General features: G+C 41.4%; 1 protein-coding gene and 1 pseudogene across 1 annotated transcript; one reads left to right on the top strand and one right to left on the bottom strand.

The window, feature by feature from the left end:
- The first annotated feature begins 3152 nt into the window (after positions 1-3152).
- ednrb (endothelin receptor type B) lies at positions 3153-36688 on the top strand. The gene is made up of 8 exons (XM_033022948.1): positions 3153-3424; positions 3853-4382; positions 22168-22280; positions 22356-22560; positions 23931-24080; positions 27372-27505; positions 29372-29480; positions 34557-36688. The coding sequence occupies exons 2-8, from the start codon at positions 3930-3932 to the stop codon at positions 34707-34709; spliced, it is 1317 nt and encodes a 438-aa protein (XP_032878839.1). The 5' UTR covers positions 3153-3424; positions 3853-3929; the 3' UTR covers positions 34710-36688.
- Positions 36689-70719: 34031 nt separating this feature from the next.
- Positions 70720-72089, bottom strand: part of LOC116974725 — a 3162-nt pseudogene continuing 1792 nt past the window's right edge.

Below are 72089 nucleotides of genomic sequence, written 5' to 3' on the forward strand. Positions count from 1 at the left end.
TGTGCTATCCAGGCAATTCTTCCTATAGATGAGTACATTATCTATGTGTGCAAATAAAAAAACAAACAATACAGAACATAGTGTTACAGCTGCACAAACAGTGCAGATTAAAAAAAGTGTGAAATTCACAACAAGGTAGATTGGGAGATCAGGAATTCATATGAGAAATCCATTCAAGAGTCTAATAACAGTAGGGGTGAAGCTGTTCTTGAACTTGGTGGTACATAATTTCAAGCTTTTGAATCTTCTGTCCAGCAGGAAAATGAAGAGAGTGGTCCTTGATTATGTTGGCTGCTTATCCGAATGCAATGCAAAGTATAGATGAAGTTGTTGTGTGGGAAGCTGGTCTGGGTGATGAACAGCTGCGTACATAATTCTCTGCAATTTCTTGTGGTCTTGACCACAGTGGTTGCCAAAGTAAGCTGTGATGCTTCACGATAGGCATCTGTAGAAATTGGGAAAATCATTAGATTCAAGTCAAATTTCCTTCACGCTCTGAGGAAGCAGAGATGATGGAAGTCAAGGTGCATGTTTTAAAACTCAGCTCAGTTAAAAAAGGCAGTGGGCTTGTAAAGAATTTGGGTCAGCATAACGAGCAGCTAATCAGTAGCAGAAAAACAGATGTAGGCTGGTGTTCAGAGAAGACGATGGCTTCCACTTCTTATCGTTTAATTGAAGGAAATTAAGCTAATTCAAGATTTAATGTCAGATAAACAATTTGTAACACAATGGAGGGATCAAGAGAATTGCTGTTAAGATAGAGTTGGATGTTGCCAAGGCACATGAATAAACCAAACATTGATGAGATACAATTAATAAATAAAGACTTGAAGGAATAATTCAGGGGAAGAAGGGTTCATTAAATGTATGGATGCAAGGAAAGAGTGTGACAAAAGAGAGTGCAAAGAGATTAAGGGAACTCAGAAATAGTTATTAAAACTAAATGAATTTATGTGAAATTATATTATCAAAGAATATTTAATATTAAAATTGTTTTACAGATGTATCAATAAAATACAAAAGTAGTGATAGTAGAAGAGACAGGATATAAAAATAAGCACCAATAGTGAAAGAATAGAAATATTAAACAGTCATTTTGCCTCAGTATTTATGCAAGATGGCAGGTTGTTATGACATCAGAAGCTTACATTAGAAATGACATCAAAGCATGTAAATTCAAATGAAAAATATTATGTGGATTCAAATGCATAAAGGATAAATAATGATGCAACAATTATGCCCTTGGATTTAAAACACTCAAAAGAGGGGAAGGTAGACACAAAAAACTGGAGTAACTCAGCGGGACAAGTAGCATATCTGGAGAGAAGGAATGGGTGACGTTTCGGGTCGAGACCCTTCTTCAAACTGATGTCAGGGGAGTGGGCGAGACAGAGATAGAATGTAGTCGGAGACCGTAAGACTGGTGGGAGAACTGGGAAGGGGGAGGGGGTGGACAGAGAGGGAAAGCAAAGGGTATTTGAAGTAGATAAATCAATGTTCATACTGCTGGGGTGTAAACTTCCCAAGTGAAATATGAGCTGCTCTTCCTCCAATTTGCACTGGGCCTCACTCTAACAATGGAGGAGGCCCAGGACAGAAAGGTCAGATTGGGAATGGGAGAGGGAGTTAAAGTGCTGAGCAACCGGGGGATCAGGCAGGTTATGCCCCTGTCCCACTTAGGAAACCTGAACTGAAACCTCTGGAGACTTTGCGCCCCACCCAAGGTTTCCATGCGGTTCCCGGAGGTTGCAGGTGGTTGCCGGAGGTTGCAGGTAATGGAAGCAGGTAGGGAGACTGACAAAAATCTCCGGGAACCGCACGGAAACCCTGGGTGGGGCACAAAGTCTCCAGAGGTTTCCGTTCAGGTTTCCTAAGTGGGAGAGGGGCATTAGGGCGGATTGTGCAGAGGTCTTCTTCGAAACGATCGCCGAGCCTGTGCTTGGTCTCGCCGATGTACAGATGTTGACACCTGGAACAGCGGATACAGTAGATGAGGTTGGAGCAGGTGCAAGTAAACCTCTGAAAAGACTGTCGGGGTCCTTGGATGGAGTCAAGGGGGGAGGTAAAGGGGCAGGTATTGCATCTCCTGCGGTTGCAGGGGAAAGTACCTGGGGAGGGGTGGTTTTGTGTGGGAAGAGACGACTGGACCAGGGAGTTGAGGAAAGCAGAAAGGTGTGGTGATGGGAATATGTAGCCAGTAATGGGATACCTCTGGATGTGGCAAAAGTGTTGGAGGATTATATGCTGTATGTGACCTGTCCCGTTGAGTTACTCCAGCTTTTACCTGTCCCACTGAGTTACTCCAGCTTTTTGTGTCTACCTTTGATTTAAACCAACATCTGCAGTTCTTTCCTACAAATCAAAAGAGGGGATATTGCAGACACTCTTGAAATATTTATTGTCTTTTGAAGAAAGATGTGCTGCCAGTGAACTAAAGAGATCAGTGGAAGGCTGCAGTTTGAAGGGCGAAGTGGAGATTTCAGAAACATGGGTATGGATTTAACAAGCAGCGGGTAGTTTTGAGTTTTGGGGACTTTTGAGTGGGAGAAAGGTAATAGGCGCAGGGCTATCATATTGTCTACATAGCCTGCCAAAGAAGAAATGGGAGCTACGGTTAGGGTGTGAATTTATTCGTCAATATTAAGGCTACTTGGAAATAGGTTTTAGCTTAAAGCCATAAGAATAGACTCTCTTATGTGCAGAAACAAGTCTCTGAGGCCCACCGAACATATTGTGGCTCATAGCAGAACACTCCCATCAGTTGCATTTACCCCCTCTCTTTTTCCCCAAACACTCCAAGCCAAACTATTTATTTGCCAATCGGATATAAACGTTAACCGATACATTTTGCTGATGAGCACAATGTGCTTTTTAACTACTTTGATTTTAATTTGGACTACTCTTGCAGTATTAGCAAATTACACTGCGTGTCCACACAGACACTGTGCGATTCCCAGCCACAACCCGCACTTGATGCCAACTCCTGGTCCGCACCACAAGACCACTTCCATCAGGCAGCCGGATCACCGAATTTGAAGCGCTTGCCCTTGTTAGCCGTGCATGGGCGAGGGAGCTGGCGTTGGAAACATGCTTCGCTCGCCAAGCCTGGGTCTCCCTTCCGAAAGCCTAGCGGGGATAAGGTTAGGGAGGATGCCGCTCGCTGACTGGGATCCGAGAGCGGATGATGCTGGGCTGACCCAGCAGGCGGGCTGTTTTGTGATTGATGGAGACTGTGATAAAGACCGCGAGATTCAGCGCGCAAGAGTTAAACCGAGCAAGCTTCGCCCGTTCGCTCAGACCAAGAGCCGGACTGAGACAGAAAAAGTACTCAAAACATAGTGTGCGACATCCGATCACCAATCTACTGCAAGCATTGACACAGGGACACACACATAAACCAGGCAACTTTATTGGGGAGATCTATGTAAGTATAAACCGCGTGAATATCCTGGAACATGGTGTTGAATAATTTAGGGAATTAGAGGGAAAACGGTGATTCAGCCGAGAATTGAACACAGCAGATGAAGCAACGCGTTGAAATTTAGGCGGAAAGGTCGGTGGTAAAGGATAAAAGTTTATTCTGTCAAATATTAACCAACGTTCTCATTAACACATCATTGGCTATCAGTACCCACTCTTGCCACTTATATTGCCTGCGAGGTGACTATAATGGGGCGATAATTTCCTCCAGTATATCCCGGCCGATCCTTATCAGAAACGGACTGAACTTTTGAGTGAGAGACCAGTGGGAAGTGGTGATAAATGGAAGCCCCGCGGCGCTTGAAGCAAGCAAGTGGAATTGGTTGGATGTTAACTGCGGTGTAATCCTATGTTTTCTGCTCTCCTTCCTAGCTCCTCCTCTCCGTTATAATTTCTCAGCGAGAACCTCTCCGCGTCCCCAGTTATTGGGACTGGTCGTCAGAGTGAGGATGGTCCATTGTGCAGCTCTCGTCGGACTGTTGGTCCTGACCCTCGGGGAGACCTCCATCCGCGCCGTTCGGGGCCAAGAAGTCCAGACCGTGCCTCAACATGGGACAAAGGTGGGAGCCACAGATGGAGACGCGATCTCACCCACTCCACTGTGGGGAGCCGTAAACTTCAACCAGGACACCCTCAACGCAAGCATCCAGAATGTGAACGGGACCCGGGGCAGGCTGCGTCCGATGTGCAAGCGGCCACCAGAGATCAAGGACACCTTCAAGTACATCAACACCATCGTCTCCTGTATGGTCTTCGTGGTCGGGATCATCGGCAACTCCACGCTGCTGAGAATCATTTACAAAAACAAGTACATGAGGAACGGACCTAACATCCTGATAGCCAGCCTGGCTCTGGGGGACTTGCTCCACATTGTCATCGATATCCCCATCACGGTGTACAAGGTAAGGGAGCAGGACAACGGAGGCTGCTCATTCAGCTTGTGTCCCAGTCCAGCTGGGCACAAACAGATGAGTGGTATCGGGACGGGGGGGGGGGGGGGGGGGGGGGGGGGGAGATTACAGTCAGGAACGGGTATCATGTTAACATTTATAAAACGTTCCTCTCACTGTGTCAGCTTCACTACCGAATCTGTCAGAGCTATTTTGTTTGAATCATAGGTCGTGTCGGGACCCTTCCCCAGTCCCGAAATGTCGCCTGTCGGCATTTCCCTCCACGGATGCTGTCTGACCCGCAGAATTCCCCCATAGTTTGATGTCTTTGCTCTAGATCCCAGAATCTGCGGTCTCTCGTGGCTCGCATAAAAAACCCCACTTCTAACGCAGCTAAATTGATTCACACATGTTCGGGCTACTGTTTTACGTACCAACAAACCGGGGTTGAATGAGCTTGCAATCCCGCTAACTTGCTTCCAGCATATTAAAGCAAGAACAAGAGTTCGCCGGAAGCCCGTCGTTTAGATGGTTGGCTTGTAACTCCAGACCAAGTGCATAAAGTTTAAAATATTTCCCGTTCCTCCCACACGGCGTCTACTGAAATGAAATTTACACGATTTCCTCAGTTTAAAAATAAATAATTCTCCAGATCGTTGCAAATGGGTTAAGATTTTGCTCTTTGTTGCGGCGAGCTTGATGTCCTGTACTGCTGTTTTGTATGTAAGCGGTGAAAGTGGGCAGATGCGCGTCCACTATCTTCCATAAAATCTGCTGTCTGATTTATTAGCGCTTGTGAAGACGGCACTTCACTGCTGGCTCACAGTTGATATACATTTCATGCAATGATACTTCTTTTCTCTAGTTTGATTATTGGATGAACCGAAATAGGTCAGAGAAAATTAATAGGGAAGTTAGGAAGGAACTGCAGATGCTAGTTTACACCGAAGATAGGCACAATATGACGGAGTAAACTCAGCGTGCCAGGCAGCATCTCGAAACCCGAACCGTCACCCATTCCTTCTCTCCAGCAATGCTGCCTGTCCCGCTGAGTTACTCCAGCATTTCGTGTGTACCTTCAGAGAAAATTAATGTCAATTCCAGTCCAGATATCCAGTTAATGAGGCGATATATGTGTTGATTATTGCCGAGCTATTTCTGGCACTCAAAATGAACTATCACAAGTATCCCGCAGATATAAGATTTCAGACATTTGAAAACGTACTATTCATGTTTTCTTTTTAATTTTTCCGTTATGTCTGTTTTATTACTTATTTTATCTACTCCTCCTTTCCCGCTTTCTATTTCTCTTTCTAAAGTTTTATTGACACCGAATTCTTATTCTGCCCACGAGTTGCATATGTTCCAGTCTTTCAATCGGATTCTTTACGGAGAGTTGTTTCCCTCGTTCAATCACATCACGGAATATATAGTGCTGGAGTAACTCAGCGGGTCAGCTATATAATCTCCAGAGAACACGGATAGGTGGCGTTTCGGGTCGGGACCCAAATAGTCACCTTCCGTCTTCAGCAAATGGCAAATCAAAACAAAAGTTTAAATATATGTTGGTAAACGACGATTTTACATATCTAACCGAATTCGCATTCTGGTTTCTTCTTTGTTAGAAAATAAGACAATCCCCTTGTATTTTGGGAAGGAAGGAACTGTAGATGCTGGTTTAAACCGAAGATATACACAAAAGCTGGAGTAACTCAGCGAGACAGCAGCATCTCTGGAGAGAAGGATTGGTTGACGATTCGGGTCGAGGCCCTTGTTCAGATGCAAGTCTGAAGAATCCCAATCCAAAACATAGTCTATCCATAGGTACACAAAATTGCTGGGGAAACTCAGCGGGTGCAGCAGCATCTATGGAGCGAAGGAAATAGGCGACGTTTCGGGCCGAAACCCTTCTTCAGACTTCAGAGTCTGAAGAAGGGTTTCGGCCCGAAACGTCGCCTATTTCCTTCGCTCCATAGATGCTGCTGCACCCGCTGAGTTTCCCCAGAAATTTTGTGTACCTTCGATATTCCAGCATCTGCAGTTCCCTTTTGAACACATAGTCTATCCATGTCCCCCAGAGATGCTGCTTGAACCGCTGAGCTGTTCCATCACTTTGTGTTTTTTTTGTAAACCAGCTTCTGCAGTTCCTTGATCTATGTAACTTTTAATCAAGAAAACTGTTATGAGAGTACTTTAAATATGACCTAGGACATTAAAAACTAAATAAAAACTAAAATAAACTTTTTTTAAAAAGCAGACCAATCAGCCCATCAAACCTGCTGCACCATTTAATAAAAACATGGCTAATTGAATTTTGGCCTTAATATAATTTTCCCATTCACTTCCCATTATCCTTGCTTCCCCTGTAATTGTGTCTCAGTTTCCAAAATCAATGACCTCTGGTGTTTCTCATAAACGACCTTAGCTGATATCAGTATCCGGCTGTGACACATGTACTTTTTTATTTGAAACAGTTAGATAAAAATTGAGAAAATCCCAATTGATCCAAGCAATACCACATTTCCAGGCAAGCAGCCAATGTATTGTGTAAGGAGTCAGAGGAAGTGCATGCTGCACTGTCAATGAGTAATGCATCTTACCTACATACTATAAACTCAATGACAATCCAAACCATTTCAGTTTTAATTTTAAGCTGGAACAGAAGAATGCTTATTTCTGTATGAAATGGAATCAGACTTGACAGCCAATAAAGCAAAAGTTTAATTAATTATCAGAATCTGTTTTTCATACACCATGAATGGAAAGGAAAAAGTGTGGAGTAATTTGACTTCAGTTGCTGTGCCAAATAACAATTTCCATTTCCACTATTGATACCATTTTCTGACATTTGGTTCAGATGGCTACAATGGGACTGAGTAAAAGTGAGCAGAATTGATGGTCAATCCTCAACCATTGGTTTAGCACTAATGATTTAGTTTAGTTTAATTTAGGGATACAGTGTGGAAACAGACCCTTCAGCCCATCGAGTCCACACTGACCAGCAATCATGCTTACACTAGTTCTATCCCACACTCTAGGGATAATTTACAAAAGCCAGTTAACCTACAAACCTGCATGTCTTTGAAATGTGGGAGGAAACCGGAGTATCCAGAGAAAACCAATGCGGTCACGGGAAGAACATTCAAATTCACTGGCGTTGTAAGGCAGCAACTCCACAGTACACCTCTCTGCCACCCCTTCTTCCCTTATATTCACCCCTAATATTTCCTTTGTGCATAGAGGTAGATTGCTGTCCAAACCCTTCCATGCTTCCACTTTACTGATTCTATCCTTATATATATATATGTGTGTGTGTGTGTATACAGATCATGCACTTTTTTCTTGAGATTAAGAAGCTATTTAATCTTAAATATTGTAACGTATTTAAAATTATTGCATTTTTATTTTCTATTATGAACATATTTGAGTAATACATGTTTGAGTTTACATGTGTTGGTGGTGCTTATGCCCCGAGGGTTAGCAGGAAATGTCACTTTCAATAGATGTTCTAACATCGCTCTTTTCAAGATGCCTTGATCACTAGTATTAAAAATGTTTGTTCAGCTTTGTGGATGATAAACATATCTACACTAATGCAGCAGAAAGACGTTGGAAATAATACAGCTGTGCAAATTATATGGGTTAACAAACACTTCAGATCTTTTGACATTTATACATATTTTGCTTTTTGTTTTGCTTATATTATTTTTCTTTTATTTCATTAGTCTCAAATAATGGAGATGAGTATTAACACTGTACGTTATGGTAGGATAAATAATCAGTCCATGCTTTCTTCATTGAGGTTTCAACGAGGCCTAATTGTTCATCGTTGTACCAAAAAAAAAGAAAAGTTTATACTTCAAAAACAACAAATCCCTGTTTTTTCAGCAGAGAAACATAGAAACATAGAAAATAGGTGCAGGAGTAGGCCATTCGGCCCTTCGAGCCTGCACCTTCATTCAATATGATCATGGCTGATCATCCAACTCAGTATCCTGTACCTGCCTTCTCTCCATACCCCCTGATCCCTTTAGCCACAAGGGTCACATCTAACTCCCTCTTAAATATAGCCAATGAACTGGCCTCAACTACATTCTATGGCAGAGAATTCCAGAAATTCACCACTCTGTGTGAAAAATGTTTTCCTCATCTCGGTCCTAAAAGACTTCCCTCTTATCCTTAAACTGTGACCCCTTGTTCTGGACTTCCCCAACATCGGGAACAATCTTCCTGCATCTAGCTTGTCCAACCCCTTAAGAATTTTGTAAGTTTCTATAAGATCCCCCCTCAACCTTCTAAATTCTAGCGAGTACAAGCTGAGGTTATCCAGTCTTTCTTCATATGAAAGTCCTGACATCCCAGGAATCAGTCTGGTGAACCTTCTCTGTACTCCCTCTATGGCAAGAATGTCTTACCTCAGATTAGCATGATATCATTTAACCATAGGTTGTCGGTTTTATTCTAACAAGTACATTAGGGCGGCATATTAGCTCAGCGATAGAGCTATTGGCTCACAGCACCAGAGAACCGGGTTCAATCCTGACCTGAGGTACAATGTGCGGGAATTTACACGCTCTCCATGTGACACTGTGGGTTTCCTCCATGTGTTCTAGTTTGCTGCCACATCCCCAAATCATGGCAGTTGTTGTTATGCAGGTGAGTCATAGAATCTGGAGGCAGTCGATAGAATACATGGATAATGAAATTATGTAGGATTAACAACAATGGGTAGTTGTTGATTGGTGTGGACTTGGTGTTTGTATAAGTTAAACCAGCATCTACAGTTTTTTCCTACACATAATGTTTGTATAAATTCTTTACCAGCTGAATCTTTACACATTCATATCCAGTATCTTTTAGTGAACCCATGACATGTATTATCTTTTTGCCTTTCATCACTGAAGTGGCTGTTAGATTTAGTACATCTGCCCCATTATTTTAAACCATATTATATTGCACTTTTGCACGCATCCTTTGCACATTGTCTGATATTCCCAGTGGTTGAGAGGGTGCTGCAGAAGGTGGCACATCAGATGCCTGGCCACCACACACACCCAGCTCAATTTAAAGGATGTTTGTGGAAGTACGGTTTTACACCATCCTGCCCATGTGCTCATCTCACTCCTGCTACCAGGAAGAAGGTACAGGAGCCTGAAAACCATGACCACCAGGTTCAAGAATAGCTAAGGTCATTAATTTATTGAATATATTTTGAAGATATTACTCATCTGTATAGGTTGCGTATCTGGGCCTGTTAAGCTACTACAAGTAAGAATTTTACTGTTCCGTACATTTGACAATTAAACACTCTTGACTACAGTTGTTGACAGCTGTGTGGCTGCAAAATATCAATGCAGCTGAGAGAATAATGCAGGCGTGGTGACAATATCATGAGATAGGCTGTATTAGATATGATCCATCCCTTTAAACACAGGCATGGGCCTTTAACATGGTTAATCATTATTTGTGGTGGATGGAGAACAGTGCTTTCAACCCCTGCCTGTGCATTTCACCAAAAGTAGGAGAATATAATATATCCATCAACATCATGATAACCATTGCAGTTCCTGATCCAATCAATAAAAATCAATAAAACCCTTGTTGTTCATATTGCTAATCACCAAGGATGGGCGGTCACTTTAACAATTTTTCTTTCACTTTCAGTCTTATAATCAACAGCTACTTATCTTGCCATAAAGCCTGGTGGAAGGCGTGCAAAGTATTTATTTTTACATTTGTATAAATTCCTTGCCAGCTGAATCTGTACACATTCAAGGATCCACAACGTGCAGGTTAAGCACAGTACACCTTGGTTTGGAAGAGAACTAAAAGAGAAATAAATTCCACTGAGCCACATTTTTCTACTTGGTTATTTCCTCTGCTTTACGACATCATTTGGAAGCTTATCTTCACAGGATTCATCTCTGCCACGCTACTCTGAAATCTTCACAAATAGTATACTTACTATTCCGACATTAGATTTGTTCAGTAGGACCTGACTATTAAAATCCAGGATGATTTTTTAACACAACTGCAACTGAGTTAAAGGAAAAACAGACAAAATATCTCCAAAGTGATATTGACTTTTATTAATTTAATTACATTTATTTACAGAAGTCTGGAGTCATGGGAGAAAAAAAAAAACATCTTGGGCTGCATAAACAATTTTTACATTTGTTCAAAATGCTTTAATCCTACTGTTATATGACATACGTGGAGTATTTGACCTTGGTAATACACATTGCTGTTTATTCCTTCAAGCCAGGAATGTGTTACTTGTTTCATAATTTCTAAAGACATAGAAGAGACCATTGGCCCTTTAAGTCTATGCTGTCTCACAGATCAATCCGTTTCCTTCTCAAATTTTACCTGCAACCTATTCCTCCACATTCCCATCAAACTCCAGTATCCTGCTGTATGAGAGGGAATTTATAGTGGTTAATTAACATACCAGCCCATGTGTCTTTGGGATGTGGGATGAAAAGGTAGGGAATCCTTTAGGGAGAAAGTACAATTTCTTCACAATGTTTGCAATTGAACCCGCGTTGCTGGAGCTATGAGGCAGCGGCTCTTCCATTTGCACTACTGCACTGCTCCGCATAAGGTACAGTACAGGTAGATGAGTCTGAGGTCTGGGAATGGGTAAGCAGGAGGCAATACAGGGGAGTAGCTGAGAAAGTGGTTAGAATACCCCTAACCAGGGAGCTGATAGTGTGATCTGGCACATTGCAGCAAAAGCCTAATAATATGGAATTTGCAGCTTCCCTACTTCATTCTTTCCGTGATTTTTTCTCCCACATCACACAATTCAGTATTTTTTAATTAGTGAATAACATTTCAAAACTCCTTAATGAGTCAAATACCATGCTGCTTTTTAATAATGTCATTTTTGGATAGAATGCAGTAATAAAGTAAACTGCATCATCGCAATTAACAGTTATTTATATGTTATTCAATGCAGGGAAATACAGAAGGCTCCCATATATGTAAAGGATACAACCAACCCTGAAGGGATGAGAACAAGCTTGCTCAAACGGCTCTGTATTCGAGAGATAAAAGTAGAAAATACTGGGGCAGCATCTGTAGGGAGTAATGTTTTAGGTCAATGACCCTTCCACAAATCTGTTTTACAGAGACACTAAAGAGAAAAGGGCATGAAGAAGAAATGGACGGTTTTATGAGAACATTCCAATACATGGTATGCAGTCAGATAAAAGTTATGAAGTAGTTGGAGGTAGGAGTGAGCCCGTCATGGGATTTTAAAACACTTTAAGTAGGGTTAGAGAGATGGGATATGCTGAAGGCTGCGGGAAAAATAATCAAGACTGGAAGTGAAAATGGAAAGAAGATGGCTTCTGCCATTTATATGCCTAGCTAAGGACAACAATGCAAAATGAATAATCTTGATGGATATGGGTTGCAAAGTCAGGGTAGAACAAAAACATGTGAAGAGACGGATTCAGAGAAGGATACAGCATTAATTTACTGTAGCTGGATATGAGAGGAGAGGTCAGAATGGTGTCTATCCAGTACAAAGGCAGTATTGTGTTTGAAGAGTACAAGGAAGCTTAAGTCCTTGTCATCACCATCACAAATCTTTAGTTGCTTCTATTTTTGTCTATAGATAATGGTGAAATAAAGGAACTCCATTAAGAGCACCCAAATATCTAAGTAGTGGAGAGTACTGCATTGAAAGCAAACATCTGGGGTTGAAAGTGGATTTAAAAAGCATGTGGAAACCATTTGTAAAGTCAGTTGTTGTGGTTAAAAAGAAACTTGATGATCAAGAGATAACAAGAGTTGAATTCAAGGATCTGGAGATAATTGTTGTGGTTAAGGACATGGGTGGACATGGAAAAGAAGCATCAGTGCTATTAGCATTGCCCATCTGATTAGGTACCTATCTGCTCATTATATAACACGTTGAAATGTAAGCACAATCAGTTTTAAATATGGTCTTGAAAGTCAGAGATTCTATCTGAATTTCATTACTTGATAAAACATCCACTTTATCTTCTTACCTGCAGGTGCCCAGAGGAAGACGCTGGCTGACTTGTTTCTGTCTTCTTTAAGATTCTCCATAATGTCTGCCTCTTTCATTACATATTCTGATAGCTTTTTTCTGTAGGTCTGAGACAAGCTTGTTCAATTTTTTTCTCTGATGATGTCCATGTTTAACATCATGAATATATTTAAAAAAATGTGAGGTGATCCACACAAATGATTTATGAAATGGACAGGAAATTGAGAAATTAGATGACAAAGGAAATATATTGTATCTTCCAAAAATCAGGTAACATATCATTGAATTTCTAACAATGGATTGTTCTCCAGACAGTAGTGAATACTGATTTTGATCAATAGGGGCATAGTTATGGCTTCCCGTTTTACCTAAAGAACTGTAGTACATGCACCACACACTATGCATACCATGGTTGATATGTGCTAAGATTGAAAGGCAGACTGAATAATAGATTGTTTAACGCAACTGCTGCCTGAGTAGCATGAATTGGGTCAGAAACCTACTCATACCAAGTAAATTAGTGTAAAAGCATTATGCGTGCTTTTTTCTGATTTAATCGAATGAGTTCAGACAAAAACTCTAAAACTCCAGGGCAAATCTTCAGTTCATTAATGCAATATAGGAAGTTGATTAATTGTCTTAACCCTTGAACAATTTAAACGAGACATTAGCTATTTTGCACCGAGTCTGCACCAAATTTACTGCTTCCCAACACGCCATCATACTTACGCTAATCCTACCCGAACCCAATTTATTGATCTCCAGTTCCCATCAACTCTCCTCCACATTTGTGTCATCTATGCACATAGGGTAATTTATAGACCATAAAAACATAGAAAGTACTGCACAGGAACAGGCCCTTCAGCCCACAATGTCCAGGTTGAACATGATGCCAAGATAAACTTATCTCAACTGCTTACACATGATCCATACCCCTGTATTGCCAACATATTTTTGCGCCTATCTAAAAGCCTCTTACATGCCACTCTTGTATCTGCCTCCACCACCACCCCTGACAACGCAGTCCAGACACCCACCATTCTCTGTGTAAAAACACTACCCTCAACTCATCTTGTATATATGTATGTATGTATGTGTGTATGTATGTATGTATGTATAGGACTTTGGATCTTCTGAATGCAAGATGGCTTGCTTGGAAGGTCTAAATATTTGATCAGATACATGAGGAATTTGCAACACTACATCCCACATAGAGCTGCCAACACTGCTCAAGAAAATCAAGGGTTTATATTAGTAATGCATGACTTGCTGTGTTGAAATATAAAAGAATGTGAACAATGACATACCTACAAAATTGAAATGATACAAAAAGTAATAATGCCACTATAAGAATAATAGAATTGCTATTATCTTAGTATTTTAAATCAATTATTCCTTTCATTGCATACACCAAAACAACTTGGAATTATAGCTAGCATCTAAGTAATATGTGTTTGCCCGTAGCTTGGTTTGCAGCAATTATGGGATTTACAATTTATGAACTATGCCAATAACACCAAAATGACAAAGTGTAAGAACATGAATACTGTGTTAAAGCTTTTTAATTATCTAGTATCCAATGGTCCAGTCTGAACATGCATTATCCTTTCTATATTGTTAGATTGATTACCCAGCAAGATGGGAGCATGGTTAAATTGCTCTACACTTTCGTCTTATGGTTATGGAAGATGTTTCCTTCATTGAATTCATTTCAATTTTAAAATTAATAATTTATGCAGGTAAATAAATAGGTAATATTTATTGAAATATCTGAATCTGTCATCAGCTGTTTTCCAGTCCTGGATTCGAAACTGTAATTCTTCCTTCTCTCTCACCACCATCAACCATTTCCATTCAGCTATAGAGAATGATTGAAACATAGACATAGAAACATAGAAAATAGGTACAGGAGTAGGCCATTCGGCCCTTCGAGCCAGCACCACCATTCAATATGATCATGGCTGATCATCCAACTCAGTATCCTGTACCTGCCTTCTCTCCATACCCCCTGATCCCTTTAGCCGCAAGGGCCACATCTAACTCCCTCTTAAATATAGCCAATGAACTGGCCTCAACTACCTTCTGTGGCAGAGAATTCCAGAGATTCACCACTCTCTGTGTGAAAAATGTTTTCTTCATCTCGGTCCTAAAAGATTTCCCCCTTATCCTTAAACTGTGACCCCTTGTTCTGGAGTTCCCCAACATTGGGAACAATCTTCCTGCATCTAGCCTGTCCAACCCCTTGAGAAATTTGTAAGTTTCTATAAGAACCCCCCTCAATCTTCTAAACTCTAGCGAGTACGTCGAGTCTATCCAGTCTTTCTTCATATGAAAGTCCTGCCATCCCAGGAATCAGTCTGGTGAACTTTCTCTGTACTCCCTCTATGGCAAGAATGTCTTTCCTCAGATTAGGAGACCATAACTGTATGCAAAACTCCAGGTGTGGTCTCACCAAGGCCCTGTACAACTGCAGTAGAACCTCCCTGCTCCTATACTCAAATCCTTTTGCTATGAATGCTAACATACCATTCGATTTCTTCACTGCCTGCCGCACCTGCATGCCTACTTTCAATGACTGGTGTACCATGACACCCAGGCCTCGTTGCATCTCCTCTTTTCCTAATCGGCCACCATTCAGATAATAGTCTACTTTCCTGTTCTTGCCACCAAAGTGTATAACTGCACATTTATCCACATTATACTGCATCTGCCATGCATTTGCCCACTCATCCAACCTATCCAAGTCACCTTGTAGCCTCCTAGCATCCTCCTCACAGCTAACACTGCCCCCAGGTTCGTGTCATCTGCAAACTTGGAAATGTTGTATTCAATTCCCTTGTCCAAATCATTAATATATAATATTGTAAATAGCTGGGCTCCCAGGACTGAGCCTTGCGGTACCCTACTAGTCACAGCCTGCCATTCTGAAAAGGACCCGTTTACTGCTACTCTTTGCTTCCTGTCTGCCAGCCAGTTCTCTATCCACATCAATGCTGAACCCCCAATACCGTGTACTTTAAGTTTGCATACTAATCTCTTATGTGGGACCTTGTCGAAAGCCTTCTGAAAGTCCAGATATAACACTTCCACTGGTTCTCCCTTATCCACTCTACTAGTTACATCCTCAACAAATTCTATAAGATTCGTCAGACATGATTTACCTTTCATAAATCCATGCCGACTTTGTCCAATGATTTCACCATTTTCCAAATGTGCTGCTATCCCATCTTTAATAACTGATTCTAGCATTTTCCCCACTACCGATGTTAGACTAACTGGTCTGTAATTCCCTGTTTTCTCTCTCCCTCCCTTTTTAAAAAGTGGGGTTACATTAGCTATCCTCCAATCCTCAGGAACTACTCCAGAATCTAAAGAGTTTTGAAAAATTATCACTAATGCATCCACTATTTCTGGGGCTACTTCCTTAAGCACTCTGGGATGCAGCCTATCTGGCCCTGGGGATTTATTGCCCTTTAATCCATTCAATTTACCTAACACCGCTTCCTGATTAACCTGGATTTCACTCAGCTCCTCCATCCCATTTGACCCCCGGTCCCCTTCTATTTCCAGCAAATTATTTATGTCTTCCTTAGTGAAGACAGAACCAAAGTAGTTATTCAATTGGTCTGCCATGTCCTTGTTCCCCATGATCAATTCACCTGTTTCTGACTGCAAGGGACCCACATTTGTTTTAACTAATCTTTTTTCTCTTCGCATATCTATAAAAGCTTTTGCAGTCAATTTTTATGTTCCCTGTCAGTTTTCTTTCATAATCTATTTTCCCTTTCCTAATTAAGCCCTTTGCCCTCCTCTGCTGGACTCTGAATTTCTCCCAGTCCTCTGGTAGGCTGCTTTTTCTGGCTAATTTGTATGCTTCATCTTTTGTTTTGATACTATCTCTGATTTCCCTTGTTATCCACGGATGCACTACCTTCCCTGATTGAGCACAGTTCAAATACTTACAACACATTATTAAATTCCTAGTTATCTCTGCTTATAAGTGTGGTATGCCTAAAATCCCATAGAGGTTTGTTTGTACACAGTGCACAAATGTCTGCCAGGGAAGGTCAATAAGACAAGCCTTCGTTACACTTTTCTGATACAATATTTACTGAATTTGCAAGGTAGTGAAGTTGAGCAGGTTGTTGGGGAGCTTTGGTATATAGCTGGTAAGGGTGGCCTAACGTTTAATAAGATTTCACATGCTCTTTATTATAGAATTTGTGAGTCCGAATAATTGGATATTAGTAAATGCCCGAGTTTTAATCCTCTCAGGGACTCATTGGGGCTAAGAGATATCACTTAGAGTTGCTAATTCCGGGTGTATTGCAAGAGTTTCTATGACATTGCTTCCAACTCCTGAATGCCCACTTTTCCTTCCATAGTTTACCAATGGAAAAACTGAAAGGGAATGAAAATTGAATGAGATTTGGGGATATAGTAGCAATCCGGTTAAACTACTGGATTAACGCCCATTGATGCAGTGGAATAAGTTTGAATCCCACAATTGTACCTGGAGAATTTAAATTCAAGCACTTAAAATAAATTTGTCATGTATGGTTTTTAATAAAGGTAATGGAAAAAAACACTGAAGAGTTCTTCGGGAAATATAATCTCTGGAATAGATTTGTCCAACTGTAGTCCTCATTGACAACTCCAATTTGTGAATCCATATCTACAAGATAGACACAAAGTGCTGCAGTAACTCAGCGGGGTGGGCAGCATCTCTGGATAGAAGAAATGGGCGAAGGTTCGGGTCAAGACCCTTCTTTAGACTACAGCTAGCTACTTGGCTACAGCTGGATTTACAACATGGTTAACAGCTGGGTTCATTATGTGGTGTCACCAAATTAATGTGTGCAATTCCTTTGCATGGAAGTTTAGAGGAAATTTGTCAGGGGTTCTATAAAAAAGATGTCGTCACTGAGCCTGCATACCACGATTCACTCAAACAGAAAAAAACAAATACTTATCATTTTAATTGATGGGCAATAATATCTAAGAAGAAAATGTTGCATCTTTCATAAAAGTATCAACTTTGCTGGTCATTTTAAAAGAGAGAAACATGCAAATGTTCAGTGGGTCAGGCTGCACATATTAAAAGTAAAATTGGATTAAGATTTCAGGTTGATGATCTTTGATCAGAATTTAACAGCTGTTCTGTTCTGTTCTGTTCTGATCTGATCAAATTCATGAACCAGAGCCATTACCTAGCTTTCCCCTCCACAGATGTTTCCTGACCTACAGAGATCTTTCAGCATTTTATGTTTATTTTCCAGAATTCTAACATCTGCATTATTTTATTTGACTGCATGGACTGTTTAACTTCCATTTTACAATGTCTTCCAAGACATCCATGATAGTTTGTACTTCATCAAAGTGCGCTAAACTGCTGCAAGCTGTTCTGTGACAAAGATTATACACACCTGGAATCTTTCCATCCATACATTATCTGATTAACTCCCCACTTGGAAAAGCACCAGTATTGTTTGCGTGCCCTGTGTGCGAGTTCTTACTGTGGGCTTGCAAAGCAAATTAGATAATTCTCTTCACAATTTAAAATGAATGGAAAATAAGAACAAATGGTGCTGGCTTAGTCAATGACAGAGAGCATGAGTGTGCAAGGATTTGAGTGGGGTGATGTAATTGGCACTGATAACTGGGACAAAACAATGAGAGAATGGTGAGGTGCACAATTTCTATAAAATTGCAATTTAGTTAGATCTTCTCGGAGCAATAACTTACATTTAAACAATTAATAACTACTGATTAGAAAGACTGTGGTTGAGGCAGGAAATGGTTAGGCTTTTCTTAGGTTATCTAACAATAAACAGGTTGATATAACTTAGGTACACAAAATTGCTGGGGAAACTCAGCGGGTGCAGCAGCATCTATGGAGCGAAGGAAATAGGCGACGTTTCGGGCCGAAACCCTTCTTCAGACTGATGGGGGGTGGGGGGGGGGGGAAAGAAAGAAGGAAAAGGGGAGGAGGAGGAGGAGCCCGAGGGCGGGCGGATGGGAGGGTGGGAGGAGACAGCTCGAGGGTTAAGGAAGGGGAGGAGACAGCAGGGGCTAGCCAAATTGGGAGAATTCAATGTTAATGCCATAAGGACGCAAGGTCCCCAGACGGAATATGAGGTGCTGTTCCTCCAATTTCCGCTGTTGCTCACTCTGGCAATGGAGGAGACCCAGGACAGAGAGGTCGGATTGGGAATGGGAGGGGGAGTTGAAGTGCTGAGCCACCGGGAGGTCAGGTAGGTTATTGCGGACTGAGCGGAGGTGTTCGGCTGTAGTTGGCTGTAATATTTGAGCTTGACATCAGTGGAAAAATAAACTGTCTCACCTGTCAGCTAAGATAGAAATGCAAGATATGGTGGCAAAAAAATTGTTCTTCAACTAGACCAATGTTGCTTCCTTAACTGAAATTGCTTGTCATTTTATTTCCATCTATGGAACTTTGCTGCGTGTAGTCAATATTTCACATATGGCCATATGGCATTGACTGAATTTAAACATAACTGTTATTTTCTTAAAAAAATACTGTGGGATATCCTAAATTCTTACATGAATGTGAATTCCTCTTTTTTGGTAAGTTAATATATAAGTAATTCAATCCATATTTGTTGTATTATAAGCATTTACAATCACGAAAAAAACTATTGGCAGATGAGATTGTTGATTGAAGAATAAGAGAATCAATGGATAACAGATGGAATTTACTGTGGAAGGCAATTTGCTAGATTAAATGAACGAGAGCCTGATGACTTTCTCCTATTTATGGCACAGATTTTATGGCCTAAATAATAAGATACTGCTTTGAACTTTTTGCTGCAAATATACAGCATACATCATGTGTATAGACCACAAACACTGATTACAACTTAAAGTCCTTCTTCCACCGAGTAGTCTAAATGGCTTTGATTTACCCTTTTTTCTGGCTTTCTCACAGGGTTTTCTTTTTCTATGCAATTTTATTGATATGTAAGTCATTAATAAAATTTAAGGGATAGGCAGCCAGAGCAAGGAAAGCCAGATTGTCGAAATTGTACTCTTTAATTTGTCCCAGGCATGTTCTCATAGACTATTCATGCTTCTTGTTAATTTTGTCGTCATCATTGAAAGTGTGCACAACTGCATCCTTAATGTTATTCAATGTCCCTACTAGAAAAAAAAGGAACATCTTAACATGGGGAAAAGGGATGTGACAAAATCATTCTATGTTTGGTAGCAGTGTACAAGACAAGCCCAATGTGGGAATTGTAGATATTTGTCAGTGTCTACATGTCCACTCAAGAGATAATGGCTCGATTGTGTGGGCTCTGATGACTCTCTGCAAAGACAGCACCAGCATTAAGCATCTGTGGACATGGTTATAGAATCGTACAGCAGGAAGACAGAACTTACGGCCCAACTCGTCCATGCTGTATAGGATACACAACAGGGCTAGCTCCATTTGCCTGTGCTTGTCCTGCATCGCTCTAAACCATGCCTGTCCATGCACCTGTGTAAATATATTTAAAATGTCACCACTATATCCAAATGTGGGCTCACCAATGCTGTAGCATGACATATCTGTACCCCTAATGCTCTGGCTTGGCATTTGCAAAATGCATCACCATATACTTGTACAGAGTTAAATTCTAATTACCATTCTTTGGTCCACTTCCCTAGTTGATCAAGATCCTTTTAAAACTTAGATAGCACACTACACTGTCCAGCATACAGCTAATTTAGGTGTAATCTGAAAATTTACTAACCATGTTAATTGTATTGACATCCAAATGGTTAATATAGCTGGCGAACAACACCACATATATCAGTTGCTTACCCACAGGCTACAGACTTCCAATCGGAAAAATAACACTCCATTACTACCCTCTGACCCGTTCCACCAAGCCAATTTTGACCCAAACGTCGCCTCTCTATGCCCTCCTTCAGATGTCGCCTGACCCACGACTTCCTCCAGCACTTTGTGTTTTGCTCAAGAATTAAGCATCCTTGTGCTTAAGTTCCTTGTGTCTCAATTTTGAATCCACGTCACCCTGGATAGCGTAGGTTCTTCTAGGTGTCTGTAGGAATACTACATTGCTTGAGTGTACTTTTCCTGGTTATTATATTGGATCTTTGACTGCTCTGAGCATAAATGGTCCTTGAGCTAACCTCTGAGTACACTTTTCAGGCATGTACTCCACTTCTCCCAACCGGAAAATCCGATGAGCAGGCTATAAAGATGCTTTGAATACTTTTTTCAAATCTGCATTTATTTCTCAACAGCCCTCAACAGTAAATCACAATGTATAAAGCTGTTACAATTAGTAGAATCCAATGCCTCTGTCTGGTGTGTTAACAATAAAAAACATAACATTTACTTGTGTGACTAAATCTCCTGCAAATCATAGCAAAGCTTCATGCAATAGATGAAAGAATACACATTACATATATAAAATGTGTAGGGAAGAACTGCAGATGCTGGTTTAAATCAAAGGTAGACGCAAAATGCTGGAGTAACTCAGCGGGACAGGCAGCATTTCTGGAGAGAAGGTATGGGTGACGTTTTGGGTCGAGACCCTTCTTCAGAATATATAAAAAATGGTTATACCAAGCATCAGTGTTCTCTCAAGAAGTGTAGGGTGGAACTGCAGATGCAGGTTTAAACCGAAGACAGACACAAGGTTGGAGTAACTCAGCAGGTCAGGCAGCATCTCTGGAGAAAAGGAAAAGGTGTCTTCCTTTTCTCCAGAGATGCTGTCTGACCCATTGAGTTCCTCCAGGTTTTTGTGTCAGTCTTCTCTCGAGGTGTTCAGTTATGCGGAAGAGTTATTAAGGGCCTGTCCCACTTACGCGACTTTTCAGCAAACTGTCTGCGACCTTCAAGCTGAGGGGCACTAGCCTGAAAAACTGCGAGCTGGAACGACCGTCAGCGCGGAACACACACACACACACACACACACACACACACACACTCACCGCAAAGGCACTGTCTGAAATTTACGTGGTGCAAAACCAAGGTGATACCCGCGATGAACAGGAAGATTAAAGATGGCCAGCACGGTGTACGGAAACAATCCAGAGAACATTTACACAGACTTTAAAACGTACTAAAGCATTTTTTTTTAAACGGAAAAACAGACTGTTGGCGGGGCTGCCAATCGTGCGGCGCCCCTGATGGAATGTTAACAATCTGAGGTGATGATTTGAAACTCTTTGGTTGTCTTTCAAGGTTAAGCTGTTGTACGGAGACCTCTATTTATGTTGAATTGGCATGCTGTTATCATGGTAAAAGGTTGGAGAAGATTGGTGCCAGTGAAAGTTCAGAAAAGCATTGCTCTGTCCCTGAGGGGGAACTCTGGGAAAGAGCAGAGGTCACCTGAACTACTTGTCTCAATGATTCACCAGTGACTCCACTGGGCAAAATGCAAGTGTAAACCACATCCAACTTGTGAGGTTATGAAGAATATTCCAGTCACTTGCGACCACTGCCACCGTCCTAATGTTCCATTCAGAGCTGAGTTACTGTAAGACGGTTTTCAAAAGCAGAGCGTGACCCACTTCTTTTCATTTGGAAAAGAAGAAATAAGGGGATATAAATAGGAAAGGAAATTGGAAAAGGGGGAACAGGCAGCTGAAAGGGTTGAATGCATTGCATGGATTATTGAATATAAAACATTCTGGTAAATTAGTAACACTTAGCACTTAGAACTTGATATCTGTGTTGATGTTGCATTATTCAAAAGACCAACCTCACCAAAAACCATTGTACTTTTTTTCTTCCAGCTCCACGCTGAAGATTGGCCTTTTGGGGTGGAAATATGTAAACTGCTGCCTTTTATGCAGAAAGCATCAGTTGGCATCACTGTTCTCAGTCTCTGTGCACTCAGCATAGACAGGTAATTTATGACATGTTACTTGCTTGCAGCTTGCTGTCAAAAGGTACCGTATTTAACGTGGTGTTTCACATTCAGGTATCGAGCGGTGGCGTCTTGGAGTCGTATTCAAGGGATCAGAGTTCCCATGTGGACTGTTATTGAAATTATACTCATCTGGGTAGTGTCGATAATTTTGGCAGTTCCTGAATCCATAGCCTTTGATCTGGTAAACATGAATTATCGAGGAGAAGCGTACAGTGTCTGCATGCTTCATCCCACACAGAAAAATAAGTTTATGCAGGTATGTAGCTCCATCCTTTTTACTATATTGTAGAGATTCAGACATATTAATAGATAAGATTTTCTAATCAGATCAGATTGACCGCGCAGGTAAAAATGTTTTGGTTTGTAGATCATTGTAGAGAACTTAAAAATACAGTCCATTAAATCAAAGAACAGAGTCAATCAACATTTGAAAGTTTTCCATGGGGCCTGTGTAGACATTTTATGTATTTCCGATGTCTAAGATGTAGACAAACACTGGTGAAAAATGCACAACCAATATACTCATCCAACATAGTTTTAAATTTTCATCAGTACAGGCAAATATGCATCATTTTATCTGATATCTTCCAGAGAAAGTCTTTTATTCATTGAAAACATGTATAATCTGACAAAATCATTAAGAGACATAGTAATTCTCAGTCAATGAATGTAAAATTCACCCCTCCAATTATAGGTGTTGGAGAATTTCCTGTGAGTTGCTTTAACTTTACATGCAAAATTTTGCCACACCATTTAAGAATTTCACCCTATGTCCAGTAATGCCATGACAATTCCCAGAAAAAGAATTTATAGTAAGGTAGACACAAAATGCTGGAGTAACAGCAGGACAGGCAGCATCTCTGGAGAGAAGGAATGGGTGACATTTCTGGTCGAGACCCAAGGGACAGATGCTGCATGTTACTCCAGCTTTTTGTGTCTATCTTGAATTTATAGTGCTGCTGGGTTCTGACCCGAAACGTCACCTATTCTTTTTCTCCAGAGATGCTGAGTTACTCCAATATTTTGTGTCCATCCTCCATATAATCCAGCAACTGTAGTTTTTTTTCCTACACATTATGGTGCTGCTGGTTGGATTTCGGATTTTTAATTTTGCAGGAAATAAAACATAAATCTCTGGCACATTGCTACAAGAAGACCCATTCAAAGAATTTTGATTTAAGCTTTAACATATTTAATTTCTCATTATATGTTTTTGAGATGGCGAAAGATGGCAGTGAAGGTTTGAGGAGATAGAAACATAGAAACATAGAAATTAGGTGCAGGAGTAGGCCATTCGGCCCTTCGAGCCTGCACCGCCATTCAATATGATCATGGCTGATCATCCAACTCAGTATCCCGTACCTGCCTTCTCTCCATACCCTCTGATCCCCTTAGCCACAAGGGCCACATCTAACTCCCTCTTCAATATAGCCAATGAACTGGCCTCGACTACCCTCTGTGGCAGGGAGTTCCAGAGATTCACCACTCTCTGTGTGAAAAAAGCTTAAAAGTCCCACATAGTGGGTGAATGTTGCTTTTACCATGCCAAGTTAGAATGGAAGAGTAGCACTTTCAACATCCATGACTGGCCTAATTTGTTTTGTTTTTTCATGTTTCCACTTACAGTTCTACAAGGTAGCAAAAGACTGGTGGCTGTTTGCCTTTTATTTCTGCATGCCTCTAGCATGCACAGCATTGTTTTACTCTTTAATGACTTGCGAGATGTTACGGAAGAAAAGTGGGATGCAGATTGCTCTGAATGATCACCTGAAACAGGTAAGCACCTTAATTTGAAATCATATTTTTGCAATTCAACATGACTGTTTCGCAGTTTAACCAAGAACCATGGCTGGTATTAATTAAAGCCTTTCTATGAGATTAATGTAATATTTTCCTCAGCTAAAATACACATGGCATAACACTCCAAAATAACAAATATTAGCCTTGAAATGTCATGAAAAATGTATCTTCGTCCAGCCAAGAGTTGAGATTATGACAAGATGCTGCCTGCAATATCAAGAAGTTAACATAAATACAAAGTCTGATCAGCAGCATGTTTTAATTTAATTTCCTCCATTTTCTTTCTTAACCCTCTTCTATGAAGGTGTAGACTTCTTCCTGACAACTACTCACTCTCCACTGCCACATTCTTCCCACCATCACCATGAATTCCCTCCATCAACATCATCCACTCCACCAATATCATTATCCTCACCTTCCATCAACATCATACACTCCATTAATATCATTATCCTCACCCTCCATCAGAATCATCCACTCCCTCCACCAACACCATTCATTCAATCCATTCTCTCCATCCACACCATCCACCTAGTCTGTCTTTCTTCCTCTTGCCTTTTCTCCCTCTTGCTCTCTTTTTATCTTTCTTGTCTCTGCTTATATCTCTATCACTCTGCCTCTCACAGTATCCCTTTCTGTACCACCTGCTTTCTCTCTTTCTCTCAATATCTTTCTCACCTGGCTTCAATCTCTCGCACCTTGTCTCTTTCTTCCGCTCGCCTTTTTTCTCTTTCAGTGGTCAATTCTCTGTTTTTCTCCCTCCACCAACACCTTCCATTCCCTGCTCTCCTGGGCATCTCTCTTGGCACTTCTCTTTTTGCTTTCTTCTTAGTGATACTCCTACTTCCTTTTTGCTGCTTTTGATCTCTGGACATGAATTCATGATCAGAGAACATGAATAATGAGAACTTGCAACTATTATTGGTGTTTCTGTTCCCTCGGGTGGTGGTAGCAGGAGCCAAGATTAATGTCCTGGGGCAAAGCTGGGAATGAGGAGAAGGAATAATTTCCCATCTGAGCACTGAGGATGGAGACAGGTCTAAGTGAAATAGGAGACAGTTTGTATTTATTCCAACTCTTAAAAAGTCCTGCGCTTTCACAGGCGTTGATGCTTGTCCCAATATATTAGGGACAGAAGATCTGATATAGTGGTAAATGCAGATTCTGCAGCAACTTTAAAAAGGGAATTGGATAAGTACTTGAGGAGAAAACAATTGTGGCTACTTGGAAGAAAGTTGCGGGAAGTGGGACTGACTGGAATGTCTGTGAAAGAGTCAGCACAAATCAATGGTTGAGTATTATACTTGTGCTGATCTAATCTATAACCCCCTGGCTGGGCTGTTTCTACATTTGGTTCTTGGTTCTTGGTTTCTTGGTCCTCCAAAATATTCCAAATGGAATTTAAACTGGAGGTGGCACATCCATATAGACCTATAGCTATTTCTTCACATATGTGCCCATGTATACGCAAAGGCTCCCAGCTTGTTCCCCAGCACACACTGTAGACTTTAGCTGCTGGGCTCTGTGTGCATGAATCAAGTGTAAAATTCATTGAAATGAGCTCTACAAAGCTGTCGGTAACAAAGAGAAGCTTCCATTTATTTAATTTTGATTCGATTTAATATTTTAACGATCTTAATAACAGTAAAACAAAATAATTTATAGAACTTTTAATGGTCATTAAATTGAGGAAACTTGACAACTACCTAAGCTGGCAATGGGCTTTTTCAGCTGAAAAGGGTTACCAAATGAGTTTTCAGGATGTGGCCTTTTGCAGTTCATCCATGTGGGTTGTTTTTATTATTCAAGGCCCTGCCGACTCTATTCGGCTTTAGCGCCATCTGGGCCATTGAGGTAAGCATTTTGGATTCACGAACATTAGTTCATGGGATTAGGAAAAGCAAACAGTAAGTGATGCATTTGGGAAAATTCAGATCAATGGTACTTCTTTACATAATGCTATTTCCAGTTAGACAGTTAAAATGAGGGTGGACAAAGACTGTTGAAATCAAAGCTGAAAGCTATGAAACCCATGTTAAATCAGTATTAGAGAAAAACATATATTTGGTGAATTAAAAATGTTAAGCATTGAGTACTTTTGTAAGAGAAATACAACTTTTTAAGAACATAATGTTTACAAGTTGATTACCACTGTCATGTAAACAAGCATACATTAGCTCCCTTTTGTGCAAACAATGGAAGCAATTTAATCCTGTTACAGTCAAACTGTTTTATCAGACCATTCGGCTACACTGGAATCTAATATTGAATAACATGGAGTCTGTACTTGAAAACATAAGTGGTAATAATCAATTATCTCTCACAACCTCCAAAGCTTTGTTTTTAGATTTAAGTTCACTTACAGATTTTAATCCAATTGCATTGAACATTACCAACAGGTTTCCTAATACTGTTCCCAATATTTATTTGCACTTCAAAGGGAAGCACACATTCTATTTTGTTAAAATGGTGCAGAATGTAATTCTGTTCCTATCAGCATAAACCTAAATATCTCAGTGCAGAAGAATGTTCACGAACGCACAACTACTTTGCCAAGAAATGTTCCACCTAAATCAAGATCAGATGGAATTTGCCAATTTAATCTATGTCCTATGGTTTAGTTGATTATCACCCAACAAAGTGTAGGCTGTTTAGACAGAATTAAGTAGACTATTGGGTGCATCGCAAATCGCCATCATTTATATCTGATCTAACAGAATCTCAAACCACAGAAGTACATAGATTGTACCAGGACCAGCTCTTCAGCTGTTTTATCTTGTGTATCTTAATATCTCTGTTTTTTTCTGTGCCGTGTCCTTTTTACATTTCTGCATTACCATACATTTGCATGACTTCCTTTTTAAAAAAAAACATCTAAAACATTCAAGTACATTTTCATTGCATTTATACAAAACTATCACCTTCCAGTAGCAGAGTGCCCAGAGGTGTCTGACAATGATTTGTGCACGACTACATCACTTACTTGATATGACCAGTTAACAGAATTCTACACATGATTTTTCAAAAAAGCCCATGTTTAGAAATCCATGAAAAGCACATTTTGCTAAATTCCTTACACCAATAGAAGAATGCAAGGTAAATATTGAATGCTTGCCATTGTATAACTGAAGTTGAAGGAGTTTATTCAACTGCATTCACCTAAGAGTTGTATCTCTCAATGTATGTTATCATCAAAGTGTCTTTGAAGACTTATCTTGCCTCTCCTTCAGTGATCAATTGAATAACATTCTGATCATTCACTTGCAGAGACGGGAGGTGGCAAAGACAGTGTTCTGCCTAGTGCTTCTTTTTGCCCTCTGTTGGCTTCCACTACATCTTAGCAGGATTTTAATGAAGATTTTATACAATGAAAATGATCCCAACAGATGTGAACTATTAAGGTAAGACTGAACACAGTGCAAAATTGTCAGGTTACCAAAAGAGGGCAGTGTACATAGCATTTATCAGAGAAATAGATTCTGAAGCAAATTAGGATTAAAAATGTAGGATTATATAAACACAACAATTATGAATGATATTTTCCTAGTGAGAAGATGTGGCTTCATTTGTCACCATGTTGGGCATTCCAGGGGGGAATGGTAGAAAGAGAAGGGAACAAAGTTAATCCAAAGGTACACAAAAATGTTGGGGAAACTCAGCGGGTGCAGCAGCATCTATGGAGCGAAGGAAATAGGCAATGTTTCGGGCCGAAACCCTTCTTCAGACCTTGGCCACAAAATGAGCTGATAAAACTTCATCATGACTGTCATTCAAAGATATGCTAAATTTAAGCAAGCCTTTCAAAACATTTAATTACAATATATAAATGCACCAAAATTATACATTTCTAAATGAACTAATAACTTCTTTAGTCTCTTTCAATATTATTTACGATGGCAAGTTGTAGCAAGTGTAACGAGTAAGAAATGGAATTGCTCTATCCGGGACATATGACAATAAAACACTCTTGACTCTTGAGCATGTGGTATAAATATTTGTGGTGGGTTATTCATCCTCCTTATCAAAGTCCAGCATCAAATCTCAGTTAGTAAAATTACTGCCAGCAGCTAAGTAAATCTTTGAGACATTAGTGCTGGTATGGGGGACACTGATATTTTGTAGATAATTACTTTCCCTTGGAATCAATAGAAAATAATAAGATGTAGCTCACGGATTATTATATCCAAATTACATAATACTCATATCGTAGCAATGCACACTCATGATTAGCAGCAATAGTTTCTCGAATGATTGTGCTAGATTTGGGAATAGCATTGAAATTCCAAAAGATAGAATGTAACCAAGAGCGGAGACCTCAGGTGTTGAGATCTCCATTGGACAGAGCCTTGAATCTAGAAGATAAATTGTGTGATGGGAGGCATTTAAAACTCCCAATATATATGGAAACTTGATGCCAGGCTTATAGCTTTTAATCAGCTTATATCTATTGTGTCTATCGTTCTCTGTGTTTGGCAGCCAAGTTATGCTCCAACTGAGATGTTTATTAGAGAACTTCCCCTGAGCTTTAAGCGTATATTGGGTTTATAAACCCATTGGTTTTTGACCTAAAACATTCACAACCTGTTGTCAAAGTAAAGCCAGGAACGAATGAGTGGGAAAATACTTTAATTTATGTAGTACCTAACACAACCCCTACAGGATGCATCAAAGACACTTTGAAATGTAAGCATGGATCTAATGCAAGAGGGTCTTAACACTCAAAATAATAACACTCCCCCTTCACATACACAATCCCCTTGCCCGATCCTATTTATACCCTTAAGAAACTGCACCGTCTGTAAAAGGGAATAATCAAGTATGTGAACATAAAGGTTCACTTGGCTGTATTGTAAGCATAGAATGTACCCAGTACTTTGGCCAATGTTCCAATGCAGGTCAACTCCACTTGCTACTTGAGAGACCTTACCATGAATTGGACCTTAGCTTGAAATAAGGACATTTGAAGGATAATGAAATAGCAATAAAGTATCTTATCCAGTCCCAAAACATGATGAGAAGCTCTACAATCACCAATTCATTCTTTGTGCCAGTCATGCATATGTTAATATTAAGAAATATAATAAAGTGATTTGTTGTCTTAATACATACTAAACCTAAGAAGATACATATACATTTAATTTAAGGTTTGTGATTAATTGTGATTTGTGAGTGAGTAAATTGACAATGAGTGCTTGAAATGTTGATTGCATGATTAAATATTCGAACACTATAAGTAACCATTTTAATAATTCTGCATTGTTTTCCAGTTTCCTCCTGGTGATGAACTACATTGGCATCAATATGGCTTCCCTCAATTCCTGCATCAATCCTATTGCACTCTACTTTGTCAGCAAGAGATTCAAGAACTGCTTTCAGGTAGCAGCATAGTTGTTTTGAAGATCTGCGTGCGTCCTAAACATTTACTGTTTGATTCCACGTGATAGATCTTAAGACTAAAATGTTAAGACATTTAACATTGTTCAAATAGCAAGCTAATCAAAATCAATATGTGTGAGCCTATTAATGGTACTTTTTAGCTAATGTATTTTGAAATGAATCTCACAAGGGCTTTTGTACTTTTCATAGTCGATATGTCAGAATAACAAAGAAGGCCAATTTTCATTTTCTTGACTTGGGATGGAACTGGTTCCAAACTTAGCTAAATGAACAAAACCAAATAGCACTTAATTGTCTAAGCTGAGTTTAAATGTATAATCATTTGCTGAGTTGGGGGCAGATTCAAACAAGTGCAGAGCTTGTGGGAGAGAAAGATTGTGTCAGTGATAATTAAAGTAACAGGGCAACTAAAAGACAATGGTCCAATTGTCTGTAGGTCCATAAACTCACCAAGCTCCTGCAGGCTATCCCAAATGCATCCCTTCCTCAAGGCTATGTCCAGGCAATTAGAACACATAAATAATGGGGAACTGTAAGTGCACAAAAACAATAAAGATATCTCTCTGTTCAATGTCCCTTTAAGCCGAGTTGGTGACAAGTGTGAATGTTTGGCTCTCACTGCCATTTCAGCTTACATAATAATAGGCTTGCATTGAAGCACGACTCCATGGAGGGGCAGCCACATTTGTTGACAAAGCTAACCAACCACTATTGTACTACGGCACTAACTTTCCGCTGCATTTTCAACTGTTTGTGCAGAGATAGCTGATATTTAGTATCGATCACATCTTCCTATCTCCACCTCTTTCCAACTTCTGTAGAGACTGTTCTCTCTACAACTTGTTTCGCTGATCCCTTCCCACCCAAACCACCCCCTCCCCAGGTACATTTCCCAGTAACTGCAGGAGACGTAACACTTGTCCCTACCTCTTCCCTCGCCTCCATCCATGGACTGCAGCAGCCTTTCTAGGTGAGAAAGAGGTTCACGTGTTTTTTCCTTATCTACTGCATCCAGTCTCCCAATGTGGACTCCTGTATATCTGCGAGACCAAGCGTAGACTCACCAACTGTATCGCTGAACACTTGCACTTGACCTACTGGATCTCGCAGTTGTTAACCATTTTAACTCCCCTTTCCATTCCCACATTGAAATTTCTGTCTAGCCTTTGTCTCAACCATCTGCCAACCCCCCTCCCCCCCTTCACCTGTGTTGACCTATTGCCTGCCATGTTTTGTCCTGCCTCTCACCTTTTTCAGCTTTCTAGTCTGAAGATGCATCTCAACTTGAAATGTCACCTATCCCTGTGCTCCAGAAATGTTCCCTGACCTGCTGAGTTACTCCAGTGCTTTGTGTCATCTGACATTAAAACTGCTCTCTTTCTCTCTCTCCCCTCCTTCTGAGTGTTTTCCGCATTTTCTGTTATTGTCTCAGATTTTCCGCATCTGCATTTTTTGGGGATTAGATTATCTCTATAAATGCTGCCTAACTTGTTTGTTCTTTCACTTATTCTGTTTACATATTCTGTTGTGCTGCAGCAAACAAGAATTTCATTGTCCTATCTGTGACACATGACAATCAAACTCTCTTGAGTAGACTCACTCTAGCTCCCTCCCTGTATACCTTCTCCAGACAGATTACCTGTGATTAATGAGCCTTCAATACCCTTTCGCAACCACGACTAATTCAGTCTCTCTTTGCCTCACCCTATTGCAGAACATTTCTTTATTCTTTCCACTGTTCCAACTCCCCTCCCCCCTTCTCTGCAACTTAAAGCATGCTTGTTTTCTGAGATTTCCTAGCACTGATAAAAGCCCATTGACATGAAACATTTTTTAGGTGTAGGTTTATTATTGAAATACAGTGAAAAGCTTTGCTTTGCATGCATTGCATTCAGTTCAGATAATACCATACATAAAATACAACCAAGGCAAACTCAAGTACAATAGGTATTTTTGGAACAACTAGAAATGTTGCTAGATTTAAAGGAAGAAAAGATATTTGAAAGAGTAGGGTGATTGTATTGGATGATAGATCCTCCTCTGGGACCTGCATGCAAACAGTCGCCATGATGTCTGCTTCTCTCTTCATAGATGCTGCATGCCAGTATTTTTGCTTGGTGCATCATTCATGAACGTAGTGGGATGTTACCTCACTAGACATCTATAGTATAATTGCTAATGGTTCATTATCAGACCTCATTTATTCCATGAACTAGATAGCCAGCCATGTGCTGATGTCTCTTTTGAGAGATCAAGGATAATCTTAAATGCCTTTAATACATAAACATGCCTTTTGTAGCAGATGCCACATCAACACGGTTATCAGGAAGGTGATGCAGGTAGAAGGGGATATTGGAAAAGGTTTAACTGGGGACACCGTGTCGTCTAGTCCCATTTCATCATAGATGGTTCCCTTACCTATGCCCAGTTCTTTATCAATTGATGTAGAATTGATCAAATGGATGTTCAATAAGCTTGTTACTGAAGTCAACCCAAATGCTGTTTTATTAGAAGCTCCACAAAGCATTGCCGTTTTATTGGAATTATGTTGTAAGTTAACAAAACCAGTTATGTAACTTATTGCTACTGTTTAGTTTGACATTTTTTCTCCTTTTAATAAACCTGATTTGGAGAATTATAATCTACGTCCCATTGTCTGACCATTATTATTCTTCAAACATCTAACTATGAGAACAGGAGAAGTAATCGGTTTGCAATAACTGGGGTGTTATGCCTGTGTTTTCTAGTGTTATTCGAATGTCATCCAATTCTGATCACTTTTGTGAAAAAGAACATAAAAAAAATCAGAGAAAAATTAGGTCCCTTGGCCCCTCAGGTTTACCATTCAGTAGAAGCATGGCTAATTTACAGTCCTCATTTCCTTTATGTCAATTTCCTGACATTTCATAAAATATATCTACCTCCTTTGTAAATACCTCCAATATTCCAACCTCAATAATCCTTAAAGATTTACCATCCTCTCTGAGAACATCAGGGGTAGTCTTAAAATTAAGTAGAATAAGATAAATTAACATATTATAATACAAATCTGATTTCAGCAATTATTTGAAAATATTGAAATATTGCAGGATGTAATGAATGATTTCAGTGTACTACTTTGGACAATCGCAAGCTAAAGATAACTGTAAGCCCCTGTTTAGAATCACAACCTATAATGAGTTTGATATTCTCAATGAGACAGACTCCTGCTATCAGAAGGGCTTTCCATGAATGTTCATCGATGATTCCTGGATGAGTCATGTCTGTGGGTGGTGAGCAAGGACAACACTGAATTTGGTTGCGAGTCCCTCCCCAAAAATCAATGAATACAAGGGTTGTAGAATGCCTTTCACAAGAGACTAAAAATTAAAAGTGCAACAGACTTTTTTTTCTTTCCGTTGAACGGTTATTTGCAAACTACCATCATTTGTTAGTTTAAATGCTGATGTTGGAGTTTTGTTAACCTGTTTCACCACTGATGTTCCAGTTATATCCACAATATAATTTACATGTTCTAGAAATTCACCTTCAATTATAATATCAAATTGAGCCTTCAGATATTTGGATGTAGTGGTTAAGTTACTAGGTAGATAAATGCTGGAGAAACTCAGCGGGTGAGGCAGCATCTATGGAGCGAAAGAAATAGGTGACGTTTGACGAAACGTCGCCTATTTCCTTCGCTCCATAGAAGCTGCTTCACCCGCTGAGTTTCTCCAGCATTTTTGTCCACCTTTGATTTTCCAGCATCTGCAGTTCCTTCTCAAACAATTGTACTAGTTACTAGGTTACTAGTATCCAAAAGCCTGGACAATCTTTCCAGGAATATGTGGATTGAAATCCCACCACAGAAGCTGGAAGTTTAAATCCAAGCAAATAACATTTGGAATGAAAAGCTTGTATCAATAATGTCGATCGTGACATTAGTGAATTATTATTTTATTATTTTGTTCACCTATGCTCTTCAGAGAAGGACAACTGCAATCCTCACCTGGTCTCGTATGTAGTCCCAAGCCCATGAATGTTTTCTGAAATCACCTGCAAAGTACTGGTACTTAGTTAAAATAATAATTGGGGATGAACTATAGATGCTAGCCTTGCCAATAATGTCTCCATCCCATCCCATGAAATAGCAGTTATGCATAGACTTAAAGAAATTCAACCTGCTTTATTTTGTATGCAAATAATTGGTTAAACAATGCATGTAGCTGGAATTCCCTGGAACACTGGTTAGGTGACCCTATTAAATTGCTTAATTACATGAACCATATTCTAATGTTATGACTGGAATTGATTTGTAACCTGCAATAAAGAAATTATTATATGAAATTGGCAATAAAATGCATCTCTAAAAACCAAGCAAATTGTTTGTCATAATTATAGTTCCTCTACCACACCAGCAAATGCTTCTATAGGCATAATTACAGCGAGTGTAAGGAATAGTAAACAGCGAAAGTCATTAATTCTTAAATTGGTATTTTTACAGCTAACCCAACAGTTATTTAATTACATTTTAACTAGTTATGTCAATAATAATTACTGCAATCTGTGGGGTTAAACAGATTGAGCACAAGGAACTGATTTATTTTTGATTCTTGATATCTGCGGATATATTAATATTGACATTGGGAAAATAAAAGGATTAGATAAACTGAGTTATTCGTACAAACAATCATCACAGGCACAATGATCTATTTCTGATGCAACAATGCATGGTCTTCCCTGAAAGGGAATTTTCTGTTTTATTACATTTCATGAAACTGGGTTGGGGGAAAAAACATGTTGTTGTCTTCTCAGCTGAATGCCACATAAGTGGGTCAGGCACAGTAGGATATGAGAGCAGATTAAGATACGGCAACTAAAAAGGACCAATAGAAAATTGAACAATACTTGCTGATTCTTTGCTCCAATTGTTTCAGAGATTTGAATGTTCAAAAGTTCTGGCCCTTGGCCTTTCCCGAGTAAAATTATATGACTACTTGTTCACTTAGCTGCTCTCTTGGTTTTCTCATGTATATAACATGATAGGAATTACAAAATGTTCTTTGTTACATACAGTCCTGCCTCTGCTGCTGGTTCCAGAGGAAGACAATGATGCACGTGTTGCCCTTGGATGAGAAGCAATCCTGCATCAAATGGAAGCCAAATGGCATCGATCACGGACTGGACCACAGCAATTCACGTTCCAGTAATAAATATAGTTCATCATAATTCACATTCCATGCAACCATCTCAAGGAAGAATGCTGATTCTTCCTGATACTGTGCAGAAAAGTGTTATCAAGGAAAGAAAAACATCCACATTGCAAATTGTATTCCCTCTCCAACAATATGGCTGATATGGATATGCATTCCAAATACATGTTTTGTTTAAGGAACTGCCATCTGGAATATCACTCATGATTATTAAGCATTCGCTGCAACTTGAGAAGCATCCAAATTAGGAATAACGTTTGAACAGACCCATTGACTGGGGAAACCATTGTTGGGGCACTTGAAGGGTCTGACTCTGCACTTTCAAGTCACCAAAATACACTTGGTTCTTAATTGAATCCACTTCAAAACATATTACTGATCAATGAGCCTGAGATGACAAGCTTTCAATTAATAAATGTTACATGTGCGGAAATGGCTTGCAGTGTATGGCTTGCAACTCATAGGTTATACCAGATAGAAAAGAGATTCTCAAATTTTCAAATATAATGCTTTAAAGTGGACCTTGGGCCAGACCCATGCCCTTTGCACTTTATCTGCATCTTAGTCATATAACTGGTGTAGGTGATAAAGAAATGCTGTTACACCTCCACTGGTGTACATCATTCTTAAAGAGGCATATGATCTTATTAATTTGAATAGCAAACATTTTAACTCACATTCTCAACCAATAAAATATTCACAATTGTTCAACACCTGTAATGTGTGTATTTTATTCCATGGTAAGATTCTGTAATGATGATATTAATGCAATGTCCTGCTTGAGCAGATATAGATTGAGTTGTTTTCTTGGATGAGTAAGCTATTGTTTGCCCATCCTTATTTAGTGATAAACTATTTGGTAGTAGGATGGAAATTCACCATTTATAGAGAAATTGTAAATGAGAATATAACAGTGTTTTAGATTTCACAATGAATAGCAAAGGAAAATTGCCACTGAGTTGCCTTTCAATATTTCCACTTAACTTTATCTCCTTATAACGCCACGTTATTTTTGTATTTACAATTATTGTGACCATTTCATCACAAACAAGCTTGAAACTAGAACTTCATAAAGCTTCATTTACATTCACAATGTTTAAGAAGGAACTGCAGATTCTGGAAAATCGAAGGTAGACAAAAATGCTGGAGAAACCCAGCGGGTGAGGCAGCATCTATGGAGCGAAGGAAATAATTTTATATATATTTTTACGTTCGGGGGGGAGAGGTTAGAGTGAGAAAGGGGGGTGGAGACGTTGTGGCGGTTGATGTCATTCACAATGTCATATTGTCAGCAAATTGGAACACAACTTATTGTATCTGTTGAAAGGAACTGCAAGATACTGGTTCACACCAAAGATAGACACAAAATGCTGGAGTAACTCAGTGGGACAAATTGCTGGAGTAACTCAGCGGGAGTTCTGTAACCTTTTGGCTAGAAGGTCCAGAGATGCTGCCTGTCTCGCTGTTACTCCAGCATTTTGTGTCGATCTTATTGTATTGTATGTGTTTTTAGAATGTGCATTTAATTCATAAGTTTTGCAGTATTGTTTTGTTAAAATATCAAATGTATATTTTTTACAAAAAGTCATTTCAAAATACAAAATGATTAAACATTGGCACCAGTGTTATGATGAAAACCTAGGTACCTTCCATATTTCTTGTACATATAGTTTATATGGCACTCCATGTTTTCCTTGATTAATTTGGCTACAGTGCAGTTCTGAACATAAATTGCCTTGGCCACGGTTTGTGAGTTCTGGCAACTATTTCTGTTTTATATATATAAATATATATAAATGTTAAAATCAGATATGTAATAAAACAAATGAATGCTCCAGATTCAAATGTTACAGTGTTTTAATTCTATCCTGTATACGTCTTATAATCAATTCCTGTTTATTGCACAGTTGCATTTTCTTTCTTATGCATTTAATGCAATTTAAATGTGAATGTTATTACAAAATATTACAAAATAAATTACAATTGATCCGTTAATTCTTTGCAAAAGGTTGGTACTTTCCTTCTTCACTGAACTTATCTAGTCAATATTATTTTCCATTTCATTCCACAACATTGGATCATTTGACTAAAGCTTAACCAAGTTGTCAAGAAATCAGCATTGATAAAGAAAAAAAAAAATAGCAGACAACTTTTGTAAAGAGAAAATATAAATCCAAGGTGGATGGAAAATTATGGTTTTGTTATTGTTATTTCCAATTTTCTTAGATGCAAATATCTCTCTGAGAGAATTTCAAAGCCATTTAAGGAGCTGTGAATTGAATTGAATTGAATAACTTTTATTAGTCAAATATGTATACATTCAAGGAATTTGCCTTGGTGCTTTGCTCGCAAGTAACAACACGATATACAGTAGACAATTAAAAATGAAACATTGTCCCAAAATAAGAGGCCTTAATTATAAATGGAAATTTCCCATAAGGATTTGTCAATTAGCTGCTTGCATCAGTCATTTTTAGACTGCTGTTAAACCCAATGTGGGATGTTAATATGGGCCTAAAAAAAAGACAAAGTGCTGGAGTAACACCTAAAGAAGGGTCCTGACCTGAACTGTCACCTATCCATGTTCTCCAGAGATGCTGCTTGACCCACTGAGCTACTCCAGCGCTTTGTATCATTTTTTTTGTAAACCAGAATTTGCAGTTCCCTGTTTCTTAATATTGACCTACCTGCTTTAGTGTAGTTTAGTTTAGAGATACAGCACGGAAACAGGTCCTTCGGCCCACTGAATCCACTCCGACCAGCGATCTCCACACATTAACACCATCCTACACATACTAGAGACAATTTACACTCCTACCAAGCCAATTAACCAACAAACCTGCACGTCTTTGGAGTGTGGGAGGAAACTGAAGATCTTTGAGAAAACCCATGCGGTAATGGGGAGAATTGAAACATAGAAAATAGGTGCAGGAGTAGGCCATTTGGCCCTTTGAGCCTGCACCGCCATTCAATATGATCATGGCTGATCATCCAACTCAGTATCCTGTACTTGCCTTCTCTCCATACCCCCTGATCCCTTTAGCCACTAGGGCCACATCTAACTCCCTCTTAAATATAGCCAATGAACTGGCCTCAACTACCTTCTGTGGCAGAGAATTCCATAGATTCACCACTCAGTGTGAAAAATGTTTTTCTCATCTCGGTCCTAAAAGATTTCCCCCTTATCCTTAAACTGTGACCCCTTGTTCTGGACTTCCCCAACATCGGGAACAATCTTCCTGCATCTAGCCTGTCCAACCCCTTAAGAATTTTGTAAGTTTCTATAAGATTCCCCCTCACTGTACATACAGTTGCACATACAGACAGGACCCGTGGCCGGGATCAAACCCGGGTCTCTGGCGCTGCAAGCACTGTAAGGTAGCAACTCTACCACTGTGTCACTGAGCCGCCACTTTAGGACCAGTGACCATCAGGAGCAAGGAGCAGAGTGTGGCTGTTGGAAAAACGTTATCTTCTTTAGGAGCATTCCTCCTTCTGGATTCATAGAAACATTTTTTTTAATTATAGCAACTTATGTTTTGGTAATGGCCACCAAACTAATATGGGACAAGGTATGCAAACATCCATTTAATAAGTTATACTCCACTGACATTTCTCCAAGGGCTCATTGTCTGTATTAAGTGGGGGGGGGGGAAATAATGTGCCTGATTTATGTTCAGAGGCTGATGTTTATGCAAATTGTGTGCCTGACCTGAGCTTGAGAAACATCACCTCACATGCAGCTTGCTAACTCTATTCACAGGACGCCTTTTCTTCTTTTTCTGTCAAACCAATATTTTTCTATTAAATCAGATTGCACAAGATCACATTTTTTAATTGTAAGCAAACCAATTTCTGTAAGAGGAAAATTGTGAAAGAAAATCAAAGACTTCCAATGTGGATTACACAATCAGTGATTTTTATTCTGAGCATCAGGCACATAAGGAAACTAGAGAATACAAGAGCTTCCAAAACTGTTCAATATATGTATGAACTGTTTCTGGGATTCTTAGATAACTTATGTGATCTGCAAGTCACTATTTCAGACTTATGGGCCTGTCCCACTTGGCGATTTTTAGGCAACTGCCGGCGACTGTCATAGTCGTGGTTCGTCGCCACATATTCACTGGTGGTAGCAGGTCGCAGAAGAACCGGCGACAACCTACGTCATCCTGGCGACAACCTATGACAGCACCTACTTTAGGAGAGGTCAAGCTATGCTCATTGGCGTCAAACCCACTGTCGCCGAAATTTTTTCAACATGTTGAAAATTTAGCGGCGACCAGAAAGACGCTACGACTTTTTGCGCGACTGAGGAGACTACTCCCGGCGACCACCGGCGAACATGCGTGGACAAACTAGTCACCTGCAGTCACCTAAAAAATCGCCTAAGTGGGACAGACCCATTAGGCTTTCAAAAGGATCATGAAGCATTCCTCTGATCAAAGTAAAGGAGGTGCATATGAATGCTACTAGTGACTCGCTCTGGGTTGCTACCTTTTACTTGATCTTCCAACTCTTTTTGTTGAACCCATCATGCTACAAATATCTCACTATCTTCACTTGCCTTCCACCTCAACAAGCTCATTATCTTCATTTGCCTTCCACCCTCAACAAGCTCACAATCTTCACTCGCCTTCCACCTAATCTGCTACAACACAATCCTCATTGAACTCAAGCTGATATCCCTAGTACGCAACACTCCCAACACCCAAATCAGCAGCTCCCTATCCCTTTGGATGATCAACAACCATCATGATCAATGAACGATACACCTTGCCATCAAAATCATCAATAATAATTACCTTCCTGCCGACCCACCGGGCCCTCTCTCTATAAACATGGTTTGATGCCCACCCCTTCCTCTACATCTGTCCTCGACTCTGGACTTACCTAATTTCCTAGACATGCTGCATTGATGAAACATGTAAAATATATGTTTTGATTGCAAAGTCTGAGTCAGTGACATCCTATACATTGGGATTTGAGCCCCACCTAATTCTCCACCTGCAAGCTCCAGGACTAAACTATTGTAGGTCCATTGCATAGCGGCTGTTTGGTATTTTACACTGCTGTGATAAATCCTAGAGTAATCACCTACTCTTCATATTCTTCATTACCCTTCAAACTGCTCTTGATCCATTGTACTATTTGCCAACATCTCTGCACAGTAAATTTTTGGATGAATTCCTCATTACCTCACTTCACTGTTCCTTGGTTCTTTGTTATTTATTATTTTCATATTGAATTTAAAAATCATCTGCGCAGCCTGTTCAAACTAAAATGTTTTTCTCTTATATATCCTTTTCCATGGTCATGGATGTTTCTGATACCCTAACATTGCGTATTAATCTATATGCTAACTATCCCTAAACACCTTAATTAGTGATTCTCTTTATTCCTCTTTTCAATCTTATGTTTCATAATTTTCATTATTCCTTCTGCTTTCTCACGCCCTTTGACCCATTTAGTTTCCTTTCTGTTCCATATTTTATGTCTTCCATTTCCACTGCTATATCAGTTTAAATCACTGTCCAGGAATGACCTCAGTTCCAATTCAAGTAATTCAAGTTTTCTTGTGCAAGGAACCAGCACAAAGCTCTGGGAAGTTTGAACTCTTTTCAAAAAATGTTCTACGTAGAGATCCAAAGAAATTGATACCTTTTGATGGGCTTTGAAGTCAGACTACATTAGCTGATTTGTCCCCAGCCATTGGTCACCCTAGATATTATGAATAGGTGAGCATCAATGGATAATGACAATAAATTATAACTTCATAACAAAGCCTCATCCGGCACTTACTCACCAGCCATACGATGATGAATATCATAACCATGCACATAAATGTACACATATAAACCTACTGGATTAAAACTGCCAAGTGGCATGGTCTCACATGATGATAGCTCACAACCATCTCTCAAAGGTAATAAATGACTCACTGACGTCCAATTCGGGTTTTTTCCAGGACTCCCCCACTCCAGATTTCATCACTGCATTGGTCCAAAGATGGACTAAAGAGCAAATTCTAAAGAGTGGCTTTTTTCAACATTAAGACAACGATCAACTGATCATGGCTTAAAGGTTCCTTGAGTAAAAGTGAACTAAATGGACATAAAGTGGTAACATTCATTTCATTAGTCATACCTTACATGAAGAAAGATAATTGCTCAATCATCCCAGCTCCAGGGTTTCAGTGCAGGAGTTCCATGGGGCAGTGTCCACAGCCCAATCATCTTCAGCTGCTTCATTAATGACCTTTCTTTCATTATGTCAGAAGTGGCACTGTTTACTGTTGATTACACAATGTTCATTTCCATTCACAAATCCTCTTCAAATGCAACAAGACCTTATAGAATATTCAGGGTTGGATTGACAAATTCCAAATAATGCATGTGCCCCAAAAGTGCTAGGCAAAGATCCCCAAGAGGGAATCTAACCACTTATTCTTGATGGTCAATAACATTACCGTTGCTAAGTTCCCACCGTCCATACCTTGGGGTGGTATTTGCTTATGGTGATGTATTCCACAGCTTCTATCCTTGTCTTTCTTGGTAGCAGAGGTTGTTGTATGTTTGGGAGGTGCTGTCAAGGTAGATTGGGTGAGCAGCTGCAAGGAATATTGTAGATGATAAATACAGCAGCCAAGTGTAAATACCAGGTTACAGGACCAGGTTAGATATTGAGTATCCTATGGTGAATTACTCACGTCCTGACACCTGAAGGCTTTCCCACCATCCATAAGAACCACCACAGCCAAGAAAGACAAGGGCAGAAGATGCAAGGGTACATCACCACCTACAATTACACACCATCCTGTCTAGGAAATGTATCACTATTCCTTTATTGGGGCTGGATACAAATCCAGGAATTTCGACCCAAGAGCACAATGGGAAAAGCCTCATCAGGTGGATGACAGCTATTCAAGAAATTAGCTCACCACTATCTTCTCGAAGGTAATCAAGTATGGACAATAAATGTTGCCCTTGCCACCAACCTCCAGATTTTTAAAATTCAATAAAAGATGCTGTACATTTATCACATATATTCTGTTAATCATTTTGTTGGAGTAATCAATATGCGTGTTCTTGAAAGCATGGTAACGGGAAAAAAATCAAATCAAATGATTCTAACAACAATTAATAATAGAATAAACAGAAATCAGAAAAAGCATGTGATTGTCTAATAGAATAGTTCCATCCATGTGCACATTGTCACCAGACATTGCCTGCGGGGTTTTCTTCATGTCTTTATTCTTGTCAGCTGTTGCCTTGTTTGATTCTAAATAGTATCACTGTAAAACAACATCAACATTTGTATCCCCTTGTACATGAGTTTCTTTTGCAGTGTTTAACCCATCCAAACTACAGCAGTCTGTGTTGTCTTTTGGAGGCAATCTCGTAATGCCATTGTCCTCATTCTCTGCAAATGACACCAGCTTTCAGCATCCTAGCAATCTACCCAGCTCCAGCTTAATCTTATGCAGGAAGGAACTGCAGATGCTGAAGATAGACATAAAATGCTGGAGTAAATGCGGGACAGGCAGCATCTCTGGAGATAAGGAATGGGTGATGTTTCGGGTCTGAAGAACGGTCTCGACCCAAAACATCACCCATTCCTTCTCTCCAGAGATGCTGCCTGCCCTGCTGAATTACTCCAGCATTTTGTGTCCAGCTTAATCTTTGTTGGTTGATGCTGCCCTCTTTCTATTGATGACAACAGTCTCTCATCACATGGTGATATTTTTCTGCTTGTGGGAAGTGTAGGAAATGCTGATTTTACACATAAAGAGAATAATGATGCGTCATTGTCCCCTCCCCAGTCCGTTTTGCTTAATGTGATCAAAAACATTTTTACCAGCTTTCTGGTTACAATTACTATTTGCTTAAGAAAAACATTATTTTGTCAGCCCAAAGGCTTTTTCGCCTCACCTACTGTATCATTTGTGGGATTTATGAGCTTAGAGTTACATACATTGCTTACTTTAGTGGTTTCAACTAAACCCACACAAGTGCTTTGAGGAAGCTACTATCTAGAACTAGTTAGCCTGCAACTTTCTATGACGTTGATGCACTATCTGCTAAAGTTATCCAAATCAGCAGTCATGAATTATATTTTTTCGTGGTTATTTAAAGTGATACAGTTCGTTCCTCACTTCATCCTGTGTAGTTGATGGGTGACAATCTTCTGAATCTTCTGAATTTGTAGTTGGCAGGGCAGTACTCTGCATATCACCAATGTATTCAAGCAACTATTCTCACACTTTGACCTATCTTTTAATTATTGGTCTGCTCTCTTTCACTCATAAAAAGTAATTTAGTGTTTCCTCACATTTCAAAGAAGACCCACAGGGTTTCCTGTCTTCCCTTCCTCTGTTCTGACCATATTTCCTTCCTTTAGAGTTGAATCCACACAAAAGTATGTCTTGTATCGGTTAATTGTTTTGTCCTATGCTTATCCGTTAGTACTTCAATAGGGTTAATGTTGGAATGCGGTGAATATTAAGCAAATTGCGTGCAAGTTCAATTTAATTTAACTGCAGATGCAAAAAGAAATCTGGCATAGAATTGCTTTCATGACAATTCATTAAATGAATGAAGGGGGCGCTGCTCTGGCAGCAGCCATGTCATGCAGCTCGTCAGTTTTTCAACCTTTTTTTATTTTTTTAGTATGTTTTAAAGTCTGTATTTAATGTTTCTTTGTGTTTTTTGTGTGGGGGGGGTGTGGGGGGGGGTGTGGGGTGGGGGGGTTAAGGGGGAAACCGCTTCGGTCACCTCCTCCATGGAGAGGCGAGTTTTTTCAGGTCGCCTCCCCCGTGGCCTAACAGCAAGGATCGGCGCGGACTTTCCCGGAGACGCGCCCGGGGCTTCAGCGGCGGGCGCAGCGTGGACTCTCGGCGTGGAGCGGGTGAGCCCTCGCTGGGGCTCGCTGGAGGGGAGTGCTCCGTTTCGCTGGCCCGAGGCAGCCGGCAGCCTGAAGTCGCGGTCTGCAGAGCTCCAGCTGGTGCGGCGTCTACAGCCCGGGATCCCTCGTGGGGGACCCGGGGGAAGAAGAAGCCATCACTGCCGGCCCGCGGCCAACTTCTACCGCGGGTGCGGCATAGACTTACCATCACCCCTGGAGGGGAGCTTCGACCGCCGGCCCTGCAGTCTACGGTGCTTCTGGCTGCGGCGGGGACTTTAAATCTTGACCGCCGGCCAGCGGCCTACAACAACTTAAAGCCGTGGTCTCCGGTGAGGAAGAGCCGATCCTGGACTGACTCTGGACTCTGGTCCTGACCACGGGGGGGAAATGGAGGAGGACTGGCCAAATTGTGTGCCTTCCACCACAGTGATGAATGCTGTGGTGGATGTTTGTGTTACAGTTTTATTGTGGTTGTGTGTTCTTTATTATTGTATCGCTGCAGACAACCCAAATTTCCACCAGCCTGGCTGTGTGGCAATAAATGATATCTAATCTAATCTAATCTAAAAATTCCGAAACTAAAATCATTCCTAAAGAGGAAATTCCAGGGAATAAAATGAATATTTAGATAAGATTTTGATCACTTTAATATGATATCCTAACCTGCCAAATACTGATGCAACAAACAACAGGCCCACCAGCAGGTGTTGTTGCTCCAGAGACCAGCAACTTCAGTCTCTTGGGTCTTCTCTTTGAAATATACTGATCCGTGGGCAACATGCAGTAAAAATGCAAAAGCACAGCACCTACGTCCAAAGATCCTATAGCAAGCAAGATAGTGCGCTCCTGCTAAAACCAATGGGCTGATGTGTAGTACGCTACGGAGCGGAACGTCAGCCTTTTCGTCGGCCATTTCAGTAAACCCGACCCGACCCGACTTTGTAAATCCCTCTCGCAGTGTAATCAGCGTTGCGGGGGAACAGTTTGTGTGTGTGATAGTGTTAGACCCATTATTCATAATTCTGTGAATTCGTAATTCTGCTATTTGTTGTTAATGATTAATATGTCAATAAATTATAATTCTGTTAATTTTCTTTTTTTAATGGGTTTTTTTAATTTTCTTTTTTTAACATTTTTTTTCAATTTCTTTTTAAATGCTCATGTGCTATGTTTGAGTTGATGTTTGTATTAAACTTGCACTCTGTAATTAATTTGATCACACTGTTCACAACTGCGGTATTTGGTAAAATAATAGCAAGATGGAGATTCCAGTTGCTATAGGATCTTTTGGACAGGAGTACGGAAACGGAAGCCGGTTACGGAAATGGGGCCAAAGATTACTCATGAATCTGCCCATGACCCTACTGCGTCTTTTTCGTCAAGTGGGCTATCTTGCTTGCTATAGGATCTTTGCCTACGTCTGTGCATGCCTCAAATATTCTGTTTCATTGAGTAAAATCAAGCTGATCGACAGTCGGGCCATTCCTCAGAGAACGGTCAGTTGACTGAGGCTCAGCTCACCTCACATGATCAGCCATGATCATATTGATTGGCGGGGCTGGCTTGAAGGGCCGAATGGCCTACTCCTCCACCTATTTTCTATGTTTCTCTGTTTCAAACATCTGAGACACGATAAAGGTCAGCTACTGGCACCTTTGACTTCCAGCTCTACCGCAGCCTCCTCCTTGACCCCTCAGTTGAACGGTCCTGCAAATGCTCTGGGGGAAAAAACTACACACAAGTATCTGTTTGTCCTTATTTTACTTTTATACTGTTTTAAATTATTTAATTTTACTTCGGAGTCACGTGAGTGACTACGTGAAGAACCCCGCCAGGATGTTATATCGCTACACGCATTGCAATGAGTCACAGCAGGGGGAACGACGTTCCCCTTAGCGGCAGAATTTAAAAGCCGGGAACAGCAGGTAAGGAGACTCTGCGTTCTTTCCACTTACTTTATCACAGGTAGAGGCATGGACAGATCCAAGAGAAACAAGAAGGCTGCAAAAAAGCTGGCGGGGGAGAACCGCGGAGTTGCGGGCAGCCAGCAGCAGCCAACGGCACACCAATCTCCCGTAATGGGAACAGCTGTGCCCGACTTCGCTCCCGCACCGGCCAAATCAACACCACGGCCGGGCAGTAAAGCGAAGCAAAAAACTGACAGAGTCGTTGACTCCGATGAGTCCGACTTTGAGCAGCCGCGAGCTGCCAGTGCCCGTGAGCATTGGGGCCGGTTGGAGCGGCTTCAGGAGCAGCCGCGAGCGGCCAGTGCCCGAGAGCATTGGAGCCGGTTGGAGAGGCTTGAGGAACAGGAGCAGCCGCGAGTGGCCAGTGCCCGAGAGCATAGGAGCCAGTTGGAGCGGCTGTTGGAGCAAATACTCCAAAGTGGCAGGCTCCGGGAGATGGAGACTAGTCACAGTGGGCAGCTAGTAAGTCCTACAGCAGTACCTCGTGTAGGGCTGCACAGTGTTTCTCCCTCATCAGAGGGGAGTACGGGGGGTCAATTCTGGGCTGACCCTGAAGAGGGGTGTGCAGAACATACCCCTAGTGTGCATGGGGTGCAAGAAAACCTATTGGATATGGTGTCCCAGTTCATTCACCCTGACCAAACTGGCCAAAACCTGGAACCTAAAATAGCTGCAAGTATCGACTACATGTCATTCAATCAGCTACAAGGACAGGCATTACTGGACACCACAGCAAGACACTTACCTCCAGGGAACTGCAAATCACTGAATGTTCCCAGTGTCAACCAGTGTATTTGGAAACATGTCGGAGCATCAATCAGAGCCAGGGACTTGAAACTACAAAAAGTTCTGAAAGTCCTAACGGCGGGAATTACGGCTTTCGCCCGCACAATCAACGAAAAAGACATGACACAAGATCACCAGGATGCACTGGCTTTATTTTGCAACTCCCAATATGAGTTAAATAGTATTAGGAAGAGTGCCATCCAACCGGCTTTAGACCCCAAATTTGCAGGCCTGTGCAAACCTGGAACCTCTAAACTACCAATATTACTATTTGGAGGTGACTTATCCAAACAGGTAAAATAACTTAACGAAGAGGCTAAAACCCTGGGGCTCATTAAAGCAACGTCTAAAAACTACTTCGGCCAGAAACAGCACCCACCAGTCGGACAAGACAAACTGGTGAAAGCTCGAAGGTGGTCTTTTTTAGGCCATGGCCCAGACCGGCCTTCCTGGAAAATGCGCAAACCCTCAACTACAGACCCAGACACCGGCGCCTCAACGTCCACGGAGGATACCGAAAAAGTAATAAACCTACCACTGGTAACCATGGAGGTAGGTGGGTCTGGTTCCTTACGAATTGAAGGGAGCATGGAGGTTGGTGGGAGATTACACTTCTATCTGGATGCATGGAATAAGTTAACTACCGACACTTATATTTTAAGCGGTATCCAGGGTTATACCATAGAATTTATACAAAAACATAACCCTCCAGTTCAGCATGTACCGAACCGAATGTTCGTGCTTACAGGCAAAGAAAAATCAAAAGCACACGCTGAACTACAGCGGCTTTATAAAATAGGAGTAATTGAGAAAACCCGACACGAATCACAGGAATTCGTGTCCAATATCTTTATCAAAAACAAGAAAGATGGTGGTTGCCACATCATCATAGATTTGACTAATTTGAATACTTTCGTACAATATATTCATTTCAAGATGGAAACCTTTGTTACTACTAAGCAATTGATTTCCAAAGGTTACTACATGGCAAGCATCGATTTAAAAGATGCTTACTATACAGTACCCATCAGAGGTGACCACAGATGTTATTTAAAATTCAACTGGGTGGGTCAGCACTAGCAGTACAGGGCACTACCTAATTGTCTAACATCAGCCCCCAGGCTGTTCACTAAAATTTTGAAGCCAGCCCTAGCGTTTCTGCGGAAACAAAAACACATGGTAATGGCATATCTAGATGACATACTTATTGTGGGCAAAACTTTGGAGTTGGCTAAACAAACGGTAACAGCCATCATTGGCATCACTAAACCATCCATCAGACTGGTAGCAAGAAAAATTGGCAAAACAATTATTTGAAAAACTGGGGTTTATCATCCATCCAGTTAAATCTAAATTAACGCCTTCAACTACAATGGATTATCTGGGGTTCACCATTAACTCAGTTCACATGTCAGTGACTTTGCCGAAAGAAAAGGTTACAGCCTTAATAGAGGCTTGCAGCAAAATCATTGGCATCACTAAACCATCCATCAGACTGGTAGCAAGAATAATTGGCAAAATAGTGGCTGCATTTCCAGCCACACAATTCGGACCTTTACATTATCGAAATTTACAGAGGGCTAAAATACGAGCACTCAAAATTAATGGTGGTCATTTTGACAGACCAATGAACCTACCAACAGAGGCCATAATGGAACTAAAATGGTGGAAAGATAACATTAGGCATTGTTCCAATCCAATCATTATCAGCAGACCCTGGGGCAGCGGCAACAGATGCATTTTCGCTGCATTGGGGGAAATTGTTTATTTATGCATTCCCTCCTTTCTGCCTCATCAGTCGGGTATTAAGGAAAATACAGCAAGACTCTGCGTCTGGTATTTTGATAGTACCCGATTGGCCTACTCAACCATGGTTCCCGGTGATACTCGACATGGTATTAGAACCATGCATCACCATCCATCATAGACCTAATTTACTGGTTCATTCAGTAACAAGGGAAAGTCACCTATGTCATAATTATATAAACCTATTAATTTGTAGAGTTTGAAAGCACCTCTACTACACCTGGGACTGACGGACCGAACAGTGGATATTATTTCAGCGGCCCACAGACAGTCCACCAAAAAACAGTACTTGGTGTACATCAAGAAATGGGAAATGTACTGTCACAACAATAACATCACTCACAGATCTATGAACATCCCGTCTGTTCTGGAATTCCTGGCAAGCCTCCATTACGATGAGGGGCTCAGTTATAGTGCCATCAACTGCGCCAGAAGTGCTCTGTCAACATACCTGTGGCAAGGAACAGAGTGGCATTCTGTTGGGACAAACTCATGAGGGGCATTTTTAATGTTAATCCCCCAAGAACCAGGTACTCCCAAATATGGGATGTGAGCATTGTACTGACCATGTTAAGAAACTGGTCTCCAGCTACAGCTCTGACCCTACAGAAACTGACTATGAAAACAGTCATGCTGATGGCCTTGGTCACGGCACAAAGGGTCCAGTCACTACAGAAACTAAGGCTGGACAACATGACTACTTCATCTGGAAATTTAACTTTTCACATCAATGAATTAGTCAAACAGAACAGACAGGGGTCAGCAGGCCTAAAAATATAATTCAGGGCCTACCCGACAGATGATCGTCTCTGTATTGTAACACGCTTGCTATTATATATGGAGTATACTAAGATAATCAGAGGCAAAGAAATGGCACTTTTAATCAGCTACAAACAGCCACACAAAAAAGTGACAGTCCAGACCATCTCGAGATGGCTAAAACAGGTCCTAATAAAGGCTGGAGTAGACACTAACATTTTTAAATCTCACTCCACCAGGGCTGCAGCTACATTGGCAGCTATGAAGTTGGATGTTCCTATGGACCAAATCCTCAAGACAGCAGGATGGTCAACGGAGAAAACATTCCAACGATTTTATAACAAACCAGTTATTGAACCTGGAACATTTGCAGAAACAATTTTAAGTTCTGTAATATAATTTTACCCCATGAATAGGGGCTATAATTTGGTGTTAATAAATTTATCGTTGTTTTTCAATATCGTATTGATGTCTAATAATGTTAACACTATTCTCCCCATAACCCAGGCAGATGTGATGCATGGACTCGTTTCCACGGCATGGAATCACAGAGCTTTAAAATCTTCACGTAGTCACTCACGTGACTCCGAACTAAAATAGTAAGATTAAACGAGAACTTACCAGTTCAAAGTTTGATCATTATTTTATGAGGAGTACGTTGAGGGAATACGTGCCCTCCGCTCCCACCCTTGATCATATACTCAACTGGTGACTTCTTCTCTAATCTTACTATGTTTAGTCATTACAGTTATCTGTGATTTCACACCGCTGCTTTGAAGAATGACATGCATGCGTCCTGGCGGGGTTCTTCACGTATTCCCTCAACGTACTCCTCATAAAATAATGATCAATCTTCGAACTGGTAAGTTCTCGTTTAATCTTACTATTATATTTTACGGCCATTAAATTAGCTTATGTGTCCGATTAAATGATTTAGTTTTAAAGCGCAATTCAAAACTATTTAAATCTTAAAAAATAAAATTTTGACTCTCAGAGGCATTTGAAAATTGTTTAAAGCACTTCGACAGTCGTGCGTCACTAAAATCTATCAGTTGACTCTTTATCATCTCTTGAAACCTGCCAAACCTCTCAGGTCTAAAGGGTTAGTTGAGTAAGCTCCTGAATCTAGTCACAGACTCATAGATATATACACAAGCGAAACTTTGGCACAACTCGTCCACTCTGACCAAAGTCACCTATCCGACCCAGTCCCATTTTGTTGTGCTTGGGTTATATCCTTCTAAACCTTTTCTATCCATGTACCTGTCCAAATGTTGTTTCAGAGGATATACAAGGAACTGCAGGTGCTGGTTTACAACAAAAAAAATACAGAGCGCTGGGGCAATTCAGCGATTCAGGCAGCATCTCTGGAAGACATGGAAACATGCTGGTTCAAGTCGGGACCATTCTTCAGACTTATTAGAGGGGAAGAAGGAGAACAATTTTGGTGGGGGGGGGAGGGCTGGGGGACAACAGGACAAGGTCTGGGAAGTGATAGATAGATACAGGTGAGGAGGATATTTTCAATATAGTAAAGTAAGTCTATGCAGGTGGGGACTACCGGTGCCAAATCTAGTTAGCATGATCCACTCCACTACATAGTCTGTTTAAGACCATGGGGAATTTCTACTCCAGAGTCTCGTGTCAGCATATTAAGTCATTAGGATTTCAACAGCCCCCGACACTTCAGGCTGCCTTCCTTTACAATGATCCAATCTGAATGCTAGCTTACATTTCATGCTCCATGAAGCAAGTGGTTATGTGACAGACTTTAAAATGCTTGCAAAAGGAAATGGCTTGTGAGAGGAAAAAGCAGCCATGCCAGTAGAAACATTTGGATAAGTGTGTTTGTAGTGAGAAACTAAACACAAGAAGAAAAACAGAATAACATGTACTTCAAATAATTTTCATTGTTTACATTTTTATGCTTGTACATGCTGTCCACTCATGGTCTTCACTTCCAGATGTGTTTAGTTTCTTCTGTAAAAAAGACTGAAAATTGTGTTAACCTTTCAGAAGAACTATTGCAAGAACTAAAAATGTTAAAGATCCATTGATGCTTCTTGGGAATTTAATATGGATATTTACTGAGCCAAGTCTCCACAAAATAGTGAAATAATGCTGGAATTCTAAAGGTGAATACATGTGCCATATCTGGAAAAAAATCTCTTTTGGGGGGAAAATATTCTAACAAAATGTAGAAAAACACCTCTGGCAGTACTTCAATGAAAGAGGTGCCCAGTATAGGCATGGAGGCTAAGTTGGGGGTGACAGAAGACATAAATATTCTCATTTGTGGACACTTTATCTGTGAGCATTTACGTAGTTGCAATAGATCATACCTGGCCCTCTATGATGAGCAAACATCTTCATACATCTATGAACAGTAACGCAGGATGGATTTTAATGATAGCATACCACTGTCAACATGTTTTAAACATTTTTTAACAGATCCGACAGCATCTGTGGAGAGAGAAGTAGAGTTAATGTTTCAGTTTGATGATCATTGGAAATGAGAAGTGGGAAGGGTGAAAAGGACATACATGATAGGATAAAGACCTAAGTCGGACCTTTAAGACATTTAGTCGGACTAAACAATGCTAGTGGTGTTTGTATCGGCTGAGAGAGGATGAGGAAGACTTGTTAAATGCAGTGGATCTGTCTGGAGAAGATCTGGAGATGAATAAAAAGAGAGAAAAAGTAAAATAAATACTGGAACTGTGAAATACAAAACTCTGTTGTTGCTGCACATAAAATAAAAGAGAATGCTGGAAATACACAGCAAGTTAGGCAACATTTATGGAAAGAGAAGGGAAGAAAACAGAGTTAATATGAAAGATTGATGGCCTTTCATCAAAATTGGCCAGTACTGATGCAAACAGCAAAACTGCAAATCTGATATTGCTGACACCAATGATGAGAACTGAGGCCTGTTATGGGTCTGGTCAGAAGGTGACTTATTGAGGTTTAATTGGACTCGAAAGGAATACATGTGTTGTGTTGCATCCTGCATGCCTTGATCAAGTCAAGTCAAGTCAACTTTATTTGTCACATACACATACAAGATGTGCAGTGAAGTGAAAGTGGCAATGCCTGCGGATTGTGTAAAAACGACAGAACAGAATCGAACAGAATCAGTATTTACATGTTATATGTTAAAAAAAACAACAGTTTTAAAGAGACACAGCACAACAGTAAATTAGTACAGTACATTAGTCCCTGGTGAGATAAGGGTTTACAGCCCTGATGGCCTGTGAGAAGAAACTCCGTCACATCCTCTGTGATTTCACCGCATGACAGCAGAGGCGTTTGCCTGACCATAGCAGCTGGAACAGTCCGTTGCTGGGGTGGTAGGGGTCCCCCATAATGTTGTTGGCTCCGGATCTGCATCTTCTGATGTATAGGTCCTGCAGGGGGCGAGTGCAGTTCCCATAGTGCGTTCGGCCGAACGCACTACTCTCTGCAGAGCCTTCCTGTCCTGGGCAGAGCAGTTCCCAAACCAGATTGTAATGTTGCCGGTCAAGATGCATTCTACAACCCCAGAGTAGAAGCACAGAAGGATCCCCAGAGAGACTCTGAATTTCCTCAGCTGCCTGAGGTTGTAAAGGCGCTGCCTTGCCTTACTCACCAGTGTGGCAGCGTGTGTTGTCCATGTCAGATCCTCTGTGATGTGGACTCCCAGGTATTTAAAGCAGCTCACCCTATCCTCAGTAGCCCCATTTATCTCCAGTGACGTGTACGTCCTCAGATGTTGTGCCCTTCTAAAGTTCACAATTAGCTCTATCACAGTGAGGAGGTGCCTGGTGAACTCATTGTGGTGGATGTTAAATTTGTGTTTATTGTGTGTTTTGTTTTTTATTATATGTATGACTGCAAGGCAACGAAATTTCGTTCAGACCAAAAGATCTGAATGACAATAAAGGATACTTTGACTTTGACTTTGACTTAATTTTTATGACATTCAAGAGGAGGCTGGTGTCCTGACATCAGAGTGCCAGATCAGCCACGTCCTCCCGGTAGGCTTTCTCATTGTTATCGGAGATCAGGCCCACCACCACAGTGTCATCAGCAAACTTGATTATAGAGTTGGAGCTGAACCTGGCCACACAGTCATGTGTGTACAGGGAGTACAGTAGGGGGCTGAGGATAAACAAAAGACGGCAGCAGATGCCTGAGGAAGACCAGGACAATCAGAAGATTCAGATCCTGATGCCAAGAAGGATAAGCAGAAATCCACCAGGGCCAAGCACTAGGCAAAGAAAACTCTGGGAGACATTCCTCAGCATTGAGAGCTTCATCTTTGTGAAGTGTAGTTTAAATTTGAATTACAGCATGGATACAGGTCCTTCCACCCATGCGTCCATGCCAACTATCAATCATCCATTCTGAGTGAGGAGGAAGGGTTCTGGCCTGAAACGTCATCTATTATTTTTCTCCAGAGATGCTGCCTGCCCCGTTGAGTTACTCCAGCAATTTGTCTACCTTCGCTATAAACCAGCATCTGCAGTTACTTCCTACACAATCATCCATTCACACCAGTTCGATATTATCCCGCTTTCTTATCCAATCCCTACACACAAGGGGCACTTTACAGAGGCCAATTTACCAACGCACCTGCACATCTTTGGGGTGAGGGAGGAAACTGGAGAACCCAAGGGGAACCGACGTGGTCACAGCGAGAATATGCAAACACCACACAGGCAGCACCCAAAGTCAGGATCGAACCTGGGTCTCTGGTGCTGTGATACAACAGCTCTACCAGCTGCGCCACTGTGCCGTCATTTCATGTAGGAGGGAGGCATTGTCTGCTGAGGTAATAATAATTTCCCCTAAAGAGAAAAGATTCTCCTGAACAATCTCCATGCAAATTAAGTGACCCTCTCCATACACCACTCATTACCAGCACTACATGAACAAGTAGTCAAGAAAGCACAAGCAATGCATAATAGCTTGTCATCTGCTGTGATACTCAGCCAGTTGCGCTGCTTATAACGCATGATTTAATTAATCCCTACTACAATTATTTTAATGTTTTGTCACATCTGTTTTCTGATGAATGACACCTTGATCAGGGCACTCTAACCTCTGCCCAAAGTACTCTTTCCACAGAGGATCTCCACTCTACATGTGTTAGCAGATGTTGAGAGATTTCATGCTTTGGCTGGCTGATCAGTGTTGACAGTGGAGAATCACCACTTCATCCAATACATCTAAGAGTAATGTATTTCATATTGTTGTGAACAGATTGGCAAGCAACGTGTAGGTAGATTAGGGAGACACCCCAGGAGAGCGTGGGGTTAACAGATCAGGTCAATTAACCTCACGCTAATTCAATGATTAGTAAATCCTTACGAAATTCCAAATATGGTTTAATTGACCCAACCAACCATCCTGAAGCGCATGATAGAAAAAGATCTGAAGAAGTCTCAGGGGAAGAAGCAGCATTTCTGGTCAATTTCCAACTGTCAGGTGTGATTGCACTCTTGTCATGCCAGCCTGCGCCAGCCTCCGTGCATTGAACCCATTACTAGTTCCTGTCCCATGTAACCCCATACGTAAAGGGCTCGGAGGGAATGGGGAGCTTTGAGCAAACTTTTCATTTCACCAAGCAACCTTACTCAAAATCTTCAACCTCTTGCATGAGTCACAGATAAATAGGGAGATACAGAGTGTAAACAGACCCTTTGGCTCACCGTCCACGTTAACCATCAACCACCCTTTAATACTAAATCTATATTAATCCATCTTTTTTATTGTACTAACATCCAATTCAACTCACCAGATTCCATCACTCATCTACTCACAAGGGACAATTTACATTGACCAATTAATCCACCAATAACATGTCTTTGGGATGTGGGAGAAACTGGAGCACCAGGAAGTAAACTTTGCAGTCACAGTGAGAACATGCACACTACACAAACAGCGCCAGAGATCAGGATTGAACCCAGCTCTCTGGCACTGTGAGGCAGTGGCTCTACTAATTATTTGGTACACAAAAAAGCTGGAGAAACTCTACTAATTAGTTGTTTTAGGGTGTTGATATAATTTCAGTACATGTCTGCCAACCAGACAGACAATAAAGGAGATTGGTCCAGAGCAATCCAAGATACAATGAGCCAAATTCCTAATGTGATGACTTGTCCAACACTTGCTCATCTACTTTAAAGTGGTGATCGCAAGTTTCAGTGATATATTATTCTTTGCGTTCATTTGTTTTGAACACAAGCTCTGACATCACCGAATTTGCATCCTATTCTGGGACGTACTCTCTTAGTAATTCAGTAAACATTTGTCTTTTAATTTCTATGTTTTCCAGTAATGTATACGGAAGTGTGCAAGTTTTCTCTCAATGTTATCTTTTTCCCCATATTTGGTCCATCTTTCACAAACTGAACCCTTCTTTCTACAAATCCATTTGAGGTTAAATGGTGCGGAGTGGGAAGCAGAAATATCTCTTTATTGCTGCTGAGAATTTCATCAGATTGAGCTGCAGTGAAGTTGTTTCATCATGCATCTGAAGAAATACTTACTACATCAGATTTAAGAACTCCTCCAAACCACTCAAAATCTGCATCTACCATGATCATGATCAGTTTCCCTTAAATCCAAAATGTATCCTCCACCAATATTTGTTTGGCCAGAACAATTGATTGAGAGGAGAGGCTGCTGGATTCTTGGAATGCCCATTGCAATGTTGACTTTCTTTAATAATGCTCTCCAATCGCCCGTCCATTCCATGGCATTAGATAAAACACATGGCAACTCACTTAATATCAGATGTCCATTCTTTAGAACAGCTCTCCTTTCTTGTGCTTAGACAACATTGGATGCACCACCAAAAAAATTACTCCTCTGATGATGGCAATATGTCATTTTCATATTCTCCTCCCCATCAATTCTGGATATGTTCATATACCCTCATGAAGAGGGATCATATTTAATCATGGTTGCAGATTAATGTACTACAAATGGATTACTGCCCATATAGTCCACCAATAATGCAATCTCCCCTGGTGTATCAAATGGAGGTGCACCAATTGGAAGTCAATGGAGCATCTACATCTACTCTTGTACTTCACAACCGAGTCCTGTGCAGATAATGTTCATGACAATTTCTGCTTTGTGGCTGAGATATCCCAAGATACATTAAAAATAATCCATAGAGATTTTCTGTGGTCTGAATGATAAAGTTCTGGACAGCTAATTGCGGACATTTGTCATTCTAAAGATGGCAGCTAAACCTTTGAATCTTGACTTGAAATTAAACATTGATGCAAAACTAATCACTTGCCATACCAAGTGACAAAACAACATCAGTACGATAAGGCCACAACATCACAGAGTAGCAGGAATGTTCTCACTGGATGAAACTGAATAATAGATTGTGGGCTGAGCAGCAATTGCTTTGACTCTGAGAATGAAGCATCGCATTTTCTTCAATGTTTACTTGTGCTTCAGCAACTCATAGGGAGGTTCTAAAAAGATACTTGGTGATGGTAAAAATTGTCCATCACAGTTGAGGAATCTGCAGCTGGCATTCAGTTCTGTTAGTTTGGTCAGTTGAAATGCATCCACTATTGCTTGTGTTTTATTTTCAACTGGATGAAGACCTTCAGCATCTATCTTAGAACCAAGAAGGAGCACTTCTGATGCATGAAAGACACACATGTTTTCTCTTATTTGGGCTCCCACTTAGGATTGTTTCAGTACACTTTGCTGGTTCTCCCTGTGCTTCTCGTTTGTCATTCCTGGCACCAAGATGTTGTCCTTGTAATAAATCAAACTATCTCTTTTTTTCCCATGTTAGCATTATCCCTGAAGGAAATCATGTCTAAGTTCCTCATATATTTTCCATCAAGGTTTGCAAAGATGCTTGTGAAGGCCTTTTGACATTTACAGAGTCCTGCAATTGCTTGTCTATTCCAGGCTTAAGGGCCTGTCCCACTGTACGAGGTAATTCAAGAGCTCCCCCGAGTTTTAAAGAATATCAAACTCGTGGTAAGCACGTGGAATGTACGTAGCGGGTATGTCGGAGCTCTCTTAGCGGCTCGTAACGCTAACGGCGGGTACTCGGGAAACGCAATAAGCTTGTGAAGACTCGTGAAGATTTTTCAACATGTTGTAAAATGTCCACGAGAGCCCCGAGTACCTACGAGCAGCTATTACCGTAATACTCCGAGTTTGAATCAGGGGAAACCCGGGAGAACTCTTGAATTAGCTCGTACAGTGGGACAGGCCCTTAACAGACAAAATATTGGAACAAATCAAAATGAGTATGTACTACTGAGTACTGTTTTTGTGCCTTTGTCGAATTTGATTTGCTGGTAAGCATTTAATGGTCAAAGTTTTGTGAAGAATTATCCTCAGATATAGGGAGTGAGTTTCTGCTTTGCTGATTGATTATTCAGATAATCTCCACAGATCAATGTGGCCTCATTACAGATACTCTTGGAGCAGCTCAGTTTGGAAATTCAGCCAGTTTATTGATTCCTGCTTCTTATTATTTCTTCTGTAACCCTTTTCTTACATGATTCAAGTTGCAAGTTCTTCAAGAACACAGAGGAAAGTATTCCCATTCTGGAGAATCTTGCCTTCTACACCAGTCGAATGAAAATGGATCTTAGTCCTGGTACAATCAAAAGAGAGAGTTTTGTTTTGCTTCCACTCCACAGCTACACCTCATGTATCCCTATCTGAGTCTTTCTCCAGATTAGATTCTAAGAAGGGCAGAAGACTCTTTAAACATCAAAGTACTATACGGTGACTAATGCTTAAACTCTTGCTTACCAATATTGATTTCCAGTGTAACTACCTTTCCATTAATATTTACTGATTGATTTTAGATTTATTGTGAATTTATATAATCCATCGAGGTCACCAGTATTCTTCATCTGGTGAATGTATAAGATATCCTTTATGCAGTCATTACATTGCTTGGTCATTTCTATTGCTTTCAAATTGTTGACAGATTTTATAATACTGTAATACATATCTTATAATACTGTTATGGCAAACAGATTCTTCATCGCTGCAGTCATTAGCCAATGTTGTGTGTTACCAATGTGGTCTTATAGAGTCATAGAAAGTAGGTGCGAGAGTAGACCACCAGGTCCGTCGAGCCCGCACCGCCATTCACTCATGGCTGAACACTAAACAGACACACTTACCCACAAACAGTAGACACAAGACACAGAACACAAGACACTACCCTCCCCTTTATACCGCTATCACCCCTCTCCACCCCAAGAACCGCGTGATCTCCTGGGGGAGGCAAAAAAACGGATAAAAACCCAGGTCCAATTCGGGAAAAAAATCCGGGAAATTCCTCTCCGACCCCAATCCAGGCGATCGACACTTGTCCAGGAGATCACTCAGGTCTACTATACTAACCATACCTAGGTCCATATCCCTGCCCTCTCCCCGTAGCCCCTTAGCCCCTTGGCAGCTAAAAAACCATCTATTTTTGACTTAAATATATTTAACGTTTCTGCTTCCACTGCTCCCTGGGGCAGTGAATTCCACAAACTAACCACCCTCTGGGTGAAGAAGTTCTTCCTCATCTCAGTTTTAAAAGAGCCCCCCCTCACTCTGCAACTATGTCCCCTAGTTCTAGCCTCCCCGATCATTGGGAACATCCTCGGTGCATCCACCCGATCAAGGCCCCTCACGATCTTATACGTTTCAATGAGATCGCCTCTCATTCTTCTAAACTCCAAAGAGTAGAGTCCCAGCTTACTTAACCTTTCCTCATATGTCAATCCCCTCATTGCAGGAATTAATCTTGTAAACCTTCGCTGCACTGCCTCCAGGGCTAGTACATCCTTTCTTAAGTATGGACCCCAGAACTGTACACAGTATTCCAAATGTGGTCTCACTAATACCGTGTACAGCTGCAGCAAGACCTCCGTGTTTTTATACTCAATCCCCCTAGCAATAAAGGCCAAAACTCCATTGGCCTTCCTGATTGCTTGCTGCACCTGCATACTGACTTTTAGTGATTCATGTACTAATACCCCTAGATCCCTTTGCGTTGCATTACAACGCAGCTCCTCCTCATTTAGAAAATAACTTGCCCTATCATTTTTTTCCCCAAAGTGAATGACTTCACATTTATTAGTATTAAATTTCATCTGCCAAGTTGTTGCCCACTCACCTAGCTTATCTATATCCTTTTGCAGACTCTTCCTATCCTCCTCATCCCCTACTTTCCCTCCCATTTTCGTATCGTCCGCAAATTTTGATATATTACACTTGGTTCCCTCCTCCAAATCATTTATATAAATTGTGAACAACTGGGGTCCCAGCACCGACCCTTGCGGAACCCCGCTAGTTACCGGTTGCCATCCCGAGTATGAACCATTTATCCCCACTCTCTGCTTCCTATTCGTTAGCCAATCCTCTACCCATGCTAATATATTACCCCCAATCCCACAATTTTTTATTTTTAGCAATAGTCTCTTATGTGGCACCTTGTCAAAAGCCTTTTGGAAGTCCAAGTATACCACATCCACCGGTTCCCCTTTATCCACCCGGGTTGTTACTTCCTCAAAGAATTCGAGCAGATTCGTTAAACACGATTTCCCCTTCACAAAACCATGCTGGTTCTGTCTGATGAAGTCATGTTTATCCAAGTGGCCCGTTAGTGATTCTTTAATAATTGTCTCCAACATTTTACCCACCACTGATGTTAGACTAACCGGTCTATAGTTACCCGCCTTCTGTTTACTTCCTTTTTTAAATATAGGTGTTACATTGGCCATTTTCCAATCCACTGGGACCGTTCCTGCCTCCAGGGAGTTTTGGAAAATTATCACCAATGCATCCACAATCCCCACTGCTATCTCCCTCAAGACCCTTGGATGTAATCCATCAGGCCCAGGGGATTTATCCTCCTTCAGTCTCATTAATTTCCCTAATACCACCTCCTTGGTGATCTTAATAGTATTTAGCTCCTCCATTCCTACCGCCTCCTGTTTATCCAGCGTTGGAATATTTTTTGTGTCTTCTATGGTGAAGACTGATACAAAATACTCGTTTAATGCCTTTGCCATTTCCATGTTCCCCACCAACAACTCTCCAGTCTCACCCTCCAATGGACCAACGTTCACCTTAGCCACCCTTTTTCTTCTTATATAGCTATAAAAACTCTTACTATTAGTTTTTATGTTGTTCGCTAAATTCCTTTCATAGCCTATTTTCCCCGTCTTAATTAATCTCTTAGTTACTTTTTGCTGACCTTTAAATGCTTCCCAATCCTCTACCCTCCCACTACCTCTGGCTACCTTATATGCCCTTGCCTTCAGCCGAATACTATCCTTTATAGTTTTACTGAGCCATGGCTGACTGTTCTTACCCTTACCCCTTTTTTTCTTCATAGGAATAAATTTATCTTGAAGGTTATACAGTAGATCCTTAAACGTACACCACTGCTCATGTACCGTCTTATTCTTGAGTCTGCTATCCCAGTCAACTTTGATCAGCTCAGTCCTCATACCTTCATAATCCCCCTTATTTAGACTAAGCACCCTAGCCTGAGTTTCAACCTGCTCCCCTTCTATTTGAATATGGAATTCAACCATATTGTGGTCACTTGTTCCCAACGAGTCCCTAACTATGACATTTTTAATTAATCCCGCTTCATTACACAGGACCAGATCTAAGATTGCCTCCCCCCTTGTCGGTTCCGTGACATACTGTTCTAGGAACCCGTCTCTAATACATTCTATAAACTCTTCCTCTAGTCTACCCTGCCCAGTTTGGTTTGCCCAATTAATATGAAAATTGAAGTCCCCCATGATTACAGCAGTTCCCTTTTTACATGCGTCAACTATTTGCAGATTTATGTTCTGACTAACAGCGTCACAGCTATTTGGAGGTCTATAAATTACACCCACTAGTGTTTTTTTCCCCTTGTTATTCTCTATCTGTACCCAAGCTGTTTCACTATCCTGATCCTTCAACGCAATATCCTTCCTCTCCATTGCCGTTATTCCCTCCCTTATTAAAAGGGCCACCCCTCCTCCCTTTCTTTCCTGTCTATCTTTTCTAATTGTCGAGTACCCCTCTATATTTAACTCCCAGTCCTGATCCCCTTGCAGCCATGTCTCCGTAATGGCCACGATATCATAACTATATATACTTAATTGCACCGTTAATTCATTTATCTTATTTTGAATACTCCGCGCATTTAGATAAAGCACTTTCAGATGATTTTTACTACCCTTCCTTTCCGTTTTTGCCCCTTTTACATCTAGAGCTTTATCTTCACACATTCTGGATCCTCCTGTCACATTTTGATTTTCCGCTTCCCTAGCCTCCCTAGATGAGCCCTCCAATCTATCCTTCCAAAGCACTGCTGTAATATCTTCCCTGACTAGCAATGCAACACCACCACCTCTTGCCCCTCCAATTCTATCACACCTGAAGCAATGAAACCCTGGAATATTTAGTTTCCAATCACAGCCCTCCTGCAACCATGTTTCACTGATCGCCACAACATCATACTTCCAGGTGTCTATCCAGACTCTAAGCTCATCCACCTTTCTTACAATGCTCCTAGCATTAAAATATGCATATTTAAGAAACCCCCCGTCTCTTCTTCTCTGTTTATTTCCTTTTTTTTCTTTCTCCTCTTGTGTCCGAGTGCTTCCCTTTTCTGCTTCCTGCCTCCCATTCGGTCTACTAGCTTTCTCTATTTGAGTCCCTCGCCCCAACCATTCTAGTTTAAAGTCCCCCCAGTGACCTTTGCAAATTTCCCCGCCAGGATGTTGGTCCCCCTCGGGTTCAAGTGCAACCCATCCTCTCTGTACAGGTCCCACCTTCCCCAAAAGAAGTCCCAATGATCCAGAAACTTGAATCCCTGCCCTCTGCACCAGTCTTTCAGCCACGCATTTATCCTCCACCTCGCTCTATTCTTACTCTCACTGTCGCGTGGTACAGGCAGTAATCCTGAGATTGTTACCTTTTTGGTCCTTTTCCTTAACTCTCCTCCCAACACCCTAAATCCTCCCTTCAAGACCCCTTCACTCTTTTTACCTATGTCATTTGTACCAATATGTACCACGACCTCAGGCTCCTCTCTCTCTGATTTCAGGATATCTTGGATGCGTTGAGACACGTCCGAGACCTTGGCACCAGGGAGGCAGACCACCATCCTGGTCTCCCGACTGCGGCCACAGAAACGCCTATCCGACCCCCTAACAATAGAGTCCCCAATTACTATTGCCCTCTTCTTTTTTTCCCTACCTTTCGGAGCAACAGGGCCGGTCTCTGTGCTGGAGGCCCGTCCGCTCTTGCTACCCCCGGGCAGGCTGTCATCCTCATCCGTACTCAAACAGGAGTACTTATTTGCAAGGTGTACCGACATTGGAGTACTCCCTCGTTCCTGCCTCTGCCCCTTGCCCTTCCTTAGCGTGACCCACATGTCTCCCTCCCGTGGTTTTGGAGTGACCACCTCCCTATAACTCCTCTCTATGACCTCGTCACTCCCCCTGACAAGACAGAGGTCATCGAGCTGCTGCTCCAGGAACCTAATACGGTCCCTTAGGAGCCCCATCTCTCTGCACCTGGTGCAGATGTGGACGTCTGGAGGGACATCCGACACCATGACCTCCCACATCTGACATCCAGAACAGTACACTGCTCTGACTGTCATTCTCTCGCCTTACCCTGGATCCGATACCAGTACAATACAATAGAAACTGCTGGGAGAAATCAGCAGGTATCTGACTCACAACAACTGCTCCCTCTTGCCCTTTAAACTGTACCTTTATTATATAAACAAAAAGCACTGTATCTTTAGCCCACTGTACCTTCAGCCCACTGTACCTTTAGCCCACTGTACCTTCAGCCCACTGTACCTTTAGCCCACTGCACCTTTACTAAATCACTGTACCTTTAACCAGAAAGCAGAAATGCTAACCTGAGGTTGCACCCAATCAGCTGCTTCCTCTAGTCTGCTCCCACCAATCAGCGGCTTCCCCAGAAACCCTCCCTATGGAGTGTGGAACGTTACTGGATTTGGTAAGCCCTGACCCTCCACCGCTGTCTCCAACGGTCCTGGGTCTCTGTGAGAACAAGCCCCGTGCCCGATTCAAGCCCTCACCGCCCTGACCCTCCACCGCTGTCTCCAACGGTCCTGGGTCTTCTCTTAAGGTAGTCCATCCCTTTTTCAGAGGATGCAGTTGTTAGGCCTCAAATACCTTGGTACCTTGTCTGACTAGCGCCAAGAAGATTCTCATCAACTTGTCTATTTTAACACCTGCAGAGGGTTGCAAAGTGGGATTCTGTCCTTCTGAAATTTCCTCCATTCCCTCTACATATTCAGGAAATGACTCAATCCTGCTATTAAGGGAATCTAAACAAAAATCCTAGCCATTTTGACATAATGCAAAAAGTACTGACTAATGCTGCTTACACTGGAAATCTGGCTACACAATATGACCCCTCACTTTTATTGCCAGTCATGCCTAAGTTACAAAATTTACCAAAATCTCAACAATAAAAAACAAAACCTGTTCCAGAAAGTAATGTAGTCTTTTGTCAAAATTGAGGTTAACCTAGACATTATATAACTGATTCTCCTCGGAATTGCCATTTTTGGTATTAGTAATATTGTTTTTTATGATGCAAGTAGCCTTTTACAATATATGTTATACTATTCCAAACACAACCGCTATGCCAGTACGACAGTATACATGAAATTCTGCTCCCACGAAGTTACCGCAGCAACCACAGAATTTCCCTGAATTTCTTAGTGTGACACCAGAATATTTCTCGTCCACCTGAACAGCCAGATGTAGATTTCATGTTCCAATGTAGATTTGCTGGAGGTTAGTGCATCCAAAGCAATCCAATCTTAATAAGCGAGTTTGGTACTCCGAAAAACGCAAGGAATCATGGGATTTGTCAAAGGTCACTTGGCAAGCAAGTGTGCCGCCACATACACACAAACCCGCGCTCCATCCGCAGGTGCCGTAATCGCCGCTGAACCGCCGTCCCCGTCACCCCCCCCCCCCCGCTCCTACCGAGTGCCCCATTCCCGTCCGAGGGCGGCCGGAGACGCCCTGGGCAACCCCGGACCGACGGGACACTGGCTGGCCGTAGCGGCGGCCCAGGCCCACAGCCAGCATGGAGAAGCACCAACTTCAGCCCAACTCTGCTCGTCCCGCCGGGCCAACCGACATCCCTAGCCGCCCCTGGACAGGGACGGGACACCCAGGAGGGGACGGGGACGGCCCAACAGCAACACAACAGCGGCAGCAGCGCCGGAGACCCGGGCCTGATCACGACCACAGACCAAACGCACGTCTGCACCCACGCAGCAGCTCAGCCGCCGAGAATGTTTATTGTGAGTGACCCATGACCTGGGCATGCGCAGTCGGAATACCGAACTCGCTTATTGTCCCAGGGCTCGGAATATAAGGTTGGTGTTGAGAGTTGAGACTGCAAATAAAACAGCCTCTAGATGAAGAACTGCTCAAATATCTTTTTCTATACCAGTGAAACATGAAATGGTTTTTGCAATTTTACATCTCTTCCTGAATAAACAATAAATGGCATACGAACATTTTATTGCAGCAAATATTAAGCTAATTTTATTAAATTAAGCATTTATAAATGCTCCAGAACAAATGTCCTTTCTTTCACTGAGAACATTGAGTGCACTTTGCCGGAACATATCAGAAGCACTGTGCATTTAGTGAAAAGTAAATTTTAAATGAAACATTTAAACATTACAAATGAACTTACATGCCTGTATATGGTTGTACTGCAGAGGCCCTTGTTGAGTTGGTATTTTGCCAGCAGAGGTCTTCGCTTGGGTGTATTTTGCTCTTCAGAAGTTAACCTGGTCCCTGGTGTGACCACCTTACTATTCCGAATTTGACCTTGTGATTTGCTTGAAGGCAGTTGTTAAATAAAACTTCATATTTAAAAAAAATTGCATTGTTCAAGCAGATTACAGGAGTCAGTAACCAAACATAGAGAGGAGACAGCTATTAAACTGATTATAAAATTAGATTGTAAAAACTTTCCAAAGAAACCTAAGTGCCATGGTTTATGCACAATATTTTTGATCAAAGACCAGAAACTGAATTGATGGAATGAAGAAAATGTGAGTTGAAAGCTATGTTAAAGATAATATTTCAAGGAAGAGCCATATATCCAATGAGAATAAAACTTGATAAATGTTAAAAGTTTGGAAAAAGATTCAGAATATTTTCCTGATAAGTATCTGCAGTAATTTCCTGATCAGTGGAAGCTTTTGCCTATCCTCAGATACTCCCAGTGTATACAGAAGTTGCACTGTTCAGTAATTTCCTGTGTATTTGTGTACGCTCAGACCAATGTCATCCAACCCTGTCTCTCACTGCAGACTAAACAAGTTCAAGTAGGCGTCAGTAGATGCTTCAGTGCATCAGGCATACCATTGTAGCTGTGATTAAAAAATTGATTAAATTCATTCTGTAGAATTAATGCCATCAAAAAAAATCCTTCAAAAGAAGCCTTAGTGCCATGGTTTATGCAGAGAAGCGTGAAATTCTTTTGGATATAAAGGGATTTTTGTTCATTTATCATGAGCATTCCAGTCACATGGCTGGAAGCAGCCATATCAGGAACAAGATGGACAAGGCTGATCTTTTTCACTCTTAAACCATATTCTATAAGCAGACAAACAGAGGGCAATTGATGCTGAATATAACACAATAAAGATAGAGCCTGTGTTTAGTTCAAGATAATAATTTGCTAATATCTAGGACAGACAGGTGAGACTCATTAAACTGTTAATTGGCACTTAGAAGGTTGGATGGTGTTCTTTAAAGCAGCTTTACTATATCAAGTTGGCTGACAGTTCAACTATTACAAAATGTACCAAACGTTGGATTTAATAGTGACGTTAAAGGGATGATCACGATTTCATGCTTACTTTGATCTTGAACTGTGCAAAAGATCTCTGAAACTTAATGAAATACTTTTTGTCGAGAGCTCATCAAAATCTTAAGCAACAATCTTAAGAAGTAATATACAGTGCATTCAGAAAGTATTCAGACCCCTTCAATTTTTCCACATTTTGTTACGTTACAGCCTTATTCTAAAATGGAATGAATTCATTTTTTTAATCATCAATCTACACACAAAACCCCATAATAAAAAAGTGAAAACAGGTGTTTAGAAATTTTTGCAAAGTAATTAAAAAGAAATAACTGAAATATCACATTTACATAAGTATTCATTCCCTTTACTCACTACTTTGTTGAGGCACCTTTGGCAGCAGTTACTGCCTCAAGTCTTCTTGGGTATGACACTACTAGCTTGGCACACCTGTATTTGGGTAATTTCTCCCATTCTTAGCTGCAGATCCTCTCAAGCTCTGTCAGGTTGGATGGGGAGCGGCGATGCACAGCTATTTTCAGGTCCCTCCAGAGATGTTCGATCGGGTTCAAGTCCGGGCTCTGGCTGAGCCACTCAAGGACATTCACAGACTTGGCACAAAGATACTCCTGCATTGTCTTGGCTGTGTGCTTAGGGTCATTGTCCTGTTGGAAGGTGAAGCTCCATCCCAGTCTAAGGTCCAGAACGCTCAGGAGCAGGTTTTTAATCAAGGATCTCTCTGTACTTTGCTCCATTCATCTTTCCCTTGATCCTGACTAGTCTCCCAGTTCCTGCCGCTGAAAAACATCCCCACAGCATGATGCTGCCACCACCATGCTTCACCGTAGGTATGGTATTGGCCAGGTGATGAGCGGTGCCTGGTTTCCTCCAGACATGACACTTGACATTCAGGCCAAAGAGTTAAATCTTGGTTTCACCAAAGAATCTTGCTTCTCTTGCCTTTTGGCAAACTCCAAGCGGGCTGTCATGTGCCTTTTACTGAGGAGTGGCTTCCGTCTGGCCACTCTACCATAAAGACCTGATTGGTGGAGTGCTGCAGATACGGTTGTCCTTCTGCAAGGTTCGCCCATCTCCACAGAGGAACTCTGGAGCTCTGTAACAGAGTGACCATCGGGTTCTTGTTTACCTCTCTGACCAAGGCCCTACTCCCCCGATTGCTCAGTTTGGCCGGGCGGCCAGCTCTATGAAGAGGCCTGGTGGTTCCAAAGTTCTTCCATTTATGAATGACGGAGGCCACTGTGCTCTTCGGGACCTGCAATGCTGTAGAAATTGTTTTATACCATTCCTCAGATCTGTGTCTCGACACAATCCTGTCTCAGAGGTCTACGGACAATTCCTTTGTCTTCATGGCTTGGTTTTTGCTCTGACATGCACTATCTACTGTGGGACCTAATATATACAGATGTATGCCTTTCCAAATCATGTCCAATCAATTTAATTTACACTGGTGGACTCCAATCAAGTTGTAGAAACATCTCAAGGATAATAAATGGAAACAGGATGAACCTAAGCTCAATTTTGAGTGTCATAGCAAAGGGTCTGAATACTCATGTAAATGTGATATTTCAGTTATTTATTTTTAATTACTTTGCAAAAATTTCTAAACACCTGTTTTCGCTTCTTCATTCTGGGGTATTGTGTGTAGATTGATGATAAAAGAAAAGAATTTAATACATTTTAAAATAAGGCTGTAATGTAACAAATGTGGAAAAGGTGAGAGGGTCTGAATACTTTCTGAGTGCACTGTAAATCATAGAGTCATATGGCATGGAAACAGCAGCTTTTGCCCACTGGATTTGGACTATCAAACACATGTTGGCTGGTAGATTCATTGGCTGCTGTAAGTTGCTGTGTTTGGTGATAGGAGAAGCTGATAATGTTGATGCGATACATGCGGAAAAAAATAGGGTAAGAATAGGTTTTGTGCATAATGGCTAATTGATTGGGACACATAAGAACACAATGTTTCCATGCTATATGATTCTGAGACACCCATGCACAATAATCCCATTTCATTCTCTCCACATTCCCATCAACTCCAGAGGTCTACTACCCACCTACACTATAGGAGGTTTTCTCAATGCCTAATTAACTTACCAACCAACCCATGCGTCTTGGACATGTGGGAGGAAATCTAAACATTGAGAGGAGGCTGATGTGGTCACATATATAATGTGCAAACTCCAAACAGACAGCACCCGAGGTCAGGATTGAATCTGGGGACATGGATCAATAGACCTGTAAGGCAGCATTTCTACTACTTATTCTGGATGTTCTCTGAAGACCACACTTAAAATAAATAGATGCTGTGTGTCTCTGCTTAATTGAGTACGTAATGGATGTCGCCAGGAGAATTATCCTTCCATGTGTTCCCCTTGGGCTGGATGTGGTATGGTGAAAGAAAGGGAGAAGAGAGCAAGGTGCTCACAAGGTGCAACAAAATCTGGATTTTTAACATTCTCATTCTTGTTTTCAAATTACTCCACAGAATCAACCCCCATCTCCCCACTGCACTTTCTTAGCAGCTTTCTCCAAGGAATCAATCTTCTAACATCCCTGTGTGCTATCATTTCTGTTCTTGTACATCTCTGGTTTTGGTCACTTTACCTTTGGCCTTCAGAATACTAAATTCTCGAAGATAGACACAAAATGCTGGAGTAACTTAGTGGGACAGGCAGCATTTCTGGAGAGAAATAATTCATGACATTTTGGGTCAAGACCCTTCTTCAGACTGAAAGTTACGGGAAAATGGAATGAGAAATATAGACAATGATGCAGAGAGATATAGAACAAATGAATGAAAGATATGCAAAAAATAACAATGATAAACGAAACAGGTGTGGGAACAAAAATCTTGGATGGGAAGGGGATGGAGAGAGAGGGAATGCACGGGTTATTTGAAGTTAGAGAAATCAATATTAATTCCCCTGGGTTGTAAGCTGCCCAAGAGAAATTTGAGATGCTGTTCCTCCAATTTGCATTTAGCCTCACTGACAATGGAGGAGGCCTTGGACAGAAAGGTCAATGTGGGAATGGGAAGGGGAATTAAATTGTTTAGCAGGTAGATCCAAGAATGAGCAAATGTGTTCAGCGAAACGATCGCCCAATCTACCTTTGGTCTCGCCGATGTATAAAAGTCCACATCTTGAACAATGTTAAACTCTCGAATTCCTTCCATAAACCCCCCCCCCCATCTGACTAAAGATAGACACAAAAAAGCTGGAATAACTCAGCGGGCCAGGCAGCCTCCATGGAGAGAAGGAATGGGTGATGTTTCGGGTCGAGACCCATCTTCGGAGTCTGACCAGTATCTGCAGTTCCTTCTTACACGCTCTCCATCACACTATCTCCTTAATTGGAGTCATTACAGCCTATCGCAATAGAAGAATGGAACAAGGTTTTCCTTCCATCTGTAATCATCCCCTTTGTCATCTATTTCTTTTCATTTTCCACTCTATTACACACATTCCTTTGATTCTGCCCTCCAACTTTTCCATTTCAGAGTCCAAGATCTTGCTTATTTCAACTATTTCCAGTTCTGTTGAAAGACCACCATACTCTTTTTCCGGCCTCCACTGAGTTGGCAGTTTTATTTAATGAGAATAGTTTTTCTAAATTTCAGTGACATTCCCTCATAATTGCTTATTAGTTCTCCTTTTGACATTCATGTTACAGAAACACTCGGACCCAATTTTAACACAATATACAAAAGCATCCAGATTGTAAATATAAGCTTTGAAACCTGATATTGAACCAAATCTACTGCTAAAGCAGTTCTGTATGCGGTTTGCTCTTTAATGGTATAGCAAGCCATACAATTATAGCCTGACAGAGGTATACTCATAGAATGAGTCCTGATGGAGAATGTGTAGGAAGGCACTGCAGATGCTGGTTTAAACCGAGGATAGACAGGAAAAGCTGGAGTAACTCAGTGAGGGGACAGGCAGCATCTGGAGAGAAGGAATGGGTGACATTTCGAGCCGAGACACTTCTACAGCTGGAGAAGGGTCATGACCCAAAATGACACTCATTCTTTTTATCCAGAGACACTGCCTGTCCCTTAGCATTTTGCTAAGCACATGCCTACTCTAGCATTTTGTGTCTGCCCAAGGTCCGTCTAACTCTTTCTCTCTTTATTTGAATTTAGATAGCAATTTAATGAAACAGCACAAACGAGGCAAAGGTCAACAAGTTAGTAAGCAGGTTGCTGTGCTGTAGTTTTATACATCATTTACAACAGTACTGTGGAATATATGCTAATGTTCTTATTTCCTGAAACAGATCCAGAATTTGCCATGATTTAAATTTATTACCTTGTCAAGAGCATTATGATTGACTGTTCATTTATTCTTCAATCATCTTTTGGATAATTTGAAAGAATTCCACATGGACACATGCCTTGAGAAACATTTGACAACACAAGCTATTCCAACTAAACATGAGAAACAGCAGGTCAGTTTAAGCTTGCAGTTGAACAACATGACAGCATAAATAATCTAAACCCCACTAATGGATAATGGAAAGGGCCTATTGGTTTTACATTCAAACAACAGACTAGTGCAGAATAGTGATATACAGATGTGGAATATTACAACGTTGCAGAGGCAAAGGTGAGTGCATAAGAAATAACAACTGGTATAAGCCATATGGCCTCTCAAACCTTCTCTGCTATTCAATGAAATCATGGCTGATCTGATCTTGGCCTTAGGTCCATAGACACATGAAACTGATTGATAAAATACATCTATTGATGCTCCTGAACACATCATCAGTGATGTAACCTGCGGTCATTGGGTGTTTCGGGTCTTTCAACATCAGACACCCTCACCCAGGCGACCCAGCCGTGGTTGATCAGACCACAACTTGTGTTCAGGTGGCATTCGCTCCTCCCCATGGACCTCCTCTCCTGATCCAGAGCCATCTCGAGGCATTCTCCGCTGCCTCTGTGGTGTTCTTAATGGCTCTTCTCCTCTCCATTCCATTGATACCAAGTGCACTCAAGGCTTTGTAGAGCGATTGTCCTGCAAAACCTCTGCAGCCAACCTCAATGGGCATACACCTTGCCTTCCAGCCCTGCTTACGTCAGTCTATGACCAGCTCTTCATACTTGGTCTTCTTCCTCTTGTGGGCCTCCTCCAGATGGTCCTCCAACGGCACTGTCAGTTCCAACAAGACGATGTTTTTGGTCGCCTCTGAGACCAGGAGGATATCTAGCCTCAGAGTGGTCATGACAAAGTGCTGTGGGAACTTCAGCTGTTTCACCAGGTTTACAGAAGGCTTCCTGTCCTGCGCTGTCGCCAGGATTCCTGACGAATTCCTGACTGCTGTGTTTCTTGGCAGCTGCATTCCGGCCTTCACGAAGGTGATCATCTGGGTGGTGGGCCGTGCTCGTCAGCAGCTGCTGATTCCCATGCTGATGGCTTCTGCAATGGGTTTAAGAACCTGGTCGTGACGCCAGGTGTACCGGCCCTGCCCAAGAGCCTTTGGGCGGCAGCTCAGGATGTGTTCCAACGTCCCCTTGCCTGAATTGGTGGCAATCCGGAGATTCCTCTTTGCCCCAGATGAAGAGGTTCGATGGGCTGGGCAAGACATCACACACTGCCAAGACCAGGAACTTTATGCGCTGAGGTTCAGCCTGCCAGAGCTCAGTCCATGTGACTTTTCGGTCCATGGTCTGCTCCCACCTTGTCCAGGCTCCCTGCTGCCTCAATCCAACTGCTCTGGTAGACCTCTTCCCCTCCACCACTGCCCTCACTTCCTCCTGGAGCAGCCTGTGCCTCTCCTTCCCCTTGGCCTTGTCAAACTGGGGAGTTGGGAAGGTTCCCAGGCCAGCTCTTCCCCGAGTCACTGCTCCCACCAGGACTCTGTGGCGTATCCGAGACTCCGCTTGCAGCACGGCTTCGCCAGCTCTCCACTTCCTCCCAGTTTTCACCTCCACCCCTGCCTGAGCCACCTTGGGATCGCTTGAGTCCCTGTACGGCATCACCACTCTGGCCCGAGTCACCTTAAACTTCAGGGACTTCAGGGGCAGCTGGAGCTTGGTGTTATTTCCGTAAAGGGCGATGCTGCTAAGGCTCCTGGCCTGGCTCCAGTCCCAGCCACCTCCTGAGAAAGCTGCTGACTTTCCTCTCCAATCTCTCTACGATGGATATTGTGACGTCATAGACAAGCAGTGGCCAGAGTATCCTTGGCAGGATACCATGCTGGTAAATCCATGCCTTGAACTTGCCGGGATGCCCTGACATGTCCATTGCTCTCAACCAACTCTCCAGCTCCTG

Source organism: Amblyraja radiata, chromosome 6, assembly GCF_010909765.2.
Source record: "Amblyraja radiata isolate CabotCenter1 chromosome 6, sAmbRad1.1.pri, whole genome shotgun sequence".
NCBI lineage: Eukaryota > Metazoa > Chordata > Chondrichthyes > Rajiformes > Rajidae > Amblyraja > Amblyraja radiata.

Bases quoted from the DNA above. Each gene is read 5' to 3' on its own strand.
- ednrb (XM_033022948.1), top strand. From the start codon at position 3,930: ATGGTCCATTGTGCAGCTCTCGTCGGACTGTTGGTCCTGACCCTCGGG. The intron at 22,561-23,930 runs GTATGTAGCTCC...TTCCACTTACAG, and splicing joins AGAAAAATAAGTTTATGCAG to TTCTACAAGGTAGCAAAAGA. The intron at 29,481-34,556 runs GTAGCAGCATAG...TGTTACATACAG, and splicing joins GATTCAAGAACTGCTTTCAG to TCCTGCCTCTGCTGCTGGTT.